Here is a 72,089-nt window from a genome sequence, read left to right as displayed (position 1 = left end):
TTTTCGAAAATCATAGATAAAGGGAAGAGTCTACACGATAAATGCAGCTTGGGACAGATTTAACTACCAGGATTTTAGGAAAATAATCAAAATCTTATTTGTGGAAAAATACTACTAAATTTCGGGTTTAAGTCAGCAAATTTGTGGGATTTAAGAAATATAATTTTTATTATTTTAGGAAATAAAAAGTCTACCGAATATTGGGAATTAGACACAAAAGTCGAAATTTTGCAGGCTGGGCAAAGCATAAATTAAGAAATTTATCATTGGGATACATACATGAATTTCGGAATTAAGGTCTAGGATAAAGAATAAAATTTAGATTTGATCACGATTTTAGATGGAGATTTGATTCAAGTTTAAACGCGCGGATGACATCTATCGAGATAGCAGCCAACCCCTATAAATAGGAGGACCTATAACTCAAAAAAAAATCACACCATTTCTACTCCAAATTTTCGAGCTCCTCTCCTAGTTTTCTTAGGATTTTCGAGAGATTGCTCTCTCAGTGTGCGAAGAATTGAAGCGCTGCTGCAGTCCAACCCCGAAGCTAGGGTTCGAAATTCCAGTGCAGGATTCCCCTCTATTCACGTTTTTCTACGATATCTAAGGTAAGTGGGCTTGTTTTAAATGTGTAATTTTCGGTGTATGCATTTTCGTATTTTCCAAATTTCGGTCGAGTACAATTCTTCTTCTACCCCTTCTGGCTACGATTTGTGCATGAGTTTTATGTTGACACTGTGAGGATTCAACTTGATATGGGAGGGAATCCCAACTATGATATGACCCTCATACGGTGGGGATATAACCGATCCGGCCTCGCCCCCTTAGAGGAATAAAAATTAGGGACTGACGTCAGTAAACCATTGAATGTAGAGGAATCTCAGTGTCAGGTCAAGGATACGAATGTGGTATGAGTCAATTTATGCATGGTGTGTGTGTGTACATATTTCGAGGTGTGTGTGTGTACATATTTCGAATATTATATGCATGTTGTTGTGTACTCGAACGGCCCCCACTTGCTGAGTATTTCCCAAAATACTCACCCCTTACTCTCCCCTCCCCAGATAAATCAGAAGAACAGGTTGAGGAAGAAGAGTCGGAACAATTCTGGGGATGGTGATTTCGAGATTTAGTCTTAGCCATGTTCTCATTATTTTCGAATTTTAGCAGTTTAATTTTCATGTAAAACGTTTCCGCATTTATTTATTTTCCGTTGTAAAGACAAATGTTCAAATTTTGCGAATTTATGAAATAAACTGGTTTCGGTTTATACTGTGCTACGAGGCTGGTTGTTTTTCGATTGTGTGATTGATGAACAACGCCGGTGTCGACCAACGCCGGTCTCGGGGCGTGACAACAATCCTTTACAAGACCATTGCTCTGATGCCAACTGAAACTTCCACTACTCGTTTTCTTAAAACGTGCTAATTTTTTATTTTATTTTTCTTCTTAATCTCCATATCATCCTAATTCATGGCAGCCCCTTTAGATACATATAAAACATGTTTTTGGATGAAAACTCAAGCTTTAAAAATCACTTATGAAGCATATACAAAAATATAACATGATGCCACTTGATTTTCATACAAAACACAATTAAATAAATACTATGGTGTGATAGATGATTAAAGAAAAGAATATGATGTGCCTTTGCGTATTTTACGCACGAATTAACGTTGACCATTGCGAAGAACGGAAATGAACAACCTTGGCTTGAATTTCCCTTGAAGGCTTCGAAAGTTTCTCTCCAAAATATTGTGTGTGCCGTGTATTTGCTTGGGGAGAGAATTTACAATCTGATGGTGTGTGTGTGGGGCGTGGGGTTGTAGGGTTATGAGGTGGGTTTTGAGTATTAAATACTTAATTAAGTCACTAATAAGGCTTAGGCTCACTAAGGAGGTTAACTAGGCCCATTAGTGTTTAATTGAAATATTAAAAATTATTTTGTTTAATAAAGTTTGTGAATTTATTAGCCGGGTTGCCAAAACATTCGTATTTTTGTTGAAAAACCAACACTGATAAAATTTACGTCCCGACGTATAAAATCACCTCAAAACCCCTTATTTTCAAAAATAAGAATAAATCATCACTCATATTTTAAATAATTAAAAACAATTATTTAATAAAAACATTTTCCATTTTTCAGCCCTCGGTCTCCGTTCCCCTTTTGCAACTCGAATAACCTTTAAAAATATATTTTAATGCAACCACGTAGAAAAATATATTTTAAACATGTCAACATGCACAACATAATTGATTTATACAATTAAAATAATTAATTAAACTACAAAGGAATTAATAACTTGCATGCATATGGTACACGTAGACCTTCAAATTTTCGGGACGTTACATATATTTCGATAGCCACAACTAATTCCCATCATTCAAAAACATCATCATTTTCATCACTTATAAAAATCGTGCACATATGCAATTTTCCTTATAACCAAGCATGCAACGTATATTTTCATAAAATCTTAAAAATCGTGATCATGATGCATAAACATTTAAAATATGGTAAATTTGTGCTCAGGGCGCCGCCATGGCCAAAATCTCATGCCCGGTGCAAAATGACCATTTCGCCCCTGGAAACCCAAAATTACCGTTTTACCCCTGAACCTCTAAAATTTGACCCGAAGCTTACAAAACTCCTTAAAAAATTTCAAAACATATTTATAAAAATTCATAAACATAAACTCGAGCCCAATACCAAACTCAACCGATTCGTTGAAAACTTGAACCGGGGTCTCGGTTTTAACCTGAATTAACTTGAAACTTAACCAAAATTTTCCCAACTCTTTACCACACCTTATAAACACTTAAAAGGCTCTAAAAACCTCAAGACTGGACTTACCAACCTTCCGACAAGACCCTGGACAGTGGCTGGAAAATTCAGCAACCTTCATTTGGAAATCCTAGGCACTAAGCTTGAATCTCTTGGTCCCAACTTCCGAGCTAACGGGTACAGCAGCTAAACACCCTTGCTGGACTCAAGACCGAACCCACCATGCCATCTTAGACCAACCCTAGCTGCCTTACTAACCAAGAAACCCGCCCCACGCAAAGCACCCGACGGACCTCCCCTAAACAAGCTACCCGAGCCTCCCTCACACACGCTAGACCGACCGAACAAGTTCCCTTTGAGCTTGGCAAACTCGGATCTCCAGCACCTAGACATCATTATACACAACCTGCACAGCCCCATTGCATCACAAAATTGACCGCCCCTTGCACAAAAATGCGAAAACGTGAGAGTTGAAAACAACAAATGCAATAATCACATGAAAACCGAAAATCTCTTCATGTGCTAGGCTAGATCGGAATTTTCATGCATAAATACATTATCCAGCATATAAAACATGTATGATGCGTAAAAAAATTGATACAAAGCATGCCTTGATGTTATAGACGCGAGGAGACCGAAGAATGAGTGTCGGGTGAATTTTTCCTTGCAAGAAATGGGGTGACCGAAGCCTTCTTGAGTTTTCTGCAGTAAAAACCGAGAGGAATCAAGAGGGGAGGGGGAGGTGTTGGCTGATAACGATGTAGGTTTAGGTTAAGTGGATTTTAAGTAATATTTAAATAGTTAATTAATAGATAATGAGCCCTAAATTATCATTTAAAAGTTTAAAAAAGATTTTTAAGCCCAATAAGCTTAAAAGTAGGCCTATTAAGTCCAAACATATCCCCAAAAAATATTTCGTTTTGGTAAGTTCTTGAAAATACTAGTCGAACCCTCAAAAAGTCCCCCAATTCGATAAAATTTACGTACCGTTAAAAAAATATGCTCTGGCGGGTAAATATATCCAACCAAGCTAATTTCTTGAAAAAATACTTTTAAAAATCTTATAATAATTCATAAAAATTAATCATGTAATAAAAATAATTTTCCTGATAATTCTACGGTCTCTGTTCTTCGTTCGACGCGAAATGCATCTAGAAACCCTAATACATGAACTTTTAAAATTTCATGAAATAAATACTATAATGCAATAATGCATAAAATGCATAAAAATAATTTAAACACATAATTAAATAAATCCCTAGATTGCATGAATTCAGGTTACGTGAATTAAATTCCTGGACCTTACAACTCTACCCCCTTAAATAAAATTTCGTCCTCGAAATTTAGAACTTACCGAATAACTTCGGGTAGTGACTCCTCATCTCGGTCTCGGTATCCCAAGTATCCTCCTCCTCGGAATGATTCAGCCACTTGACCTTGACCATATGGATCACCTTGTTCCGGAGTCTCTTCTCCTGCCTGTCCAGTATTTGCGTGGGTTTCTCCTCGAATGATAGGTGCGATGTCAGCTGAAGTGACTCATAGTTAAGCACATGCGAAGGATTCGACATGTATTTCCGCGGCATAGAAACGTGGAACACGTTATTAACTCCCGCCAGATTCGGCGGTAAAGCAACTCTGTATGCGAGTGTCCCGACTCTCTCTAGGATCTCGAATGGTCCGATGAATCTAGGGCTGAGCTTGCCCTTCTTCCCGAACCTCATCACATCCTTCATCGGTGCAACCTTCACGAACACATGATCCCCTACTGCGAACTCAAGATCTCGCCGCCTCTGATCTGAATAACTTTTCTGATGGCTCTCTGCAGTCCTCATCCTATCCCAAATCCTGGCCACTAAATCTGTTGTCTGTCTGAAAATATCCGGACCAAACTCTGCACCCTCTCCCACCTCATCCCAATAAACTAGAGACCTACACTTACTCCGTACAGTGCCTCGTATGGAGCCATACCTATCGATGCCTGATAACTGTTGTTGTATGTGAACTCCACAAGAGGTAACTTCGGGTCCCAGCTGCCCTGAAGTCGATCATGCAAGCTTGGAGTAGGTCCTCCAGAATATGAATCATCGTCTCTGACTGACCATCTGTCTGGGCATGAAAGCAGTACTGAACAATAACTTAGTACCTAACGCCTGATGGAGACTCTTCCAAAATGCAGACGCGAACCTCGGATCCTTTTATGACACAGGACACTGGAATCCCATGTAGTCTGAATATCTCTATGATGTACAGCTCTGCGTACTGAGTCATGGTTAATGTCTTCCTGATCGATAAGAAATGAGATGATTTAGTGAGCCGATCAACAATCACCCAGATGGCATTGTATCCTCCAGTAGTCCTCGGAAGCCCTGTCACAAGATCCATTGTAATGTTATCACATTTCCACTCGGGAATAGGGAGTGGTCTCAGGTTTCCTGCAGGTCTCTGATGCTCTGCTTTGACCGGATGACAAGTCAAACACTTGGAGACGAATAACAGAATATCTCGCTTCATGCCCGACCACCAATACAGAGTCTGTAAATCCTTATACATCTTCGTACTCCCTGGATGGATGGAGTACGGGGTGCTTTGGGACTCGCTCAAGATATCTGCTCGAAGGGAATCACTGTCAAGAACCCATAGACAGTCCCTATATCTCACTATGCCATCCACAACTGTATATAGTCTCTGGCCCTTAGTCTCGTCCCTCTGTCTCCACTTCTGAAACTACTCGTCAGAAGTCTATCCTGCCCAAATTCTAGTCTCTCAGAGTCGGCTGTACTGTCAGAGTAGCAAGATTCGGGGCCTCGCCCCAGGCATAAACTGCAAGCTCAAATCTTTGAATCTTAGCCTGTAGCGGTCTCTGCACTAACAGATGAGCAATCACTGCATGCTTCCTACTCAGAGAGTCTGTAACCATATTAGCCTTACCCGGATGGTAGCTAATGTCACAATCATAGTCCTTCACCAGCTCAAGCCACCTCATATGTCGCATATTCAGTTCTTTCTGTGTGAAGAAATATTTAGGCTCTTATGATATGTGAAAATCCTGCACTTCTCCCCATATAGATAGTCTCTCCAGATCTTCAGGACGAATACCAGTGCTGCTAGCTCGAGGTCATGATTCGGAAAATTCTTCTCATGGACCTTCAGCTGTCTGGACACGTAGGCTATCACTATGTCTTGTTGCATCAGAACCGAGTCCAAACCAAGCTTCGATGCATCTGTATAGACCACAAACTCTCCCTGCCTTTATGACATAGCTAGTACTGGTGCAGTGATCAATGCTAGCTTCAGTCTATCAAAGCTCTCCTGACACTTATGTCCTCAGATAAACTTGGCATTCTTCTTCGTCAAGGCGGTCATAGGCACCTCAATCGAAGAGAATCCCTAGATGAAATTCCTGTAATAGCCTGCCAATCAAATAAAACTACGGATCTCTGTCACGCTATTAGGAACTGGCCAATCTCTGACTGCCTCTACTTTGCTGGGGTCGACCTCTATGCTATCCTGAGATACAATGTGGCACAAGAATGCCACCCGGTCAAGCCAGAACTTACACTTGCTGAACTTGGCATACAGTCGTATGTCCTTTAGAGTGTGCATTACTTTCCTCAGGTGCTTACTGTGCTACTCCATGCTCTTCGAATAGATCAGAATATCGTCGATGAAAACTATGACGAACTAATCCAAGTATGGCTGAAACACGTTATTCAGGCCGAAGAGCATCACCATAAACTCATAGTGCTCGTATCGCGTCTAGAAGCCTGTCTTATGCACATCAGACTGTATCACCTTCAGCTGATGATACCCGGATCGGCGGTCTATCTTGGAGTACACTGATGCTCCATGAAGCTGATCAAATAAGTCATCGATCCTCGGCAGCGGATACTTATTCTTAACTGTGACTCTGTTCAGCTCTCGGTATTCAATACATAGTCGCATGCTGCCATCTTTCTTCTTGACAAATAGCACTGGTGCGCCCCATGGAGAAAAACTAGGGTAAATGAAAACCTTATCTAACAGATCCTGAATCTGATCCTTGAGCTCCTTCATCTCTATAGGCGCTAACTGGTAGGGTGCTTTAGATATCGGTACTGCGCCTGAGATAAGCTCAATCGAAAAATTCAACTCAACGTCCTCTAGTCCTCCACCCGACTGGCTCAGACAGTTACACGATGCTGGCCAAAAACGCCTGACAGCCTCTCCTCAATGAGCTTCCTCGTACACAAGCAGGAAATGACGTGTGGCATCTGCTGATGTCTAGCTGCCTAAAAAACAAATGGCTTCCCACTAGGGGGTTGACATATACCGACCGCTGTCGAAAATCTATGACCTCTGACTGTACAGCTGATAGGCAGTTTAGCAGAAGAACTTCAGAAGTCCAGCCAGCTGATGAAGAGCTCAACTGATGAAGAGCTCAACTGAGCAGTTCAACTGAAGCAGTGAAATCAGTTCAGTTGACGAGCCAACTAATTTCGTCAAACCAGTTCTAGACCAGTTCAAATGACCAGTTCAGGACATCAGTTAGGAGCCGAGCAATTTGCAGAACACGGCAAGCTTATCTAAGTCGAATCCAACTTTGCGCATTAATAAAATCAATTGTCCAGTCAAAGGAAAATAATGAACGTTGTAACAGAGTTTAAAGTCAAGACGTTCCTGAATGACTGTCGGAAAGGACAAGACACAAATATCGAGGAACAGATTCAAATTGCAACGGACATATTTGATGAGTCTTGAAGAACAGTCACAAAGCTTCTAAAAATAGAAGATCAAGACCATCAACAAACAAGGGTGTGAAAATCATGAGAAAAGAAGAAGGGCACGCTCAACGTATATAAGCTTACAAGAAGCAATCCGCTCAGATTTGAGGGAACACTTCAATGTGTTATCAACTTATATTAGAAGCACGATTCCCTCAGTGTCTGAGAATAATTTCGTGCTGTATTCATAGATCAATTCTCACACACGCACACACCATCACTCACATATACAGAGAGTTAAGCGCAGTGATAAGTTGAGTGAATATTGGACAAAGACATTAAACTTGTGTATGTAGTTTTTAACACATAGACGTTAAACAGATGTTAGCTGGAAGGTGCTGCCTTTAGTCTAGGCTAGAAGTTCAGTTAGGCAGTAGCGTAAGTCCTAAGCTGAGTTGGTTTGTACAAAGTTTTGTATAAATCAAAGTCTTCTAGTGGATCCTACCCGAAGGTGGTAGAAGAGGTGACGTAGGAGCAGTTGAAATCTCCGAACATCCATAAACATATCTTGTGTACTCAACTGTTTAACTATTGTTTTTAAATTGATTTGATAAATTCGAGCTGATATTAATTCAGTTCTCACCATAACTGAACTAATAGAAGCAAGAACAGATCCCCTTCATTTCAGTTATTCAGTTCACACAAGTTAAAAGGCTTTCAAACTAATCAACTTTTTTAACGAAGGATTATTTAAAGTATTTTCCGCTTGATATAATACGAAACTCGATCTAATTCGTCGATTTTTAAATTTTTAGAACACGAGCTATTGCAGCTCATTGAGAATATTGTGTTCGAAGTACCCTCGCAGGTGTCAGAACTGAACCCATCAATCACTGGCTGTAGACCGTTGCCTATGGATGGATCACCATTACCAGTCACTACCTGCACACACACCATCGTGCAACTGGCACTACAAGAAATTATGCCTTAAACAACACATCAAAGATAACAGTTTTTTTTATTAAAACCGTTGTGTTTTTTCTGTTAACAACGATTTCAACAAAAACCGTTGTCGTAGCCTAAAAAAACCCGCTCATAGACAACAGTTTTTTAAAAATCGTTATCTTTGATGTGTCTATGACAACGGTTTTCTAAAAACTGTTGTAGAAAACCGTTGTCTTTTAGCGTTTTTTTGAAGGTCAAAGACAACGGTTTTATAAACTGTTATCTAATAGCGTGTTTTTTTGGACAAACGACAACGATTTTAGAAAACCATTGCGGATTAGCGTGTTTTTTGAACAAACAACAACGATTATCTTAAATTGTTGCTAAAACCGTCGCTAAATATAGCGACGGTTTTATCAAAACCCTCGCATTTTTAAATTAGCGACGGTTTTTGTTAAAACCGTCGCAATTTTCAAATTAACGACGGTTTTTGTTAGCGATTTCGTCGCTAATAATAATAACCATCGCTAATAGCGATGGTTTAACCAAAAACCGTCACAAATTTTCTTTAAATATCCACGTTTTCGGTCCATTTTCTTTACACGATAAATTTTTCTCTCTTAGACGATCCTAATTTTGAAATAGGATAAGTTTTTTTGTTTCAATTCTTGGTAATTTTTTCAAGTGTTAGTTAAGATCATGAATATTATTAGCTTAGCTAGATTGTAAGTTTCTTTTGATAGATTTATTAAATTATAAAATTAATTTTTTTTATTTTACGTAAAAAAATAGCGACGGCTTGGTCAAAAATCGTCGCTAATTTTAGCGACGATTTATCTTAAACCGTCGCTAATGAGCGACGGAAACCATATCATAAATCGTCGCTAATTCAAAAAAAAACCGTCGAAATATGATAGCTAACGACAAAGGTTTTAACATACTTTCAACAACACTCTCAGTTACAACGGTTTTAAATGGCATACGACAACGGATTTTGTCGTTTAGCGTTTTTCTTGTAGTGTGGAAGGAAAATTGAAAATTGTCTCAAATATCGCGTAGAAGCAACGATCAGATATTCCTGGATTTTGACCATATGAAGGCGATTCATGGTCAGGTCTTAGTGGCATCATGATAGGGACATCTGGGTGACCATTTCCCTTCCATAGCCGCTCCATGATTAGCTGGAAATCAAGCAAACGATTGTCATATCTGAGGTAGAAAATCGTGTAAAACAAATGTGCAATTTCCCTGGCCAATTCAACGGCTTATTGTTCCGACCAGCGGTGGTTTATGGTTGCCCCGAAGTGGGCTTTTGGCTGGTGGGTTCAGTTGCTGGAGTTGGGTTCCGTATGGTCGCAAGTTACGTTGATTTAAAAGTTAGGGTTTTTTGTCCATTTTTTAAGAATTTCAAAAATTGCACAAAAATATCAAAATAAGATTTACAAATGTTTTGCTTAATCATATCATGGAGAAGGTTAAAATTCTCCAAATTTAAGAAATTAATTCAAGTTTAAACTTAATAACATGATATTGAATGTGGAAAAATAGATCGAATGTTACTTCTAGCCGCTGAATATGAAGAACACTTTGAACATCTACTTTGAATTTCTTCAAATTGTTTAAGAGTCTTCTAAACACTCTAAATCTCACAATTGGTGGTATTGTGTAACTTTTGGTGTGTATACTTAGAGAACCCAAACTGCCACTATTTACAGAAAACTCGTATCATAATTAAGTAAGTTTAAATTTAAATTGTGGCTTGATAATCAAAATATGATCAAGATATTCGATCTTTATGTTAGAGTAGGTATCCTGCAAGCCAATTTGTGGCTTGGACTTTTATCAACTCTAATGTAAAACAATCTTTATTTTAATAATATTTTTTTATTTTATTCGATTATGACATTATACTTTATCTGAATACCCATGCAAGATGCATATATAAAGTTCTTGAATATATAATAGGTACCATGAGGTCTGCGTCGCAACGTAAGATCGTAAAACTGATTAGAAAGTGTACCGTATATTCTAAACAGGTTCCTAGTCGAATTTAGCCGCCTAAAATAAGGATAAAGGTCGTTCGAGCTCGAGACTAGCATCTGTGTTGTAAACGCCTTGTTTCATTGGCAAGGGCATGGAGATGTCCATTCACACGGATAGGTGATCATATGATGATACACTGAACAACCCTCCCTCGACCTGTCCAAGTGGTTCTCACTTATCGAGTGGAATAGTCCGCAGTTATGGTTGTACACAATTAGTCCTTTGACCTGAGGCAATGTAGGGGCTATACGTACTAACATGAACTTTGATCCATTTACTGACTCCATCGAGGGTCATTAGGTGGCGAGATTGGGTGTAATTTCGAAATACGTAGGAGCAAATGCATTGTAGTCGAGGATTCACCATTCGCCTACGGGTGAAGATATCATATGCGATCTGATGAGTTAATAGTGTAAGAGTCTCTGGACAGAGCAAGAAATGTGTTTTAAGGAAAGATGTTTTCCTAGTTGCACATACCATGCCACTATTAATACTCAAAGATAAATCGCATCGTTGCCGAATTCATATGCAACCCTCGATATATCAATAGTTGCAGAATTGATCAGGATATATGTGTCGAAGGGACCGTATTGTATGCTAATCATGACTAAATGTTCTTGCAGGCACTATCAGTGATACCTAGGTAATAATGAGGCGATGCTACTAGACGTTTTTACCATGATCCGATTGGTGCACTCAGAAATGAGTTCTGACATTCTTGATCAAGGAGTTGATGAAAAGAATGGGGTTAACTAGGGTAAACCCGAATAAGAATAAATTTTATTCTGAATCACATGGAGATATGAACCCATGGCTTGCTGTATCCCTGAACCATTGAGGGTTTAATGACCCGAATCTTTATTTTAAATGAAGTACGAATTAAGAGATAATTAAAGAGTTGTTAATGAAGTATTATTAAGGAATTGATAATTCGAGATCAAGCTGTTGGGATCCACCGAATTTTTTAAAATGGATAACCTACTTCAGATTACATTATCCCGAGAAATCCAATTAAACAAATGTGATTCTGACACATGGAAGATAAGATTGATTCGGATTTTCTGAACTAGTCCGGATGCATCATATAAATAGAAGCTGATTTCTTTGTTCCTACACCGCATTCTTCAAAAAGAGTTCTAGCCATATACCTTAGGTTTTCTAGCCAGTTTCTAGGGCACTTTGGCGTCGGGAAGTTTCGTAGCTAGTGTCGACTCGAGGAGGGGTCGGTGAACTGAGATCGAGACATCATCAGCAGGCTGACGAAGGACGCATGTATAATCCTAAAGCCTTCAATAGTGATTTAAGGATCATTAGAGAGAACCTTATAGCATGTTTGATCTGGTTTGATAGTGATTTCATTATGTTGGTATTGTCTAGGTTCAGAGCTCTCTGTCAGATTGTTTTAGTGAGGTACGTGATTACTGATTGAGATATCCAAGCATAATATACACACTTATATGCTGCATATTTATCTGTTGCATGATACATGTTTTACTGCTTTGGCATATTATGCATGACATATCATGTTGAGCCTGATATTTTTTGAGATATACATCGTTTTTTGGGGCCGCTCAGCCCTATTCTGTATTGTGGATGATGGGGTATCGAGAGCTACAGTGTCTGACGGGACCTGCAGGACTCTGATTACCTGGACATTGTAGGTCCACGTCTTGATGATGAGTGTGGGAGCCAAAACATGCCTAGGGCAGATCAGAGATTACACATTTAGGCGCCTCTAGACTGAACATGAGATTCTTGACTTTATCCTTAATATCTGAGCATATTGCATTTCGTATTCATCATATTAGTTTGTGATATGATCGATTAACGTATCAAGAGTGTGTAGAAGGGGGGGTTGAATAAACACTCACAATTAAAACTGATCTTTTCGAATTTTGAGTTTAGTTTGGTGAAAAACTGATTCTTGGAATCTTGTTGGTCAATGACAATCAGTTAAGCTAAAGTAGTTGCGGAAAGTAACTGACTGAAAGATAGAATACGAAAATAAAATACGCAAGGATTGTTTCTGGATGTTCGGAGATTTCAATTACTCCTATGTCACTCCTTCTATCTCAAGGATATGATTTCACTAAAAGACTTTGATCGAATACAAGATTTGTACTGACCCACTTCAGTTTGGACTTATCACTGCCAAAAGCTGAAACTCTTAGTATCACAAAATGTTCTCAGTGCGTAACTGATCTTAGCACTATCGAATTTAACGATTATTACGAAGTGCTAGTGAGCTCAAATTGTAGCCTTGACTGCTACGAATAAATCAAATAAGAGTGAGCTGAGATTTTGGCAGAATAACATCAAGCTTTGAATGGAATGATCTTCTTGTTTCTTCAGCTGTTCTTCTGTCATATTTATAAGCTTCTCTTCCAACGGTAACTTGAGATATATTTGAATCTTTGTATCCGTTGATTGCCACTTCATTATTGTTTGCTTCATTTATTGTAATGCGGCGTCTTAATTGCTTTATCCGAAATGCGTTGTTCTAAGCTATATTGATTGAAGTGCTGTGTTTCATATTCAGTTGCAGTCTTCTATGTCTCTTTGTCGGTTAAATGTTCTTTTCCGAGACATTTTCAGTTGAAGGATGCTTAGCTTAAAAGCATACGGCTGAATGTATCAACTGATCGGTTTTAACGGATCAGTTTTCTTTATTAGGTCAGCTGATTTCAGTTGTTAAGTCCAGTTGCTGAATATAATCGCGTGTATCAGTTGGTTGATCAGTTTAAAAACATACGGCTGAATGTATCAACTGATCGGTTTCCAACTGATCAGTTTTCTTTATTAGATCAGCTGATTTCAGTTGTTAAGTCCAGTTGCTGAATATAATCGCGCGTATCAGTTGGTTCATATTTTGTCAAACGCCGGAATTTAGTTTCCAACAGTTTGTATACTCGTAAATTCTCGTATTGGACGATTGTCGCTCACGTCCTTGTTTATATCTTGGGCACCTCATTCCACGGGGCATGTCTTAGGTTGGACAGTTCGGACGACCAGGGCAGTGGCTATAGCAGTTGGGTTTTCGGTGGTGATCCAGTGGAGGTTTTATGTGGTTTATCGTTTTCTCATTCAGAATAATGTTTCGTTATGGTTGTATTAATGTATAAGACTGCTGTTATTGTTTCGTTTTCATTTGGCTTGTAAGATGATTAAGTATTTGGTTTCCGCTGTTTAATTATTGTTATTAAGTTTAATGTTGCATGTTTATTAGTCTGTTTAGTAGTGGCTCGGGTAAGGGCGCAACAGAGGGTAACACAAGTATCAGACTCTGTGTTCTCGTTGATATGATCAAATTTTAAGGAGTTGGAATTTGACGGCTATAGTTTGACGGAAATCAAACATGAAGCTTATAAAGGGGCTTATAATCTGATTCTATAGGATGGAAGAAATGAAAGTTAGCATTATTGATAATTAGGGAAGCAGGATGTAACTGCCTGTTTTGTGAAGGAATTCACTAAAACTGGCAGTTGCCCAATATGGCAAGCAAAAATTTGATATTCGAAATTTTCGATTTTCATTATTTGAACGAGACTTATGTCCATGATACATCGTCGATCTCGAATCGTCGATCGGAGTTATAATGAGTTCGAAATCATTTATTTAGTGAATTAAGAATTTACTAATTAAATGATTGTGCTAATAGTGGTGATTACTAACATGCACAAATTCCCATAAATATTTTAGATGAGTCTATAATTAAATTAACTAAAGAGTTATGTTTATAAATTAAATAATGATTATTTAATTTAATTATTGTACATATACATGTATAAATTTTTATGGTGATATAAAATATGTGTATATGATATTGATATATCATGTATTATTAAAAGTTAATAAATAAATTATGTATATTAATTATATGAGAGTTTTTATATAATGATATATGTAGAATACTTGTGGGAGAGAAACTCCTAATTTGGACCTAATTATACGATCAAGGTTGAAGAGCCGTTCGTAGGAATATACAAGATGAGCTATCACCGCTTAAAAACCAGAATAATTTGGAGTCCAGCATTTAATACACGAAAGTATAACTCTAAATACCATATGTATGGTTTTAAACACACGACGCCCAAGCAAATAAAATTTAAACTTCTGTTGCGCCTTGGGTAAGAGAATTCAATGTCCCTAACACTTTACAAGATCTTTTCATCGGAGATACAGATACAAATTAGAATGGGCGTTAGCAGAGCTGATCAACCATCCTAATGCAATGAAAAAGCTGCAAAATGAGATCGATTCCATCGTGGGTTCGACCAGACTAGTCCAAGAGCCCGACATCTCCAATCTTCGATACTTAAATGCATTTGTTAAAGAAATTCTAAGGCTCCATCATGTTGGTCCCACGTGTGGAATTTGAGATAATAAATTCCGAAAATAAAGAATAAATTGGACACCGAGATTTACGTTGAAAACCCCTAAAAATTATTAGGATAAAAACCACGGGCAAGATCAAAAGATTTCCACTATAATATTTTATGGTGTACAACTCGCTCACTGTGTTTCCAAAGAGAACACACACTCTCTTAATACAGGAGAACAAACACCTCACAAATATTATAGAACTAATAGGATGAGAGAAAACTCGAAGAAAGAATGATTTCAGAATGAAGGGGGGAGCTCTATTTATAGAGCCCCTTGTCCGTGTGAATACGCGTTAAAAATGCGTCTGATAAATTTCCTCGAACTTTCGTTTGTTTACAAATTCAGCTGACCAACTTTGACAAATGAATTTCCCATCAGCCGCCCAACTTGACAAATACATTAATGCTCCTGCCGACATTTCTCCCACTTGGAGATTTGATTGAGAATCAAACACATCCCCACACATCTTTTCAATCTTGCCATTCCCTGCTGCTTACGTTTCTGCTAGACCACTTGAGGATCTACACCACTCAAACTTTTCAATGTTCACTAGCTTGTTCAGAAAATCAGCCATGTTGTCCTTCGTATGGATCTTCTGCATATCCACGATTCCTTCTTCTACTACTTCCCATACAAAGTAAAATTTGACTCCAATGTGTTTCGTCCTGGAATGAAAGGCTGGATTCCTTGCGATCGCAAAGCACTATGACTGTCACAAAACAAAGGAAAATTATCTTGTTTGTGCCCGATCTCCTCCAATAATCTTTTAATCCATATTGCCTCCTTGCACGCTTGAGTAGCTGCCATGTATTCTGCCTCTGTTGTAGATAACGCTACAACTGTTTGCAGTTTTGAAACCCAGCTTACTGCTCCCCCTACAAGTGTAAACACATAACCAGTAGTAGATTTCTTCTTATCAGGATCACCAGCATAATCTCAATTGACATAGCCCCTGAGTGTAAAATCTGATCCTCCATAACATAATGCAGCATTCGAGGTACCCTTAATGTATCTAAGGATCCTCTTAACAGTGCTCCAATGCTCTCATCCAGGATTCGCCATATACCGACTAACTGCTCCCACTGCTTGAGCAATGTCTGGTCTTGTGCAGATCATGGACAACATCAAACATCCCACTGCTGATGCATATAGTACTCGAGACATCTCTATCCTCTCTGCTTTCACTGCTAGGACACATCTCGGAGGATAACTTGAATTTAACAGGAAGTGGGGTCGATATTGGCTTGCTATCTTGCATGTTGAAGCGTTGCAAGACTTTCTTCAAATAATTTTTCTGGGAAAGCCAAATCTTTCTGTTACTTCTATCTCGGTGAACTTGCATCCCTAGAATCTTGTTTGCTAGTCCGAAGTCCTTTATATCAAATTCCCTAGCCAACTGTGCCTTCAATCCTTGTACATGATCTTTGTTGGGGCCTGCTACCAACATGTCGTCCACATACAACAGCAAAATGATATAATCATCACCAGACCTCTTGAAATACGTACAAGGGTCTGCACTCAATCTGTTGTATCCAAGGCTCATGATATAGGAATCAAATCTCTTGTACCAACATCTCGGCGCCTATTTGGGACCGTACAGAGATTTGTTTAACCTGCAAACCAAGTTCTCTTTGTCTTTTTCCGCAAAACCTTCTGGCTGGAGCATATAGATTTCTTCTTCAAGATCTCCATGAAGAAATGCCGTTTTTACATCTAGTTGTTCTAGATGTAGGTCAAACATCGCACACAATGCCAGCACCACTCTGACTGTTGTAAGCCGAACCACAGGATAAAATATCTCATTGAAGTCAATGCCTTCTTTCTGAGCATATCCTTTTACCACCAACCTAGCACGATACCGCTCCACTTGGTTATTGTCATCACGCTTGATGTTATAGACCCATCTGTTTCCAATGGCTTTCCTCCCTCGTGGTAGTGTAACAAGATCCCAAGTTTTATTCCTGTCTAATGCCTCCAACTCTTCTTGCATTGCTATCATTTATAGGGATACATCCGAGCTTTGAGTAGCCTCGTGGAAACTCGATGGCTCACCATCCTCTGATAATAGACAATATGCAATGTTGCTTTCAGTGACATAATCTGAAAGCCAAACTGGTGGTCTTCTATCTCGAGTTGACTGCCTTACATTGGAAACTTCAGACTCAACATGTTCTTGTTCTTCGTGCTCTGGTACTGCTTCACAAGAAACTTGACCTTCGTCTGTCTTATCCTCCACCTGAAATATAGTAGTTTCTGAATTCGTTGTGCCTTTGTCTCCCTTTACTTTATCTTCCTCGAAGATAACATCCCTGCTGATAACAAGCTTGTGAACAGTAGGATCCCAAAAGCGAAACCCCTTTACTCCGTCAGCATAACCCAAGAAGATACATTTTCTGGATTTCGAATCCAACTTTGATCTTTTTTGCTCATTGTACAGAACGTACACCGGACTTCCAAATATATGCAAATGAGAATAATTTGTCGGCTTCTCGGTCCACATCTCTATCGGAGTCTTCAGATCAATTGTCACTGAAGGAGAACGATTGATAACATAACAAGCGGTTTTGACTGCTTTTGCTCAAAATGACTTGTCTAGACCTGCAGTCCTCAACATAGCTCTTGTTCTTTCCAACAAGGTTCTGTTCATCCGCTCTGCCACTCCATTCTGTTGAGGTGTGTAAGCCGTCGTGAACTGTTTTTTGATGCCCTCATGTTGACAAAATGCATCAAACTCGTCACTGGTATATTCTCCTCCATTGTCAGTCCTCAGACACTTGATTTTCTTTTCAGAATCAAGTTCAACCCGCGCTTTAAAATCTTTGAAGATCTGGAAAGCATCTGATTTCTTCTTGATTGGATACACCCAACATCTCCTAGAGAAATCGTCAATGAACGAGACAAAGTATCTCGCTCCTCCTAGGGATACAACCGGTGCTTGCCAAACATCCGAATGAATCAGCTCCAATATGCTTTTGCTACTGGCAGTAGAAGTGCCAAACTTTAATCTATGTTGTTTACTGGTAACACAGCGCTCACAAAAGGCTAGCGACACTTTTGTAAGTCCTGGCAGCAGCTTCCGTTCTGAGAGAATTTTCAAACCCCGTTATGACATATGCCCGAGCTTTCTATGCCATAACACTGTTAATTCTTCTCCTGAACCATTTGATGCAACATCTAATTCTGCCTCTTTGTGTGTTTCTCCCAAAAGTACATACAGATTTGCAGCAACCTTTTCCGCCTTCATAACCACAAGCGCACCTTTCACAATTTTCATGATCTCATTCTCGATACGAGTTTTGCACCCGATGTCATCCAATTGCCCCAAAGACAAAAGATTCTTCGTCAGTCCTTTCACATGTCGTACCTCCTGTATGGTGCGAATAGTGCCATCAAACATCTTTATTTTGATAGTACCGACCCCAGAGATTTTTAAGGCATGATCATTTCTCATGAATACAGATCTTCCTGAGACTGGTTCATAATGATCAAACCATTCTCTCCGAGACGTCATATGCCACGTCGCTCCTGAATCCATAATCCATGTGTCACAAAATTTGTGCCTACCTTCTGCAACAGTTGCTGCTTCGCTGAATAATATTTCACCACTGCCTGAAGTACTGGCCACATATCCTTGAGAATTTAAAGCAGTAAATATTTTTCTTCTTACTTCTTGACTTTGATCTACCTCGCCTTTGGCTCCCACTGGAGTCACGGTCCATAAATCTTCCTCTTATCATCGGCAAAGCCTCTGCCTGCTTCGAAGTAACCAACCTGTCTTCCTTATTCTTGCGCCGGCTTTCTTCCCCGAGAACCGCAGTTAAGACATCGTCGAATCATAGAAAGCCCATCAGAATATTGTTGGTTATGTTGATGATAAGTTTATCATATGAATCTGGTAGACTTTGAAGTAGAAGCTCCGCACGTTCATTTTCCCCTATTTTATGCCCCATGGAAGTGAGTTGGGCAAATAGAGTATTTAGTGTGTTGATATGGTTGGTCATCGATGATGATTCCGCCATCCTGAAGTGTATAAAGCCTTCTCTTTAGGAAAATCATGTTGTATAGTGACTTGACCTCGTACATCTTTGTCAGAGTATCCCAGATAACTTTTGCTGTTTTTATCTCAAGATACTTGACAAAACTTCATCTGCTATAGTTAAGTGTAAATTGGCAACAGCGTTATCATTCATCTCATTCCACTTTCCATCATTCCGTAATCTCCACCGGTCTATCTCCAATAGCTGCCAAGCAATTCTCCTTTCTTAAAACTGCTTGTATCTTTATTTTTCACAGCATAAAATTGCTTCCATTGAACTTTGCTATCTCGTACCTTCCCGCTATTATGTCTACAACAATTTTAGTAGACCGGACAAAATAATCCCGTCTTAAATAAAAAATCTCAAAAAATCTTTTCTGATATGGAAGATAAGTCTAGGCTACAACCACAGAGCATACTCAGAATTTTAAGAAATTTTAAACCAAGGCTCTGATACTACTTGTTGGTCCCACGTGCGGAATTTGAGATAATAAATCCCGAAAATAAAGAATAAATTAGACACCGAGATTTACGTGAAAAACCCCTAAAAATTATTATGGTAAAAACCACGGGCAAGATCAAAAGATTTCCACTATAATATTTTATTGTGTACAACTCACTCACTGTGTTTCCAAAGAGAACACACACTCTCTTAATACAGGAGAACAAACACCTCACAAATATTATAGAACTAATAGGATGAGAGAAAACTCGAAGAAGGGATTATTTCAGAATGAAGGAGGGAGCTTTATTTATAGAGCCCCTTGTCCGTGTGGATACGCGTTAAATCTGATACCACTTGTTGGTCCCACGTGCGGAATTTGAGATAATAAATCCCGAAAATAAAAAATAAATTGGACACCGAGATTTACGTGGAAAACCACTAAAAATTATTAGGGTAAAAACCACGGACAAGATCAAAAGATTTCCGCTATAATATTTTATGGTGTACAACTCACTCACTGTATTTCCAAAGAGAACACACACTCTCTTAATACAGGAGAACAAACACCTCACAAATATTATAGAACTAATAGGAAGAGAGAAAACTCGAAAAAGGGATGATTTCAGAATGAAGGGGGAGCTCTATTTATAGAGTCCCTTTGTTCGTGTGAAAACGCGTCTGATAAATTTCCTCGAACTTTCGTTTGTTTACAAATTCAGCTGACCAACTTTGACAAATGAATTTCCAATCAGCCGTCCAACTTGACAAATGTATTAATGCTCCTGCCGGCACATCCTTCGGGGCCCTTTATATTCAGAAAATGCAGGGAAGACTGCAAGATTAGCGGTTACAACATATCCAAGAACTCGAGGGTTGTGGTGAGTATTTATGCCATAAATCGAGACCCTGAAGTTCGGGAAAACGCAGCATAATTCATACCCGAGAGGTTCTTGGGAAACCCATTAAATCCCGTTGATCATGAGGATAAACCAGACGATTTAAAAGATCAGAATTTCACCTACGTCCCCTTTGGAGGTGGAAGAAGGGGGTTTGTCCCGGAGCTGCACTAGCTACAGCGGTACGTACTGCGTATTACGCTAGGCACACTGGTTCAAGGCTTTCATTGGAAAATCGAAGGGAAAGTTAATATCGAAGAAGAGTTAGGACTTTCTGCCGCAATGCATGGTTCCTTTGGTTTATTATCCTATTTTACGCCTGGATCCTTCTATATTACCTTCTATATATATGTATATATATATATATGTATATATATATATGATCTGCCATTTGAATAAGCACATCACTCGAGTATTCATACAAAAAACAAAAGTATATTTTTTCAAATTTGGAAAAATGTAACGACTCTTGTTTAAATAACGAATATCATATAAGATAAAAATGCAAATAAACTTTGATATGTATTTACACACCAAAATAGTTAATATGATATGCTAAGTATTATTTATAGTAAATATAATAAAAATTACATGCCATGGCATATTAGATTAATGGGCATATTAGATTAATGGGATAATTTGTTTTTTAAAATATTTTAACTTATATTACCTCACATCTTATATATGTTTTGATGCTTTCCAAAAATATAAACGAAACTCATCGTTTCATGGCACTTCTATCATCAAAATATAAGTGTAACTACCATTTTCTAAGCCACCATATTTTTTTGCTTGATCAATATCACCATATGTTAAGTATTTTTTAACAAACTTATGTTTCTACACATCTATAAACATGATAAATAATATGCGGAAACAGATCGAGTCTTAGCTCCAACCGTCAAATAATTTGTAAGTATTTTGTTTTCCTCCGATTGAAGCCTTCTAAACACTCCAACTCTTTGTAGATGGTGTATTTTTGTTCTTATGATGTGTGTGCTTAGGTACCTCAATCACCACTATTTATAAGCATTTATTATATCATCAATGAGTTGATCGGGAGCTCGAGAGTCAAAAGAAGAGGCACATGTGTGTCTCAATTTTTTAAAGTTGAGGCGATACATGTATCGTTTGTAAACAAATGGACATTTATGGCCGTTTCCATTTCCTACACGTTTTTTTTTTTTTTTTGATATTAATCATTTTTCTTCCACCTTAATCATCAAATTTAATTCAAATTTTTTTTTTGAAATTTCTCTAAAAAACTATTATTACTATTTTCATTAAATATTGTTTGCCTAGACCGATGAAATTTATTATATTTTTAAAATATAAATGAACTCAGGTACTTTTTAAAATAAAATGGGCCTGCGGAGGGAAAACCACTTTTGAAAGCTATTCCGCCCAAGATTTGAACTGGGCTCGCGAAATAATCAATATATAAAACGAATTTATCAAACACCATTTGCCATTATTGTTTAAGAGACTTAGTCATGTTTTATATGCTTATTTTCTCTAATGTAATGTGATTTGTAAAATCAAGGCAGCCAAGACAACCAAATTGAAAAATATGAAAAAAATCAATATATCCCAACAAGCATATATTAAAAAATAGATATGATAATTCACCATTTTATTGCATGACGTCAAGTCAGATCATCAACACCAAACGTATATAATGTTGGCGATCAATCACTATAAATTTTCAATGCTATCTAACACCACTACGATGATGATACGATGGGTAACACAAATTGGGAGTATGGATTGGTATAAAATGCGGATTACACGCTAAATTACATACAATATTATAATTTGGATGGAAATTTAGGCTTTATATTATCTACAGGTTCAACTATAAATTTGATTACATCGCTTTTAGTTTGAGCTGGGCGATGAAAAATTTGATAAACAATACGATGAACTCTTGTTCTTTTAACTTCTTTAATGCGACACCATCCAATATTTTATTTATAAAATTAAATGTTTGGATATTAACCAAACGGTTTCGTGGTGTAGTTGGTTATCACGTCAGTCTAACACACTGAAGGTCTCCGGTTCGAGTCCGGGCGAAGCCAAAATCATTTCTTACAACAATTAACATTTTTTCCCTAACGTTTTCTGAATTATTTTGATATATTGATTTTTTTTTTTTTAAAAAAACCAGACTTAAATATTTGACAATAATTGAATTACATATATTTTTGTTCTTTTTAAAAAAAATTCAACTCCATACTATAAATTCACACACGTTTTTTGCATTTATTATTGTAAAATATATTTTAAAATTAATTAATTACTTTAGAGTCAACTAATTTTAATACAAAAAACCAAAATTTTGGCTTTTTTTTTCCCCTCAAACTCCACTTGATGATCTTCATATCTTCATATTTTAAAAAGGATTTCATATAATATATGTATCGTTTCACACCTACTCATTCATTTCTTATATTTACTCATAACAAAGAGAAAGATGATATTCCCTAAAATGTTATTAATTAAAATATAAGAGATCATTTGATGAGATAAGATGATGAAAGATGTATATATGAATGTGAATGATAAATCAGTTGATATAATATGATTATTTATAACTCTAATCTTTAATAGATAGTTTGAGTAAAATATTGGATGAAACAATTATGTATAATCATCCTTTGTTCGCATTAAACAATGTGTTTGGGGGACATGCATTATTTATTAAAATGAATATGACTTGAAAGCATGATCACCAATTGGAAACCCCATCCAGATGTTAACTATCAAGGCCCTGATAAAATGTTGGACCATTTTACGCATGGAAAAGTCTAGTATGGTTTCTTCGATGGGGAAAGCAAATGTTCATCAATAATGCAAAAAAAGAAAAAAATTGCTTAATTCTCTAGATGTCCTAATTGGTTCAAATAAGGTCCATAAAAAGTGCAGGGAGAGGTTCCATCAGATATAAAAAGTATTGGTCATATTCTGTATATATTTTCGATCTTTTGTACAATGATTTTGATCAAATAGGGTGATGGGGAATTTCAGTTGAATTTGCCTACGAACTTTGATTTGGATCTTGAAAATAATTGGACTAAAGGGACTCGTGATGACTTAGTCTAAACTAGTGTCGTTTTGCATTTGCAAGTTCTTAAATTGGGTAGCCAAACAATTGTGAATTTTCGAGGCGTTGTTTGTAGAGTTCAAAATCTGTACACGTAAATCCCTGCATTTATTAAATTGTTAAATTATTTATTTAATTTTTAAAAAGATTTTTAACGATGCATGATTTATGATTTGCATTATTTTATATTATTACATGTTTATTTCATGCACGTTTAAACGTTTTCTTGTGTTTCATATTTCATGCGAATATTCGATACAGGATCGGGAAAAGGGACCGGTGACGATTTAGGCGATTTTTGATTTATTTGGTATTTTATTCCATGTCAAGAAAATTGATATTTTAAGTGATTTATGGAAATTTAAGCACTTTAAAACCTAAATTTTTATTTATTAGGTGATTTTAAGATTTTAAACTTTTCAAATACTAATTTGATCATTTGGAGTTTTTAGTCTTAAAAATTTGGTACTTAACTATTTTTATTAAATCTTTGAGTGAGATTAAGTAATTAGATTAGTAATATTTTATCACTAATTATTTAACTAAGCATTTTATTAATTCCCTAATTACCTCACTCACACACACTCACACGTTACACACTCAGATGTTATACACTCACACACCCATCGACACACACACACTCTCTTTGTATTCTTTTTCTTAAGGATCTAGGGTTCTTAGAGTTACAGCAGCAGCCACCCCTTTTCCTTGCAAATTTATAAAGATTTACACCCTTTTTTCGAGCAAGAATCGTGTAGCAAGCGTCTCCCGGTCATCTCCCATAATCCACCGTGCTGGTATTCATTATCTTCGTGCGTTCTAACGCAAAGCCATGTATAATCTTTCATTTTTTTTCGTATTGATCTTGTCATAATAAATATTTTGATGCATATTGTATGTAAAAATCCGTGTATGTTATGCAAAAATTTGAGCGTTGATGCTTGGAACGATTTTGGAACAAAATTCTAGATCTCAAAACCGAATCTGATGTCATTTCGAATCCTCCGAATTTTCTATCGGTTTTCTGGAAAAACTTTCAACATATAAAACATAGTATTTTTTGATACCTTCAATTTGACAGTAAATTCGTAAGTCAAAGAAAGACTTATCGGATTAAACGTGCTGCTTATTGGCGAATTTCCTTCAAAAAAGATTTTCAGACAAGAAACGATTGAGTTACGATCATTCTCCTGTGACTGCTCAAACTGTGACGTTTTCAAAATGTGTTCTTCATGTTTTCTTGAGGTTTATTGGTTGCAGGCTTCATTGGGAATCGTCGAGTGGTCATTGCTGCGTTTAGGTATGTCAGGGGCTGTGGTTAGATGCTTTTCAGTGTTTCGTTTCAGGTCGGTAAGGGTTTGAATGCAATAGAGGTCGTAGGGAAACGAATTGATGCAGAATTTTGAGTTGGTTCCCGCAGGGTTAGCGTCGCAGTGCTGTTTAAGGAGCGTCGCATCGCCTTTTTCTCGCACAAGTAGCACCGCAGCACTGTAGTTGGAGCACCGCAGAGCCTATGTTTCTCACTTGGTAGCGCCGCGACGCTTAACCAAGCGCTGCAGCGCTACATTGCAGGCGCCTAGGCACTGGTCCGAGATTTTTAGTAGCTTTAGGTTTAAGTGCTATTGCTTCGTTTGGGTATCAATACGTCGTTATGTCCAAGCTTTGGGGATGGTTAGGTTAGCTGATACGAAGTTTGAATAGGAATATTTGAATTATGGTTTAAGCTGGGTTCGTGTCTTCCATTGCTTGGGAAATGTTTATACTCCATATCAGGATTGTTTCGGGGTTCGATGTCATGGTTTAGTTTGATGATTAAACATGGTCAAGTCCCGAGTGGTCTAGAAAGTCATAAGTTATTTAATTACTTCGATAGTAAGTACGATTGTTATGGTTAAGTTACTAAACTTAAGGTGCACGAATAATGTGTTACTATATGCAGCAGTAGCCCGATCGAGATCCAATGAATCCCTCCACACTATGTAAATATGTTCAACGTACAAAAAAAAATGTTTATGTTTTTGAGGTATGCGAATTGTCTTGTAACCAATTATGAACGGGTTTGGAAGCCGGAGAACGTGTCCAGGGACCTCTCCACCCCGGTAAAGCATGACCGGGTTATGATCAGGATTGAGAAGCGATAAAGCATGACCAGGGACCAATCTACCCAGTAAAGCATGACCGGGGATCTTACGTATGTGGGAGTGGATGTTCGATCGAAAGGTTGTGTTGATCCCTGCCAGCCCAGTACTGTGGTTTAGTCTGATCATGCGCAATATGTTATGGGTCACTTGCTTTGAAACATATCTCTACGCAAAATGATGATGAGTATGCATGTTTACGTATGTATGATGCAAGCACGTTTATGAAAAAGTATGAAATGATGTCACGTTTATGTTTATGTAAGTATGTTTAGAGTTTAAGTATGTATGTGCTACTTTAAAATGCATTTGGTTTTTATTATATATTACTTTCTATTCTCAGCTTATACATATTGAGTCTTTAGACTTATTAGACTTGATCGATGTAGGTGAGATTGAGTACGAGGAGACGAGAGGTGGGGACCAGTGAGTTGGCTCGGACTGTGCGGAGGCCTAACCCGAGGACCACTTAAGTTTTCAAGAATTTTATGCATGCATAATTAATTTACTCTGATTTTAATTAAATTACTTCATGTTGTTTAAACAAATACTTTTTGCAAGCTCGTTTGACGGTGAATTTGATGACACGGAAATAGTTTGTACTCATTTATATTTCGATTATTTAGTCAATCATTTTATTTATATTTCATTTTGAAATATTATTACTTATGTAAGAAAACTTTTTATTTTTCACAAATTTTACGTAGTTTTAAAGTACGGTACGTCATAATTGTAGTCTAAAAAGAGTGATATTTTCACATAATCAAATTGATCCCTGCATGAGGTCGGTCAGGCTCAATAAGCCCGGTCCCAAAGGGTTCGACCCCAATGAGTCCAAGAAGCCAAGGTGTAAGAACTTGGCCCCCAAGAGGGGTACAAAACGATCGGCTCGGAGATCGCCTTGAGTGGTCCAAAGATCGGGAAAGAATGTGCTATGTCCAGGATAAAGTATCAAAGCTCGGATATCGCCCACAGAAGGCTGAAGGTCGTCTCAGTCAAGGAGCTCGGGTGTAGACCTCAAGTCAACTGAAGATCTTAGTAAAAATGGTGGCATGTCAATATAGGAATGTGAGTCAATGTACTTTATACTATCCTAAGGGGAATAAGATTCTTTGTGGATTCGGACTATGCAGATTGTTTGTAATCATGTGAAGGTGACCCTTATGTTGTTGATCTCTCATACACAAAATCAGCTATTCTTTAAAAGGACTTATCTTAGGGTTAGGAGATCTGCCATTGGGCCGAACTCCTAATCGACGATGGCTCCATACCGGATACACAGGGAGAATACGGTAATAGTTGCATAGAGCTGTCTGTCCAGGAATATCTCATAGGACATTTGACTTACTCGAATTAAGGGGTTTTGGTTCCCGATATAAGACATTGATCCCAAGGTTTCTCTAGGATTAATATTACACACCCCCTATAAATATCAGGTTTGGTTTTTATAGTTTTCAAACTAACGTATCTTGTATCCATTCAATTCATATATTTTCCAATATTTGACTTGAGTGTTAGAGGGGATAAACCGGTCCCTTTCTAATGTTAATTATTTGATTTCAGGCAACCAGGTCATCCAAAGCTTCAAGTTGGACATTTGGTTCATTCAATCCATACCCATTTGATTTATTGATAGTTAAGAGATATTGACCCTTTTTTTCCCCCGGGATCACTAGTATATAAGAATTACTCTCCATGGATACTAACAAGGGACCTGATAACTTCGCATGCCACGCTTTGCAAATTGAAGTGAATAAATATACCAAGTACTAAATTTAGTTTTCGTGTAGGCTTCTCCTACAGTTCTATAATGCAACATTCGTTTATTCCTTTTCCCAATCATTATCACTCCTATTGTCAATGAGTACGTCTCTGATCATCATTTCTAGGTTGATTGGGGAGGATAAAATAACTGAGCTTCTTGAGCAATGGAAATGTTTTCAGTTCACGCTGAAAAAATATATTCATATAATTGTCAGGCAAATAGATTGTGGAAAAAGGAAGATGTTTGCTTCTAGTGGGCTTAGTGGGAAAATTACTTGCAACCAAATTTGTTCATAAATTGGTCTTTATTGACTTTATCAAGGCTCTTGCAAACAACCACTTCCGCTTTGCATTTCCGGATGCACGTGAAATTGATTGAATTCTAGCAATGGAACCTTGGAACTTTAATCGATCTTTACTACTTCTCAAAAGATTCGAAGGAATTTTTATGAGTGATTTCGTCTCTTTCTCTACAATTCATTTATGGGTAAGGGCGTCAAACCTTCCCCCTTCTGGGATGATCTCAGATATTTGTTTTTATCATAAGTGATTCTGATGAAGACATATGTTTGGGCAATATTAGTGCTCATTCGAGCCAATATGATATATCGATGCCTCTTCGTCACTCAGAAAAATTGACTTTGCATTACAACCTTCCACCAGTCAGAGTTCTACTTCGATATGAAAATATACATCATTATTGCTATATATGTGGTTTGTTTGATGATCAATTAAAATCTTGTCACCACAAAAACTATGATTTGGAACCCAACATCTTCAAATATCCTTATGAACCGTGGTTGAGAGTAGAGGATACAAAGGTTGTACCACCGGTCGACACCTTATTTACTGCCCCTTCTATACCTTCTATGAGTTTATCCATCGTTGATACAATTATTCTTTCACCTACCCTGGAAATGATTGGTCCAAAGCGAGGTCTTCCAACATACAACAAATGCGAATAAATCAATGCTCATGGGGACTTTTAGAGTAGATACCCCGTAAGCTACTTGTTGGCTAAGAAGTTTATTGACTCAATTGTAATAAACAGTCTTTATTTTAATATAATTTATATTTCATGGTTTCTTTTTATTTTATATGTATACCTATGCAATCAACATAGATAACGACCTTAATTATACTTTAATACAAATCAATCGTACTTCGATCTTGAAACTCATTTGTAAACACTGTATATTCTAAATTTGTTCCTAGTCAATTCAGCCATCTACAAACAAGGATAAAGACCACTTGAGTTTGATACTAGCATCTATGATGTTGTGTACCGCGTTTCTTCGTAAGGACATATAGATGTCCAATCATTCAGATGTGTAATCATATGATGATTATAACGAATAACCCTCCCTCGGACATTACAAGTGGTTATCTTTCATCGAGAGGAAAAGTCTATGGTTATGATTGTACATCATTAATCCTTGCGACCTGGGACAACACTGAAGCTCTACATAGTAGGATTGTACTTTGACTCGTTTACTAACTCGACGAGGGTCACAAGGTGGCAAGGTTGGGTGCAATTGTGACATATGTAGGAGTCAATGTATTGTAGTCGAGAATTCAACTCTCACCTACGGGTGTGGATATCCTATGTGATCTAACAAAATAATAATGCATAAAATCTCTGGCCACAGTGGAAGATATACATTATGGACAAGAGTTCTCTATTTGTGCATGAGATGACACTATGTATATTTCATGAATTTATCACATAGCTATCGAATCTAATATTCAACCCTTGATGAACCAATTGTTGCAGATTCGATCGGGATATATGATATGAAGGGACCGTACTATACGTTAATCATAACAGATTGGTTCTTGCAGACACTATCAGTGATACCTAGGAAATCATGGGGCAATGCTACTAGACGCTCTTACCATGATTCAATGGGTTTAATCAGAAAAGTGATTTCTGACATTCTCATGATAAAATATTGGTACATAGAATGAGGTAAATTAGGGTAAGTTTGAATAAAAGAAAATGTCATGAATCACAAAGAATTGTTAAACACACAATTAGTTGTATCCCTGAAGCATTTAAGGTCACACAAGTACTGGATCTTTTGTTCCCGTTAAAACAATAAATACAAAGAGTTGAATTTATATAAAATTTTGAGATAGTAAATTCAAGGAGTTGAATTTATGATAATTAAAATTTAGAGACAAAAAATTCAAGGAGTTGAATTTATGAAAAATTGAAAGTTTAAAATATTAAACTCAAATGTTGAATTTATAAAAGATTAAATTAAATATAATGATAGTATGTATAATAGGCTTGTGGTAGTAAAAAATCAAACATGCTAATTAATTAAAGTTTTTAATGAACTTTGAAATATTAATTAATTAAACTAGTTGGACTAATCAAAATAATTAACTAAGTTCATTAGTGTTTTATTTAATCAAAGAGCCCTAAATCTATAAATAAGATAACTAGGTTAAGGGCTCGTGGTTATTTAAGCCACAATTTTCGAAAACCCTAGCCGCTAAGACCATCAATTTTTGAAAATCACTCTCCAAGGTTCTCAAGTTTTTGTCCACTCTAAATTAATTAGGGTTTGAACCGTCAACTTGTTCTTCGATCTCAATGTTAAATTTTTTCTAAATTTTCTATGAAATTTAGAGGAGGAACATATATTTCAGCCGTGGACTTGATTGGAGATTGAAGAAAGCTGTTTTCAAGAAGATTGTTCGTAGGGAATACTACAAGAGTGATCTTTACTAATACCAAAATAGTTGGTGTCAAGTGATTTATTCACTCAAAGTATATTCATAAACGCCATATGAATGATTATTATTATTTAAACCATACGAGTGTCCAAAGACGTTATTTGAATGTCAAATTAAAATTTTAAAACTTCCGTTGTTCCTTGGACATGAGATAACCGATTTACAACAGAGACAAGATGCATGCTCCCTCAATACTGTCTCATACCAAACGCAAAACTACAATGGGCATATTTGATCTTGTTATTCCGATGGTGGTGGTTGGTTTGCAACCTCGCCGAACATTTAGTATTTTATCCTGGAATGTTCTGTGCTTTGGAGACTCTTGTGCATTCCATCGCTTATGGTTTACTATATGAAACCTCTCCCATTTTTGTTGTTCATCTCAGAAACAAAAAATATCTAATAGTTGTATATCTTCCCTTAGGACGTCGTTGGGTTTTGATAATGCTTTTGGGGTTAGTAGTCATGGTTGTATGTGGATTATTGCTATATTTTTGTAATATGACTGAAAGGTAGATATTAAAAGCTTTGGACCCCGGCCATATTGACTCATTTGTTACAGATGAAGATGGTTTGTTGTGGCGGTTCACTAACTTCTATGACAATCCAAATTGAAGTTTTCAAAATACCTCTTGGGATTTACTGCATCGACTTCATTCTTTATATTATCATGGGTAATATCGGTGATTTTAATGAGATCATTCATATCGCTCAGAAAGCTGGTGGCTCATAATGTAGACATCTCCCAATGTCAGCATTCTGAAATTTGCTAAATCAATGTGGTTTAGTTCATCGTGGTTTTGATGGTCCCTCTTTTACCTAGAACAAAAAACAAACAACACCACATATTATCCAGGAGTGACTGGATCGTTCACTACTACAAATTGGATAACTTGTTTTGAGGCAGCGCGAGCGACCAATTCGGGGTATCTGGAATCCGATCATCGTGTGACTAAAGTATAGATACATCATACCCCATTTCTCCATTCATATTATATATGAGATCGGTGCCTGTTCCGATTCGAACCCATTTGGAAGTCAGAAAAAACTTTTAAACAAGTACCCTCACAACATTGGTCACCTCAAATTTTCTCTGAGATTCATAATCCAGGAGATCTTGCCCATTATTTCTCTGAATACGAACATAATCTGAAACAATGGGGGAGTCACACATTTGGAAACATACAAAAACAATTATCGGCACTCAAATTGACATATCACTTGTGCACTCCTTACCAGATCTCCAAGTCAACTAGATGGATCTCCGAAATTTAGAATCACATTTGGATCATCTCTTATAGTCCAAGAATCATATTGGAAACAAAGATCTCATGCGGATTGGCTTAAGAGCGGAGACCGCAATACCAAATTCTCTAATCACAAAGCATCGACATACAGACATAATAATCACATGGAAGGTATTCAGTCACTGGAAAATGAATGGCTTACCAATGAAGCTATTCATAAGGGCTTATAGTTTAATTGGTTGAAACGTAGGCGACGTCTCACTTCTACCAGTACAAAGTGCGTTGATTTTCACAAATTGGGATTTGGCCGTAGAAGGATCGAATTGGATCCGAAGAACAGGGGGATACAAAAATGGCGGGGAAACACTATCATCAACTATTTGTCTGCTATGACAAGTTTGTTCGGGGTGTTGCTAGTGCAAGAAAGGGTTCAATGAATGCTGCTGTGAGGTTTTTATTCCACTGAGTTGAAGAGGGAACAAGTCCCACAGAGAGTTTTCCCAATTCCACTACCAAATGGAGGAAAGGACCCCCTCCCGATTCGAGGGTGAGAACGAGAATCAAATCGATTTATGGGTTGTTCACTTCTTTGATTTGACTTCACTTTACTTAAGATTAAATATAGGGGCCGGGCGGACAGCCTCCGAAACATAAAGTTAAAGTAACAAGAACAGAACCCCGTTTGGTACAACAAAACTTTACGGCAGCTTTTTCGTACCGTGAAATTTATGTTTTCAGTTATTTTTCGAGTTATTCACGACATCAATGCCACCAAAAAATAGCATTGATTTGGCATTTGTAGGCTTTAATGGATAGTTTCTGAGAAGATGAATGTACAAATGAATGTGTCTTGTACCAAGGAGAAAATTCAGACATCTTTATTTGGAATGAATATTTGGAAAACACCATAACCAGATATTTTCATACAAGCTTTTATCAATCAAATTAGGAACTATTGTGCCCTCAAATCTCTGTTGTATGTTTACAAATTATGAATGATATAATATGTCACGTCCCGAGATCGAGACTTGTAACATTCGGTGTTGTCAATAATCACATGACTATTACCAACAAGCTCGTAGTAATCAAATATCCAAAATCAGTCTATTTCATAAATCATATCAATGTCTTTCCATAGTTGATAACAAATGCATATATATATCGTGTATCATTCAAATATAGACAGCATGTTCAAATGATATCATATCATATTAAATCAAACAAATGGCACTGAAAATCATCTTATTTTACATGGTTAACTTATTAGTTCCTTTAGTTATATTCTCTAAGGGGCGAGACAATAATATCGATTATTATATCCCACCGCATCAAGGCCAAATCAAATGTCAGAATTTCCTGACCATTCCAAATGTAAATCATAACAGTTCCTTCAAAAATATTTTTCTCGAATATGCTTTCAAATATCATTTAGAAAATCGAAGGAATAACATATGCCGGTCGAATTTCAAGAAACATACATAATTCATTTTTGTGCAAACGTGGACACACTTATGAAAAAACAAGTATGTCGATATATATATATCTATCAAATAGTACACTTATGAAATACAAGTGTACATAAAAGTATAGTAAAAACTCACCTGCTTGAAAGATTGTTCCAAAAATCTTGGAATGAACAAGTTGAAGTTTGAAACCGAAAAACCAGTCACTTTGAAAAACTATTATCGCCTAATTGAACCGTCAGATCAATCTAAATTTTGGATATGTTTTTCAAAGCACGTGTAGGTGTATTATGAACGGTGGAGATCAGATTTATAAATGTAAAACAATGAGCAAAACTTTCTGAAATCGGGTAGAATTTTTGGTACTTGAAAATTGTAACTTTTGGTATTTGTTTTGGTGTGATTTCACTCATCTTGTTGCCATTATTTATAGGTAGCAATATGACTTTAGGTCTTCCCCTCCATGCCAAAGGTTGCATGGTTTATTTTATGTAATTTATTCTCCTCCATGCCAAAGGTTGCATGGTTTATTGCATATAATTTATTATCCTCCGTGAAATAATTCATCTTCAATTCCAAAAGTAAAATCAACTTGCGCTTTGTCCCTTGGTATAATTTGGGTCTTCACAGAATATCTATAGGAGATTTGAATTTAATATATCTGGTTAACCATTCCAAAACAAAAATCCGAAGCTGGTTTCTGATTCCTCTTTGCTCAATTTCTTCTACTACCACACAGTCAGGGGTGGTTAAGTCTAGCACTATTTCTCTTATAATTGATCTAGACAGAGTAAATTTCGTAAATTCGAAGGGCTTCCTCATTCCAAAATTTGTTAGGATCATAGGGACAAGAAGCAGAAGCTACGTCTTTTGATCTTTTTCTTGGCAGCATGAAGTTAAATATTATTTCACCATAATTTCAAAATCAAATATAGAGCAATACTCCACCCAAATCACTTAATTGCTTGAAATCAGTGCACACAATGACAAATGGAAGAAGTTGTAACCTTGAAGTAGGAAATTGACCGGAGAGGGCGCACGCTGCGGTGGCGCTTTATACGGAGGTGAAGCTGTTTGTAGCGTTGGAGAGGATAAGAGTTTTTGTGGAGGAGAGGAGATTGTTTGTGGAATGTTTGTGGGGGAGGAAAGCGTTTGTGGAGTAGGGAATGGCCAAAGATACATGCATATGTTGATTAAAAAATGATATGAATCCTCGAATGAAAGAAGGCAAACACGATTATTTGCCTTTCTTTCGTTAGATGATTCATATCATTTGATATCAGAGCTTTGACTCATTTAATTCAAGTAAGTATCCATTATTCTTATCAGATCTGCTTATTCTTTCGTTCCATTTTCAGATCTGTTTTGTTCTTTCATTCTTCGTCGTTCATGAATCTGTGATTCTCGAAATTTTGTGAATTTATTTTTTCTTTGGTTTTTTTTCGAGTTGCACATACTCCTGTGCAATCCAAAAAAAAAATTCTGAAAATTTGCCATAATTTGGTTTTGATATTTTGTTTTATCCCTTTTTGTGAGTCATATTCAATAATCTCTCACAGTAAAAAAAAATATTATATTTTAAATTTCTTGTCTACACAGTACAAGTGAGTTGATCACAATTGTTCACGATTTGAACTTGATTGTTTGATATATAAAAATACAAAGTTTGAGCACCTTTGAGGGAACTCTCGAATTCGAGTGAAATTACTTGAGTGCGAGTGAATTTTCTTTGGAGTGACCGATGAGTATTTGTAGTGAGCAAAAAAAAGAGATGGGCGAATTTTCATGGGAGTGACCGTAAGCATTCAGATGAGGAATATCTTTTATTTCTACTAATTTTTTCTTGCAGGTACAATTTTCGAAATAAAAAATTGAGAAGGAGGTAGGAGATAGTTCGAACCAAGGGTTGTCTAAGGTTCAAATGGAGGCGTTGTTCGGCCATTTCACTAGGATGATGAGGGTTGAGTAGGAGCCGTTACATGAAAGGATGAGTAGACTTGAAGTTAGTATTAGTGGAAATAAATCTAAGCCTAAATATTTGGGTAGAGGAAAAGAAGATGAGGAATATGATTTGGAGGAGACGAGGAAAGACAAAACGAAAATTGCGGTAGGAACGGACGGGGTAGAAGGTTTGGTAGAGGAAGAAGAGAAGCCGTACGAGGTAGATATGATGATGGAAATAGGGAAGATTGTAACATGGGTAGTATTAAGATGAAGATTACATCATTCCATGGGAAATCTGACCCGGAGGCATATTTAGAGTGGGAAAAGAGAGTAGATTTTGTGTTTGAGTGTCACCACTACTCCGAACAAAAAAAGGTTAGTTTGGCGGTGGTTGAATTTCTAGACTTCACTCTCATTCGGTGGGATCAACTAGTGACCACTAGGAGAAGATATGATGAGAGGCCCGCTGACACTTGGGATGAGATGAAGAGAGTCATGAGAAAGAGGTTTGTGTCCAACCACTATTATAGGAAGATGTTTAAGAAGTTGCAGAATATTGAAGATTATTGACTGAATAAAATTGCTTGTTCTTGAGTTTTCTCTCAAACAACCCAAAAGCTTCTTGCTTTGTTGTCATAAAAATCAAACTTATCAAAGTTTTATTTTGTGGCGTTTGTCGATCGTTTCTTACGTGGATTGTCGAAGGCTAGTTCTCTGAAGGTTTGTTCGAGTGCCGATTGTTTTTTTTGTGATTATTTGTTGCTAAGATTTTCATAGTTTAGAGGTGAATATCTCGCAATATTTGATTCAAAAGATCGAGACATCATAACACGGATCCTTATTCGATATTGAATTGAACGCACGATTCCAAATAATCGTGTTTGTCTTTCTTTCGTTCGAGGATTCATATCAGAGGGGTTAGTGTTCCACACACTCCTGCATGTGATCTCGTGCGGTGGCGCCCGTGCCTCTGGCTTGCGTCAATCTCTTGTGGCCTTCATTACCGACTGGGCGAGTGATTAGGAACGGCCACGCACACGCTTCTGTTGATGTCCGATGCTCCTACCCGCGCGATTGCGCGTGATATGGTGCAGCCACGCACACCCCTTTGCTGAATTTTTTTTTTTTGTTTTTATTTTGTTTTAAGGATGGGCCCTCCCTTTTAGCGCATGGTTTAACGTCTTCAGCCTGACTGTCACCAGCCAATTCAAAGCGAGTCATGTGATCTCTTGGATGCCTGCATTTCCACCCTTAGAACTTCAACTTCCATGGTCCACTTTCCTCGTTTCATGTCAATGATGGCTCAAGCAGTAGCCAAGAATGGTCGTCCTAGAATGACATGAACATTTTGATTGTTCTCCATGTCAAGCACAACGAAATCTGCCGGACACCTCAGTTTATTGATTTGCACTTCAAAATCTTCCACAAAACCCAACGGTACCTTGACCGATTTATCTGACAGCTGCAAGATTAGTTCTTTGGGCTTCATCCTGGTTAGTTCAAGTTTCTCGTAGAGAGAACTTACGAGAACTTGGCATTATATTCATGCTCGCTCCTGAATCACAAATAGCGTTTTCCACTATTTGGCCCCTTATTGCACATGGTACAACAAATTCCTCGGGATCTTGCAGCTTCTGTGGAAGATTTCTTTGTATCCCCTCATCACCTCCTTCGGTAAGTGTCACTTCCTCCTGATCTGCAGACTGAATGTTAGTGTGTAGGTTCTTGAGATCTTCAAGACCTTTTTTTCTTTTGAAACTCAACATTCAATCGTATAAATCTCAGGGCTAGAGAAGTAAGAAAATATCAATGCACTGATCTAAATCATAACTCTTACTTTTCTTACCTCGGATTCCTTTGCTTGGCGTTGGCTTATCTTCCCGGATGGTTGTGGGATCAATCTTTTCCTCTGTTCCATCTACCATTCCAATCTCCTCATGATGTATGAAAATGACATTCAATTATCTCAGATTTGGGTCTGTAGTATTTGGTACTGCGCTTTACGGCTGAGACGTGAATTGCCTCGTTATCTGCCCAAATTGCGGCCCAAGGATTTTCAAAGAAGCACCAATATTCGCGATGTGGGTCTCTAGGTTGTCAAGCCTATTCTCCGTCTTAGCCATCCTCTTTCCAGATTTAGCGACAAATTTCCTAACTAAATTCTCAAATGATAACTTCCATTGCCCATTTGATATATTGAACCCCAGTGGAGGATTCAACATATTCTTATTGTTCTCATACGAGAAATTCTCGTGATTTGTCAAATCAGGATGATAAGTATTACGGGGATAGTTACCTCGATATCCTCCATAGCCACCAAAATTCCTGTTTTTGATATACTGAGCTTCTTCAGGAAGATGTGTTTCTTCAACAACAATTGGTGTACCTTCACTATCTGCTATACTCACCTTATTCATAGCTGCTATTTGTGTGGTCAGTATAGATACTTGGGCAGTGAGTGAAGATCCACAACATAAACTCCAACTACCTTCTTTACTCCAGACCTCTCAGACGGAAACTGATAGCTATTAATAGTCATCTGTTGAAGCAAGTCATAAGCTTGATCAGGAGATTTGGCAAAGATCGTGCCACCAGCCGCTGCATCCATTGTTCCTCCTGTTTGCCCATTTAGACCATTATAGAATAATTCAATTTGTACCCAGTTTTCAAAACCATGATTCGGGCACCTCCTCAAGAACTCCTTGTACCGTTCCCATGCCTCATTCAACTGCTCAAAGTCAGTCTATCTAAAAGTGTTGATCTCGATGTTAAATATTTAGCAAGGAACTTCGTCGCCAGCTACTGCCATGTTGTGATACTTCTCAAGGGAAGCGACTAGAGCCATCCTCTTGCTGGGTACTGAGAGAAAACAAAAGTGGTCTAATAATATCATCAGGTACATTATTAACCTTTACCGTATCAGTAATCTCCAGGAAAGTCCTCAAATGCACGTGAGGATCTGCAGTGGCGGTTCCCGTGAACTAGTTCTGTTGAACCATATTCGGGCTTTAGCTCGAAATTGTTAACGTTTATAGTCCCCTGAGCAATGCCAGAATAATGAGTGTTGATCACTGGTCGGAAGTGATCTCTGATGGGTATAGCTTCTGGTGGGTTACATCTGTCATCTTCTGTGTTTTCGATTGCTTGGATCTTTTTTTTTCTCGCTTTTCTTTGTCTCTGTGCAGTTCTTTCGATCTCAGAATCAAAGATAAGCAAGTCAGGACTTTTCGATCTTCGCATGCACTATCAAACAGAAAAATGAAAAAATTAGTGATAAAAAATAAAATAAAAACAACTCTAAATTAAAATCTAGACTAATTGGTAATAATACTTATATAAATTGAAATTTGACACTCCCCGGCAACAGCGTCAAAAACTTGTTACGTATTTTCCGCTCGCAAGCTCACGGTTTTCAAGTTTTAATATATGAGAGTAAAGTATCGTTCCAACGAGGAGTGTATATATAAAAGTATAGAAATGCTTGTAATTAAAATAGTCACGACTTTATCTAGAAGAACCAATTAATGATTTGGTCTGCGTAAAACGAATTAATTGAAAATAAATATTAATCTAATCACCGAATTGAGAAATATCAATGAGAGAAAGTATCTAGATGAGTGATGTCATTAAGTCTCCAAGATAATTATTCCTGGTTGAATTTATATTCATGAATTCTAATTATTTAATGGTCAAGAACACTAATTATTTTATTATCCCTTTCTCAAGTGACGAATAAATTGTATAATTCAAACTTCGATACAAAATTCCTAATAAGAATTTAAGTTTAAATGATAAATGCAAACGATTTATTACCTAAGCTTCGCTAAAGCTATACGCATTCCGAACGATATAAACATTCAACAATGTGTCTATAATTATCTATAATCCTAGTCCCATCTCCCGAGTTGTAGAATTAATTAGACAACAAACAATTTATCGTCAGTAAATTGTAAGCGACTAAAAACAAAGAAATACAATTAAATCAAAAGGAATTCAATCACATAAACAACCGAGTCAAATTATTGTATCAATGAAGCTATATCATCCTCTAGAATGAAAAATCAGTTCATAGAGGAATCTAAACAAAAATAGTGCATGTTCGATAGTTTAGACATCACAAACACGAGAAATTAAAGGCGAAAGATGAGATGAAAAATCAGAAGTGGCGTCTCTGTCCCCAAATTCGTCGTTCTTCGTCTTCGTGATCGATCTTTGCGCTCCAATTCGTCTCCCACGTGTGCTTTACGTATTTCCCGTTAATTATGCTCCAAAAACGGCCATCCTTACTTTTCTACCCTAGGTCTCATTTTATTCACGCAAGTTGGATTCTATTCACACAAGTCGGATTCTGTACGCCTCTAGCGTGTGCGCGCAAGCTCCTCGAGTGTGTGATCTGCCCTACGTGCGGTTGCGCGTGTTCTAGCACGGCCGCGCGCAAGCCTCTGCCTGTCTTTGCTTAACATCTGCCTGCGCGGCTGCGTGTGTTCTAGCGCGGTCGCGCACGCCCTTATAGCCGCATAGAGCTCTTCTGCGTGCGCGGCTGTGCACACTCTAGCACGGATGCACGCGATCTTTGTTGTCCCTGCATGATTGTGGCTTCATGTACATCTTTTTCTCCAGTCTTGTATTGACGTTCAAAACAACCCAAAAACACATAATTCCGTTCGAAATTAACATAATTCAAAATGGATTCTTGTATAAATTAATTGAATTGCACTTATCACTGAATCGTTTCATTTGGATAACCGAGCTAGCTGACCAAAATATCGCAACTACTCATGCCCCATTGATTACTGTTTTCGTGCAATCAATTTGGTTTTTCAACTGTCAGGTGGGCCTAGATAACATTCGATTTAGTCCAACTGACGTGAAACACTTCTTTTTTCAAATTGGGTTTCTATACAACAGTCTTGGCGGCTGGTCATTTAAATTATCGAGCTGTGAGATATCATCAAAACACCGAAGCTTGCCAGATTTTCAGTTTGATAAATTCGAGTTTTAGCTTCCATCTTGAGTTAATAACTTCACAATTGAGTAAATATGTTGGAAACATAATAACATGTTTTTTTTTAATCATCAAAATCAAGATTATTAGAGTTTCTAAACTCAACAGAATCATATCACTCCTCATAATATTTCGAGTCAAAGAAGCCATACCTCTAATCTGGAATATTGGCAACCACCTTCGGAAGACGTTTTAAAGTTAATGATGATGCCACAGTTGATGCATTATTTGATCACTTTGGTGTTGGACTGGTTGGGCGAGACCTGCGAGGATATATCATTTTTGTTGTGGGCGGAGCAATTCAAGGAAAATTTACGCCTCATCTTGCAGAACTCATTGCCATTAAGGTATTTTAAGGGCTTTAAAATATTGATGGACTACTTGGATAATTGAATCAGAAGCTCTTGCAGTTGCAGCAGTTCATGCACTTATGGTTCATGCTCTGCACTCTATGGACGCAACAATCTCAGAGAACATTGGTTCACTCGGCTTGCATTTACCTACCTTACCAGTCAAGCATAGCCCGAGGAGCACCATGTTGTTGCCCATTAGTTGGCTTACAAATGGTTTAATTTCTGGTAGTCAGCTCGTTTATGATGATGCAATCCTGTGGTTTTTGTGATCTTTTGTAAAATATGACTTTCTGTTCTGATAAATATTATCCATGTTTAAAAAAAAAAAGAAAAAAATCTACCTAGTACAAGATGGAGAAGTTCATGAGTGGAGAATCAATGCTTCTTTCATTGAAATTTATATGTTCATGTACATCTCTATAACGAGTTAGTAGTATACATATGAAAAAGAAAATGAAAAAAAACACATCATCATCCTCAGTATACAAAAATGCCCTACATTTAAAAAATCTTGGGCTTTTTCAAGAGGCTAATTGATCTCTTGGCCATCTGCATTTCTTCAGATTTATACATTAATGCCTTTTTGCACAGCTTGCAACTGCATTCTTATGTCTCGTGCACTGCTCGACGCGTGTGCTTGTGAGTAGCATCAGTTTAATCCAGCGAAGAACGCGTTAAGAAAAGACCCTTTCGATCAAAAAGTTGAAATGCATCGTCTATGAGTTGGGACTTTTAGCTTTTTCTTCTTCAAGTCATCTTTCCAAGCATTGGTTATATCTTGTGTTATTTTTAGAGCATCAGCAGAGGCACCAGAGATCCCTCTTCTGGTAAATCCAACAGCATAAAGTCCAGCTTTTCCTTTCCAACCGTGTGGGAATGTCTCCTTTGGAAAACCATTTTTAGAGAAGAATTCGGTTTCCTGTAAACAACCAAATCAAGAGGCATTATTAGCTTGCAATTCAAGAAGTATCCAAAATGGCTTTATTTCTTTGCAAAGAAATGAGCAGTTTCTCACCTGTAGCCAAAAAGGGACATTGCTGCAGTATCCAGTAGCCAACACAACCGAGTCAAATTCGAGTTTTTCGCCATCCACGAACTCTGCAGTGCCACAAGAAAATCGCTTGATTCCTGGCACTACATGGATTTCTCTTGACCTGATTTTTGCCAGAGCACCAATGTCTAGAACGGGAGTTTTTCCTCGAGTGTTCTTCAGCTCCAACGGACCAACACTCGGCCTTTTAAGCCCGAATTTCTCAGTATTTCCAAGAATCATCCATGCCAGAACCAGCAAAATCTTGTCCACAAACCATAGAGGCAGCCATCGTAGCATAAATACAGCCAATTCAAATGTGGATTTTCCAAACATCTCTCTTGGCAATATATGAACCTGAAACAGACATAAGATATAAATCCCATTAGAACTCTAATATTTCATTTCGAATTATATCACTCAAGATTAATGAATATCTACAAGTTCAATCATTATAAATACTTACCGAGCTTCGAACAACCATAGAAGGCTTTGCATCATGGTTACAAAGATCAAGCGAAATTTCCATGCCCGAATTTCCACACCCCACAACAAGAACTTTCTTCCCTCTTAAGCTTTCACCAGATTTGTAATCACAGGCGTGGATAACTTCTCCGCCAAACTCCTTCAACCCCTCGATCTCTGGCACCAGACGCTCCGCATTCTCCCCGGTCGCCACCACCAGCCATTGGCAAATGTACTCGACCTCACCTCCTTCAACAGAAACAGTCTTAACCCTCCACAAACGGCAAGATTCATCGTACTTTGCCGACTCTACGCTCTCGTTAAATTGTGGGTTAATGTCAAAATGCCTTGCGTATGATTCCAGGTAGTCGATGAACTGTTTCTTGGTCGGATACTCCGGGTAATCCTCGGGAAATGGGAATTTAGGCAGCTGGCAGAATCTCTTCGGAAGATGAAGCTTCAAGCGATCATAGGTACGCTTCTGCCATAAAGATGCAATGCAATCTGCTCTGTCAAGAATCACAAACGGCACGCCTTCATCTTTCAACCCCGCGGCCACAGCCAGGCCGGAAGGCCCCGCCCCTACAATCACAGGGCCATTCACCCAAACACATCTCCGAGTAAACATATCCGAATTATCTGAAAAACTGAACTTTTTTTTTTATGGTTCTTCAGGATTTATATCCACAGTTGAGAGAATTTTTGTAGGCTAAAAGGTTTGAATTTGTTTGCAATGAAGAACGAGGAGGATGAAGTGGCTTAAATAGAAGGGATGCATGTGATCAAGGCTCTGAATTGAAAGAATTTAGAATGAATGGGGTCATTCTCAAATCATAAGCTAAAGTCCACCTTGTATTATTTTAATTTTGAGTTTGTGTATTTCTTTTTTCTTTTTCTTTTTTAACTAAACCGGTGGAAGTGAATAAAAAAATTAAGGGTCCAGCTTACTTTTTAAAAATAATTATAATAATAACACATTATTTAATTACGTACTCTATTTTATATTCAAGTTTTATAAAAGAGTGACATTATAAATTAGTATATTATATATTTTTTATCGTCTCGTCTCGTCTCGTGAATGAATAAATATAATTTTTAATATATGTGAAAATGGGAAAATTACTGGAAACAAGAATTAGGAGAATTAGGGAGAAGTGAATGTGACATGTCATCTCCATCTGATTCTGATGGGCCCGAACGAACTAGAAAATAAACAATTTTAAAAGGGGAAAAAAATTTGATTTTTACGTGAATCGAAGCTTATCTGGCAATAGTGAAAGCTGAGTAAGATAATAAATTCTGAGACCACGTAGAGTGGAACCACTAATTTCAGCTTGGATGACTAACTTCACCCACTCCTTATTGGACCCCCCACATCTGGGGGGGGGGGGGGGTTGCGTTAAAGGCAGATCTTTGTTGAGATCCTAACCCTCCCAAGTGGTTTCTTCTATTAGAATCTATGACTTCCAAGACTCGATATCGAAGATGTTGTAGCTTAATCGCGAAATCCTGCTCTGTAGCTTGTTTTTGAACATCACAATGATCGTGTATTCTTTTTGTTCTCCTTTCGTTACTAAATAATCAATGATTCGTTCCAAAACAGATCTTTCTATATCCTTGAGTACTTTTAAATCTTCAAAAACTTTTTGCTATCGTCTTTAGTCTCTAAACCCTCGTAAGGCCACTCTCTCCTCGAAGATTGCCAGGTGTGAGACTCGCCAAAGAAAGAAGGCCAATAGCAGCTCCCCTACTCCTAACAAGTGCAAGTTGCTGGCATCCACTATATCATACCTTGCTTCGGGGTGACAATTTTTTGTTGTATTTCGGATAAAAACTCGCATATTATAATTTGAAAATAATTTTTGTTGTATTTCGGATAAGAACACGCATATTATAATTTGAAATTTTATTTTTCGCATGGTGAATGCCCGATATCTTATGTTTTATGATTCGTCGACTGAGATTTGAACACATGTATAGAAGTTAATGGTCGATGTTAATAATTCTGGTAACTACGTCCCCCAGCCACATGGACTTTTTGAGGTGCAATTTTAATTTTTATTTTTTTCTGAGAAGAAGAGAGGGGAGCATGTGAAGGAAAACCTTAGTTTTTTCATGGAGTCTCACCTTTTCATGAATAATAATAATAATATGTATGCTTTGAACTTTGGCAATTTGTAAGGTTAATGCTTTTATTTTATTGAACAAAAGGCATTGGAATGAGTGATATATAGCCATCCCAATAAAAATATATACTTTTTCCTTTAAGCAAAAATAAAAAATAAAAAACCAAGTATCTAAAAGTAACTGTGTAATAAATATAATCAATACATGAATATTTAATTTAATTATAAAAATATGTGAAAACCCGGAAGGACTAGACGTTTTACCCATAGGAAGATGCGATTTCATGATCTGAAGACAAAAGTATGTGAAGTATCGGAACTCCATCCAGCTGCATGAAATTTTGAGCCATTTTCTCCATAGGCCTGAAATTTATATATATGCCGACCATCTTACACGACAGGCTTCGAAATCCGGAGCCCGCAACATCGATGTTTGCAGACGTACACTTGTTCAAACCCCGATTCATACGACAAAAATCCATGTTATAATCGGTATTATTTACCATTTTGAGTTAGGGATTAAGAAAGATAGTATAATAATTAGCAAATAAAATGTAAAGTTTCATCACGGAGACTTATTCTTGAAAGTACACACACAATTGGATAGGGATATGTATGTGTGTGGTATTCTTTTAAATAAATAAATAAATTATACCTAGTTTTTTGCAGCTCTTTACCTTTTAGAGTATGCTCCACCGCCAGTCTGTGAACTCCTCAGAGACCATTCACTACTTTTGGATTTACTTTATGAATTCCTTTTCTATTATTATTTACTCATTTCCCACTCTCTTTTTTTTTTTTTTTGCAATTTCTATGGACCACATGTAAGACTTTCGCCGCGTACTCACTCATTCTAAAGATTATATATATATATATATATATAATCTGCCATTTGTGCTTAATTTTTTTAGAGGAGTAGTATGCGAGTGAAGCATCCATCCTATATACATATATAATCTGTCAACTGTGCATGATTTATTTAGGGAAGTAGTATGCGAGTGAAGCATCAACTATCCTATATATAAGTAAGCTTACTCGAGACGCATGTATCGAGTTAATGCGAGAACCGTTTTTGAGCCCGATTTCGTGGTTTCGTCGAAAATTTGTTAGGACTCGCATGGTCGGCTCTAGAAGAATGTCCGTAGTGGGGTGTGGTTCGCAAAAAGATTGGGAAAAGGTGTTAGTTATAACATTAGTTTACAATCACGCGTGAAACGAAAAGAACAATATATAATTTGGGATGAAATAAAGTGAGATATATCAGTTATATATTAGAAGCAGTGGTTTTGGTGAGTATGTTGATTGGGCAGCAGAAAGTTTACGCTGTAATATTCAGTTTTTTCCTAAAGAGATTCTGTGGAAGTTCAAATTAATTTATTAATTTTTTTTTAATCCTGTATCTAGGTTTAGCTCACAGCTAAAATCTCGGAGCTTTGGATGTTCGTTTTCTCGCAAATATTTAAAAAATAATTTATAAAAACAAAATTTGCGAAGAAACTTCATATTCTATCTCTATTTAAATATTGATTAAGGCAAAAATTTGTGTGAGACAGTCTTACGGGTCGTATTTTGTGAGACAGATCTCTTATTTGGATCATCCATGAAAAAGTATTACTTTTTATGCTAAGATTACTATTTTTTATTGTGAATATCGGTAGGGTTGACCCGTCTCAAAGATAAAGATCCGTGAAACCGTCTCATAAGAGATCTAGTCATTCATTAAAACATAACCATATCAAACAAAATACATATTTCCTGTCTTTGGGACATATTTCATTTCAGATTTAAAAAAAGTTTAGGTTTTTTAAAACATGAGAGAGAGCTTCAAATTAATTATGGTTTGGATTGAGATAATTTATACATGCAAACATGTCGTCAACTTTATTTAATAAATATAGCATAATCATAATACTATCATGCATTTCTTGGCCACGTATCAAAAGCCTAGATTTATCGTTTTTTTTTTAATTCGAAATGCTACAATATTAATATATAATGTCTTCCAACGTGGAATGTGTAATTGTACACCTTTGGTCAACTAGTTGAAATGAGGGGGATGAATCTAGTACCCCAAATTTGTAAAATTGATATATAATTAGTTTTCGGAGTGTCTATATATATATATATACATACATATATGTATATATACATATATGTGTGTATATATATATGCATGGCAAAAACTTGTGTGAGACCGATCTCTTATTTGAGTCATCCATGAAAAAACATTACTTTTTATGCTAAAAGTATTACTTTTTATTGTGAATATTGGTAGGATTGACTCGTCTCACAGATAAAAAATGAGATAATTTGTTAGGATTTTTAAAAAATGGGAAAGAATCTCTTGCAATTATCTTATAGGTCCACTAATTAAACATATCTATTAGATATAAAATTTTGATATATTTCATCATTTTTAATAAAAATATTTAATCTCATCAGTGCTTGATTATAATGGCACATGGCATAGGAGTTAATAACATATTAATTACTTCTAATTTATCAATAAAAAGAAATTAAATATTTGAAACTATTTGGTAAATCTTAGTTAATAAAATATTCTCCATCACTATCTAGATTCTAGTGTCTCATCACATTTAATCATGAGCTTTTAATGATGCAAGCAATTTATAGAGTTAATTGAATTTTTGTATTGGTGTTTTGTTAAATCAATAGTTGATCAGTTTCTGATATTATCTCGAGCGACATTTTAAATACCAACTAATCAACCAATTTCATTTCAAATGTAATTCAATCAATTAGTGTACACAAAAATAGGATAGTTTGTTTAAAAAATATGATATTATAGTCCTATAGTGTGTTGGGAGACGTTTGAGTTGCTATATAGTTTAAAAAATATTTTTTTTATTAAAAACAATGATTCCACTAAATATAATAAAAACAATAACGAGGTATACTAACTTTTATTTAAAAAAAATGTAATTAAACTTATTATTTTAGATGAAACGCAAAATAAATAAGCTAATAGATTAGCTAGCTAGAGATTTTATTCTTCATTCCCATCAGGATGACAAATTCCTGTCAACTAAACCACATGGAAGTGAAGATTAACTAATTTTTAAAGAGTAGGTCTCTTGCGAGACGGTCTCACGGATTTTTATCTGTGAGACGGGTCAACCCTACCGATATTCATAATAAAAAGTAATATTTTCATCATAAAAAGTAATACTTTTTCATGGATGACCCAAATAAAATATACATCTAACAAAATACGACTCATGAGACCGTCTTACACAAATTTTTATCTTTTTAAAAACACAAATAAGTGGATTAAGGATGTGTGTTCGAAAATAAATGTTATTTTAGATTAACTTTATTCAAAATTCCCTTCTATACTTGAAACGTCTTTAACTCGTTTTTCTTTAAAATGTACTAGAATTTTTTTATTTTTTTTTAAAAACAATCGGCTGAACATATATATATTATATATATATATATTTATATATACTTTTGCATCATTTAAAATAAACTCACCATCTATTTTACTGAAAATCCAAAAGTGCATTAAAAGCCATAAAACTATAAGCGTCAAACCAAACCTAAAACTAACATTTTTCAACAATAACATAAATATCTTAATCCTCTCAAAACCACTTCGTAAGCCTAAAAATCATCAAAATATTTAAAGTACTAAAAAATCATCATAGTGTGGAAAACTAGCAATGCATAGGTCCTCGGATTAGTGCACCATCCGCCCAACAACTTCATTCATTCAACCCTCCTGGCTCAACATCAAAATCCTCACATGCATCATTCACTCCTAGTGAGTCTATTGACTCAGCAAGCCTTAACCATAGTAACAAGTATTATGTATACATCAACATGCAACAATAAAAATATTTTTAATAAAAATAGATTTTCATTAATATGCATAAACTTAAACATTTTCCTTCATCATATACATATATATATACATTTTTCCTTATATGAATTCAGATCATTAATTGTGACTTTCGTATCAGTTGTTTGTCGATCGATCAATCTTACGTATTACCATGGTACCAAGCGGCAGAGACATCAGCGACACGCTCACATGTCAATTGAGCCTTGGCCTTACTTGTCATTGTGTCATTTCGTATGTGTATTCGTGTTCATATTAGTCACAATCAAATCACCTCCTTTAACACATTTTATCATATCCATCACTTATAAAAATTCATGTACATAACATTTTCTTGAAACCAAGCATACAACTTATTCTTTAAAATTTTACAATTTCATCAGAAAATTTCATAATCTTTCAAAATAAATATTTTAAAATTCATTACAGCATACAGTCAGGAATCCTAACATTTTTCATGTGTAAAATTACTGTTTTGTCCCTGAAACCCTAACTTGACCATTTTACCCTTAGACCTTAAAACGACGACCTGAATCCATCCAAACTTACCATGACACCTTAAAATACACCCATAAACATTTATTAGACGTAAACTTAAGCTCCTTAACTAAATTTGTAATTCATTTTATAACTTGAAACGAAGTCTCGGTTTTAACCCGAATCAACTCGAAACTTAACAAAACTTTGTCAAACTTTAACCATAGCTTATTAACACCTAACCAACCCTTTTTCAAATCAATCCGTTTAGAACCCTCGGAAACGCTTAGGGACCTACTGAAAATTTCTGCACTTCTCAACCAAGCCGTAACCTCAACCAAGCTTCATCTCCTTTGACCCTAGGCCCTAACCGACGGGACCAGACCCTAACCAACCATCATAGGACCTAGACCGAACCCTTACGACCACTCCTAGACCAGCCTACTCAGCCATGCACAAGGACGTGCACGCGTCGCTAGGATACCTCACGCACATGGCTAGATTAGGTCCTAGCCGACTGCCTCCCCATCCCGGACCATCCATGAAACGTCAACTACTCGTTTTTCTTTAAAATATACTAGGAAATTTTTTTTCTCTCTAATTCATTTGGCCGAAACACCAAGTTTTTAAAGTATGAATATTTTGCATCATTTAAAAATAAATCAACCAACTATTATTTGAAAATCCAAAAGAAAGCAATTCAAAACATAAATCGTAAAACGTCAACCAACCTAAACTAACATTGTTTCAAAAATAAACTTAACTCTAACATCCTCTCAAAAAACCCTTCAAAAGCATCATAAGCAATAAAATTTTAGAAGTAACTTAATTCATTAGCTTGAGTCATAAACATAAATGCGGAATATTAGCGACGGTCATCGGGTTATGTGTACCTTCAGCCCAGCTAGTTCCACTATCAAGACCCCCATCATATTCTTGCTCACTTTCATCGATCACACCTAGTGAGTCTAATGACTCAGCAACCTTAATCATGATAACAAATAATACATATACATCCACATGCAACAGTGAAAATATTTTTACTTAAAATAGATTTTCGTGAACATGCATAAACTTAAACATCCTTCTTTGATCATATCACATCATATTTCCTTTGATCATATACATTTTCCTTTTTCATCATATACGTATATGTTTTCCTTTTATTAAATTCGGATCGTTAATTTTGACTTTCTTATCAGCTGAACGTCGATATATCCATCTACGTGTAACCACAATACTGGGCTGCTGGGACATCAGCGACACTCTCACCCATCAACTGAGCATTGGCCTATCATATCATCATATCACGTCGATGGAAATACGATCGTCGGGCCCTCTGGACCTTCTCCCGTAAACAGGCTCCCCTGAGGTCTTTTCCCTCACGATATCCCCCAATCATATCATCGTATAATCGTATCATCGTATTAGTCACAATCAATTCACCTCCTTCAACTTTTCATATTTCCTTCACTTATAAAATTCAATCATATATAAATCATTTTTCTTTTAACTCAAGCATGCAACATGTCTTTTAGTATTTACGTTTCATCATAAAATTTCATAAACATATAAAATAAATGTTTTAACATGTATTATAGCTTTCAGGGTACTGTCAGGACATCTAACAATTTTCAGGTGTAAAATGATCGTTTTACCCCTGGAACTCTAACTTTCTCAATTTATCCTTAAACCTTAAAACGACAACCCAAATCATTCCAAACTTAACATATGACCTTAAAATACACCCATAAATATTTCTTAGACGTAAACTTAAGATTCTCGACTAATTTCACAATATTTTAAAGTTAGACGTACACCCTCAGTTTTAACCCGAATGGACTCGAAACTTAACCAAACTTGAGCCATGACTTCTTAACACCTAAATAACCCTTTTTTCATCTCAAACCAAGCCAATTAAAGCCCATAGAACAGCCTAGGAACCTTTCGAAATTTTCTGCCTTCATCCATTCGAACCCTAGCTTGGACTATCCACTAATTCCCTCGTTCCTAGCCCTTGGCCGACCCAACCAGCCCTTATACCACCTTTATAGGACCATGACCGAGCCCCTTAGACCTACTTAGTCCAGCCCTAGAGAGCCATGCACGAGGACGGGCATGGATCTCTCTACAACCCGCGGCCACGGCTAGTTTGTGTTCTAGAAATGCGCCCTCTACTCCTAGCCCCTCTAGCCTTGCGTGGACCACCATGGCTTGATGATAGGACCCTCATGAGCCCTGGCCCTCACTTGGAAAGTACACTGCGCGCCCCCTTCCCTTTTTTTCCCAAAAAAAACGTACGCCCTTGCACTATGAGCCTCCAACCGAGCGGCCCTCCTTCTAGCACCATACCAGGACTACTTGCTCTCACCTAGGGCAACAAGACCACTCTATTAGAACTCCTGGACGTGCCCCAACAGCAGCTGGTGGCCGCGCCCTCCTAGGAAGCCAAACCAAAACCCTAGGACTCTAGAATCCCAAAATTCGTAACATGCTTCACCCTACTGTCCAGCCCTTAAACCTTCATCTAGGGACTCTTAAACATGTTGAAAAATGTCTCTTCCCATAGCCCTACCATGGCAGCCTCTTTGTGCATCATACCCAAGAGTTTTATAAGATGAAAACACTAGTTTTATGCATGTATAGCCATGAAAACGAAAATATATCACTTTTCTCATATTTTGCATGCAACCATGTAACAAACACATAATATGGTGGGAAAGATGTTTGAAGGAAGATTAAGGCATACATTTGCGTTTATTATGCACGAAAAATGGCTTGGCATTACGAGGGACATCGACGGAGAGGGCTTTTCTGAATTTTTCTTTAAAAAATAATGAGTTTCCTTCTCCAAATTCGTGTGGTGTGTGCTGATGCTGCTTCCCTAGGAGTCCTAGTTGCTTTTGAGTTGGTGAGGCGTGAGGTATGGTGGAAATAAGGGTTTGAAAGCCTTAATTTTTTATATAAATAATTGTAAAAGTTTTAGGCTCATTATTCATAGTATATTAGGCCATTAAGCCCACTAGTTAATATTTAAAATATTTGTTTAAAAAAAGTTGTGAAAATATTAGCCGAGTTCTCAAAAAGTTCATATTTTCGTCGAAAATTGAATACCACGACTTGGCGTGCAAAAACACCTCATTTTCAAAAATTTCATTTAAAATACACCACACATTAAACCATTAAAAATAATCATTTAATAAAATATTTTATCTCATATGGTGCCTGGTCTCCGTTCTTCGATCGCGTCTCGGATAACTTTTTAAAACACAGTTTTATGCATTTATGTCTAAAGGTACATTTTAAATATGTAAACATGCATACCATATTTAATTCATGCAATTAAAACAATTTAATTAAAATACATTAGAAATTTGATAACTTGAATATATGTGGTTTATGTAGACCTTCAAATTTTTGGGACGTTACAATCCAGCCGTCCATGGACCACAATGGATCGTGGCTAGGACCCTCACGAGCCCAGCCCCTCGCCTGGAATGCAGCCCATGGAGCCCCCTTCTTATTTCCTTCCAAAGGTCGTGCCCTAGCTCTCTTGGCCCCAAAAAATTGCAACAGCCCCTTTTCTTCATGTCCAGCCCTAGTGCAGCCCCATCTAGGCCTCCTAAACAGTCCCTAAATCATGCCCATATGGTCTTTAACCTGGAATTCCCCTCATGCTATCAATAAACATCAAGTTATGCAAGATAATTCAAGTTCTTCCAAGTGCAAGTCCTTACGAAAATATTATGGTACTTTTAGAATTTTCATGCAAGAACACATATTCACACAAAATATGGTATGAATGATTAGGAAAAAATGAATAAGGCATGCCTTTGCATGATTCACGAACGAATAAACAATTTTAGACGCGAAGGGACGTTGCTGGAGAGACGGGGGAGACCTTGCTACGTTTTCTTCCTTCAAAAACCGATGTCAATTGCTTCAAAAACGTGGGTGTGTGCGTGGCCGTGTGTTGCTAGGGATAAACCCTAGGTTTCTTGTGTGATATGAAGTGTTTTGTGGTTTAGAAACTCCATCTTTTGATATAAATAATTGGGTGGAAAGCTGGACCCAATAACATTTGTATAATAGGCCCATTAAGCCCATTATAATGTAGGAAAATTATCTCATTTAGGAAATTTTTCAAAAATAATAATCGAGCCTCCAAAAAGTTCTTTTTTCTTCAAAAATCGATTACCGGTTTAAAATATGACTCGACATGTAAAACACTTCAAAAGACATCGTTTTCGAAATTCGCACCTTAAATATATCATATATTAAATAATTAAAATAATCATTTAATAAAAATATTTTCTCTTTACATTCCTCGGTCTCCGTTCTTCGGTCGCGTCTTGAATAACCCTTAAAACACAGTTGTATGCATTCTGATAGAAAATCATATTTTAGACATGTAAACATGCTTAACACATTTAATGAATGCAATTAAAATAATTTAATTTGGTATTTTTCATTTTTCTAAATTTACATGCAGTTGGATTACATTATTGCATTTTGAACATTACATACCGTATCGAAAATTTCGTTAAATTCGTTATTTTTCTGTACGATAACCTTGATATACCGAAAATTCGATATTTTTCTCAACCGCTATATATGTGTACGCAAGCCATTTTGATCATGATCATTAAGCAATGCATATGTCATTCCAATATTAATCAAATGATCATATTTCCGTTATGTTGGAAATTGAATTTCGGAAGTTTGACAAACTGAACATTTAGTAGATTGAACTAACTGGTCAAGAAGACTGATAGAAACTGATATAAAATATGCAAACTATCGGTTGCCCATAACTGAAGATTATTACGAAGATTTTCAAAGGCAACTGAACTACGCAGACAACTGACTGATCAGTTGGAGCTGATCAGTTACTACAATCAGTTGTGAGCTTATTAGCTGATCTTTCAGCTGTACACGTCATCAGTTAAGGAAAAGGACATTCAACCGACAACTATACAAAAGCTGACTGCAACAAGTAGTGGGATCGCAAAAGCCGCAGTGTACGCCTATCAGAAGAATGTTGACGTGGCAAACAACGGATAGAAAGTTTCAAATCGCATTCAATATTACCGTTGGAGGAAAAGCCTATAAATAGCAGACAAGAACAGCTGAGAAACTCTATAATTACCCTGATCGAAATACTATTCTATCAACTGAGCTATTACTCTGCTGAAATCTTTGCTCACATTTATTGTATACATTCATAGCATTCAAGACTATACTTCGAGCTTACAAGCACAAACTGTCATTATTGTAATACTTGATCTTGAAGAGATCAGTTGTGCTAAGTTATTTCAGTCTAATTGAGTACTCTTAACTAGTTTGTAACTAAGAGTTTCAGTTTGACATTGTTAAGTCCAAAACTGAGGTGGGTTTGTACAACTCTTTGTATCGATCAAAATCTTTTAGTGAATATCTTATCTTTGTGATAGAAGGGGTGACGTAGTAGTGTTTGAAATCTCCGAACATCCATAAAATCTTGTGTCTTCTTATTTCAGTTTTATTCTATCTATCAATCAATTTATTTCCGCACTTTTTTTGTTAACTGATTGATCGACTTAGAAGATTCCCGAGTATCAGTTTATCACTACACTAACTCATCAAAGAAGAAAAGGTTGTAAAAATTGTTAGTATTTATTCAACCCCCTCCCCCCTTCTAAACACTCTTTCACCTTTACCCGATCATATCAAGTGGTATCAGAGCAGTTGAATCTTGTTCCTGAATATTCCTATATACAAACTGATCACCATGTCTTTATTCAACAAAATTCCAATGTTCTCCAGAGACGATTTTGATGATTGGAAAATCAGAATGCAGGCTCATCTAGCTGCACAAGACGATGACATGTACTATGTTATTACAGACATACCCATGAAAATATCGAAGGCAAACACTGCTGTTGCCATAACTGATGGGGCACCACACCGCAATGAAAAGTCCTCGAGATGAATGGACAGCTGAAGACAAGAGAAAAGCCAACTTGTATAACGTGGCTGAAGACATTCTGTACAAAACGCTGGACAAAGTCACTTTCAGCAAAATAAAAATGTGCAAAACTTCCAAGAAAATCTGGGAGAAACTGATTCAGCTCTGCAAAGGCAATGAGCAAACCAATGAGAATAAACTATCTGTTGATGTTCAAAGATTCGACAATATCAAGATGAATATTTGAGAATCCATGCACGAATATGATGAAAGAATCAGTAGCATAGTAAACGAACTGAATGCACTCGGAAAGGTGTATTCAAATAAAGAAGTAGCAATGAAAGTAGTCAGATGTCTTCCCAAGGAATAGGATGTTAAGACCATGGAAATGCGAGAATTAAAAGACCTGAACAAAGTCGAACTTCATGATTTATTTGCAGATTTAAAAGCCTACGAGTTTGATTTGCAAACCAAAGAAGGGGAACCCTCTACACCAGCTGCTACAACTGCCCTAACTGCTGTCAAATTGGAACCAACTGGTTCAGTTGACAACTCTGGTGATCAATTAAGTAATGACGCTATCTTATTATTTGTCAAAAAATTTGGAAAATTTATGAGAAGAAATCAAGGAAACTTTCAAAGACAATATCAGAGAAGTAACTCCAAGGAAGAACATAATGCTTGCTACAACTGTGGCAAAGCTGGTCACTTTATTGCTGACTGTCCTAAGACAAAGAAGGACATTCGAGGCTCAACTGAAAAAGGAAAAGAAATCTTACGAGCACAAGAGAAGAACTAAGGATTATAAGAAATCGTATAGAAAGAAAAATGAAGTGCTTCTAGCAAAGGAAAGAAAGTCCAAATGGGCAGAATCTGACAGTGGTGATTCAGAACCTGAGAGCTTGAGTTGCTCCAGTGATGATGATGAGGAGGTCAAGTCTCTGATGGCTGATGACACAGAGCTGGAGTCAACCAGTCAACAGGTATTCGACCTTAGTTCAACTGACTTCACACGAGATGAACTTATTTCTACACTTCATGACATGGTCAACGAGTATCACAAGCTTGCCCTATTTTTCGAGAAGGCCAGAGCAAAGCAAACTGATCCCAAAGACGATAAAACTGAAACTGATAAATCAGTTGATCTGTTGAGTCTTAAACGGGAGATTGCTGAGCTGAATGCTGAAAAAAGCAAGAATCAATCTATGATTCAGCAGTTAATGCTTGAGAATTCAAAGGAAACTGAGCTTATTAAGTCATGGAATAAATCTTTTGTTGCACTAGCTGAAATACAAGATAAGAAAAAATCAGTTACTGATAAAACTAGTTTAGGGTTCAGCAACCAAGATGAAACTTCCACGAGTGATACTCAGCCAAAACTGAACATGGACAAAGGGAAATATATTCACTTTGTAAAATCAGTTGTGGTACAAGAACAACTTGAGCCAAGTAAACCAGTTGTACAACCTATTGAAAATAAGAACAAGGCTAGAAGGTATGGTATTGTTTATAGCCCAAAAATTTCAACTGACCCAAAAAGTCAGTCATCAAAAAGGTTCAGCAATAAATACCTGAACTATTCAAATGGCTACTCCAATTACTATAACAGTAAGCTAGTTCAGAAAAGATATCGACTGAACAACTAGTTGAACAAGGCTAAAGCTCATATTGCTTCATCTGCACACTACACATCAAGCACACACAAGCCGAGAAAAACTATTTGGAACACAGCAACTAGAAAGTCAGTTAGACTGGTCCAAGTCTGGATTCCTAAAGGACTAATCAGTGTAGGACCCAAATAATTATGGGTACCAAGATTATATAGTGTGTGTGATTGCAGGTGATAGGTACAAACAGATAATCAACCTGGTATCTGGATAGTGGATGCTCGCATCATATGGCAGGGGATGCAAATTTTATATCCCAACTGATCAAATACACTGGTCCAAACATCAGTTTTGGAGACAACTCCAAAGGTAAAACTGTGGATAAGGGTAAGCTTATCCATGGTAATTTCACTAATGTTTTACTAGTTGAGAATTTGAAATATAACTTGATTAGCATCAGTCAATTATGTGACAATAAATTCTCAGTTCAGTTCAACAGACACACTTGCTCAGTTAGAGACTCAACTGATGAGGTCATCATAACTAGCAATCGTTGTGGGAACACCTACAAAGTCAGTTGGACTAATGAACCTTATGCACCAGTTTGTTTTATAGCTTCCAAATCTTCTAAAAACTGTTTGTGGCATAAGAGGTTGAACCACCTAAATTTTAAATTTATTGCTTATCTAAGTAACCATGATCTTGTAACTGGTTTGCCCAAAATATATTTTTCAAAAGATAAAATTTGTTCAGCATGTCAGTTTGGTAAGCAAGAAAGATCTTCATTTAAAAACAAGGGTTGTAATCATCTTCCCGATGCCTAAAACTGCTACATATGGATCTTTTTGGTACTATATCAGTCATGAGCTTAGGGGAATGAAATACACCTATGTAGTCGTGGATGATTTTTCAAGATTTACTTGGGTTCTTTCTTAAATCCAAAGACCAAACTGTTGCACAACTGGTTAAGCTTTTTAAAAGATTATTAAATGAAAAATCTGTTGGGATTGATCGAATAAGGTCTGATCGAGGGACTGAATTCATCAATCAAAATCTTTCACATTTTTTAGAAAACGCTGGGATCAAGCATGAGCTCTCAGCAACAAGAACTCCTCAGCAAAATGGTGTAGCTGAGAGAAAAAATCGGACCCTTAAAGAAGCTGCTAGAACAATGCTTGCTGATTCTGGTCTCAGAGGTTTTGGGCAGAAGCAGTAAACACTGCATATTACACTCAGAACAGATCAATAATTAATAAGAATCATTTGAAAACACTGTATGAGATCTTACATGGACGCAAAAGTGTGGTTTCTTATTTCAAAATATTCGGCTGCAGATGTTTTATTCTTGATGATGACAAAAATCATTTAAAAGCTTTTGATACTGAATCTGTAGAGGGAATATTTCTTGGGTATTCATCAGTTAGTAAAGCTTACAGAGTTTTTAACAAATGCACTTTGAATGTGATGAATCTGTGCTAACTGATAAGCCAACTGATCCAATTGAGCTAGTTGATCGCTTTACAGATGTTAGTTTGGAGGATGATAATGAAGAAGAGAATCACATTAATCGAAATATCCTTCAAACATCAGAACCAGAAGTGCTGGATCAATCAGTTGAACAAGAAATTGTTACTGATAATCAGTTGGTGAAGCAAAATGATAATACTCAGTTACCAACTGATACAACAGCAACTGAAACTGAAGAAAATATTCAGTTGCCAACCGAAGTAGTTGCTGAGATGGATGCAACAAATGCTAAGTACAGATGGAAGAAATCACATCCACCAGATTTGGTAATAGGTAATTCATCTGATCCGGTAAGAACTCGGAATCAAATGTTTAATTTATTTATTTATTTAGCTTTCGTTTCCCAACTGGAACCTAAGAAAACTTATGAAACTCTTGCTGATCCTAACTGGATAAATGTCTTGCAAGAAGAGCTAAATCAATTTACCCATAACAATGTATGGAACTTAGTTCCAAGACCAGTTTCTAAAACCATTATAGGTACAAAGTAGGTATATAGAAACAAATTGAACGAAGATGGTTCAGTTGTGCGCAACAAAGTGAGGCTTGTAGCACAAGAATATATGCAAGAAGAAGGAATAGATTACGATGAAACTTATGCACCAGTTGCAAGATTCAAAGCAATCAGAATGTTCCTTTCTTATGCCTCATTGAAGAACTTTAAAGTCTACCAGATGGACGTGAAAAGTGCATTTCTGAACGGTCAGTTGCAGGAAGAAGTATATGTTGAACAACCACCAGGTTTTGTTAATCACTCTCTTCCTGATCATGTTTGTCATTTGAACGAAGCCTTATATGGTCTTAAACAAGCTCCAAGAGCTTGGTATGAAACTCTTTGAAAATTCCTAACTGATCATGATTTTACTGTTGGATCAGTTGATAAGACTCTGTTCAAATTTTCAAAGAATTATCACATTTTACTTGTGCAAATATATGTTGATGATATTATTTGAGAAATTTGTCAAGTTAATGCAGGAAAAATTCGAGATGAGTATGATGGGTGAACTGATATTTTTCCTCAGTCTGCAAGTGAAGCAACTGGAAACTGGTACTTTTATCAGTCAGACCTAGGGGTGGGCACGGGTCGGGTTTTTCGGGTTTTGGGTAGTTCGGATCGGGTACCCGAAATTTTTGGGTAGCATTTTCATTACCCTAACCTGATCCGATTCTGGACACTACCTGCCTTTTCAGGTACCCGATAAGTTCGGGTTCGGGTAATGGTCGGGTTCGGGTTTTTTTTTTTGGACAAAGTAACATTTTATCAATTTATCATTTTGTGCCTACCAAATAATATATGACGAGAAAATAGGCTTATCAAAATAATATTGTCTTGTGAATGTCTACAAAAGTTACACAACAAATATTTATCTCAAAACTTAGAATGGGTATTATAATTAACAAATCTTTAAATCGAGCATAAACTATTGAAATCCAACTTTGATCTTCACCAAAAAAAAAATAGAATCAACTTCTTGTTTGACTTTCAAAATATCATCTGGAATGTTTCATCACCTACATAAAGATGTAAATTTATTAACAAAAAAATAAACATCATAAAACAAAAATAAAGTGTACCAATAATTCATGTTTTTCATCAATGCAGGAAACAAAATCCATAATATAAATAATAATAAGATTCACATGCTTAAACTTCCAACCTTGAATTGAGTACATTTTTTTTCACCTTTACCGTTGAAAAATAAACATAGAAAATAAAATGTTAGTACTTCGAAATATTGAGATATATCTAAAGTAAATAAAATTAAATTAAAATACATTTGTCAATCATTTCAACATCACACAAATCTTCCTCCATATTAATTGGTTTTGAATCACATCGAAACCAGTCTTGAGCACAAATGAGAGATTGAACTATCTTGGGCGATAAAAACTACTAAATGCATCAAGTACACGCCCTCCGGTGCTAAATGCAGATTCTGAAGCAACGGTGGAAATTGGAACTGCCAATATATCTCGAGCCATTTGAGAAAGAATGGGAAACCTGAGACTATTATCTCTCCACCATTGCAATATATTAAAGTTCTTTTTTTCCTCCTCAACATCTTCAACCAAATATTTCTCCAACTCAGACTTTACTAATTCACCTTTTCCTCCACTCTTATACATCTTGAACTCTTGCTTCAACGACAATCTAATAGCCATTTCAGACTCATCATCTGCCTCACACAAGCGTTTCTTAGACATATCTTGCGAGCCAAGGGTGGAACTATTTGATGAAGAGTATAAACTTTTAGAAGTGTCTGGAAGTTTATTGGAATGCCTTAGTTTATAATCATCAAACAACTCGTAAAGGCCAAGTCTCACTTGTTCTTTCATGGTCTCATTTTTCCCAACACTATCATACATTCTATCAAAAGAAAATTCAACAAACTCCAACTTATGTCGCGGATCAAGGATCACAGCATAATATAAAGTCATATTCATTTTCTCAGTTGATCCCCAATACTTATCATACTTTTCTTTCATTTTTTTTGCCATCAAACTTAGTTCAAAGTCAGCACTCTCCAACCATTGCTTAAGAAGCATGTCAACCTCAATAATTTCATAAAACATAATGTTCGATGTAACATACAAAGAACCAAAAATACGCAAAGTGAGTTTATAAAAATGTTTCAAAAATTTCAGCAAAAGCTTGGATCTTTCCCAATCATGCTCATTTGGAACCCCATCATATGGCTTTTTTGAAAGATCAATTCGGAAAGAAAGATCGACTTCATCATACGCATCAAATGCTCTTTTAAGACATATTGTCGACTCTAACATTAAGTATGTTGAGTTCCATCTGGTGGGCACATCAAGAGTCAACAACTTATTTGTTTCTATTTTTTCAAGCTGAACACACTCTTGAAATCTTTTGTACCTGGCTGGAGAACTCCGTATGTACCTAACAGCTCCCCTAACACGTGAAATAGCTACATGCTCATCATTTCCTTTCAAACCATCCTGCACGACGAGATTAATAATATGTGCAATACACCTTACATGAACATATTTCCCACCCAAAATATTGTTTCCCCAATTATCAAATTTCTTCTGCAAATAAACAATTGCCCCATCATTCGAAGATGCATTATCCACAGTGATAGAAAAAATTGTACCTATACTCCAATCAAGTAAACATCTCTCGATACATTTTCCTATTTCTTCACCTTTATGACCAGATATTGGGCAAAAATTCAAAATCCTTTTATGTAAGTTCCAATTTGCATCAACAAAATGAGTAGTAAGACACATGTAGTTAACTTTCTGAATAGATGTCCATGTATCTGTGGTAATGCACATCTTTTGACAATTATCCTTTATTAACTGCTGTAATTTTTCCTTTTCACTCAAATAGGATTTGTAAATTTCTCTTGTTATTGTCCTTCGTGATGGAATATCAAACATTGGACATGCAACAGACAAAAAATGTCTAAAACCAGGGTTCTCAACAGTCTTGAATGGGAGTTCATCTACGATCAACATGTAACACAATGCATCTCTAACTTTTTGTTGCTCAAATCTCCAGTTAACAAGAGAGGCATCTTTATCACTTTTATGAATTGATTGAAACAAGAGTCTATTTTGTTTCAACCTCATGTGGTTTCTTCTTGCATGATTCATAATGGTTTTTAAGGGGTTTAGTGCCATGAACTTTTGGATCAGCTTTAATCTCTCTAGAACAATATTTGCATCTACCTTTTTGAACATTCTCATTTTCACAAAAAAAACCTTTCAAAGTGTTCCCACCATTGTGACCTAAACACAACCGTCCGAGTACGTTTTTTGGAATCTGTTGGAAACTAGATTCTGGAGTTTGACAAAACATGAATCAATCGATTAACAAAATATGAATCAACTGATACGCGCAAGCAAAATTCGGCAACTGAACTTATCAACTGAAATCAGCTGATACAATGACACAGAGTAAACTGATCAGTTGGAACTGATCAGTTAAAACATTCAGTCGAATGCCTCAAATTCTCTTAACTGAAGATGTCTCGGGAAAGAACAAAGAAGACATAATAGTTTACAAGAGCACCGCACAACAACCAAGACTACTTAAAACAACGCATTCCGGACAAAGCAATTAAGACGCCGAATTACAATAAATGAAGCAAACAATATCGAAGGAATAATCAAGTGGAAACCAACGGATACAAATATTCAAATTTATCTCAAGATTACCGTTGGAAAAGAAGAGTATAAATATGGCAGAAGAAAAAGAAGAAGTAACGATACATCATTCAAAACTTGCTATTACTCTGTCAAAATCTCAGCTCATTCTTACTTGATTTATTCGTACCATTCAAGGCTACAAGTTGAGCAAACTAGCACTCTGTAATATTTGTTAATTCAATAGTGCTAAGATCAGTTACGCACAGAGATCATTTTGTAATACTAAGAGTTTCAGTTTAGGCAGTGGGTAAGTCCTAACTGAAGTGGGTCTGTACAAGTGTAGTATTGGATCAAAGTCTTTTAGTGGAAATCATATCCTTGTGATAGAATGGGTGACGTAGGAGTAATTGAATTCTCCGAACATCCAGAAACAATCCTTGTGTATTTTATTTCAGTTTTGTATTCTATCTGTCAGTCAGTTACCTTCCGCAACTACCTCAGTTTAACTGATTGATATTGACCAACAAGATTCCGAGAATCAGTTTGTCACCAAACTGAACTCAAAAATTCGATAAAACCAATATTAATTGAGAGTGTTTATTCAACGCCCCCTTCTAAACACTCTTGACACGTCAATCGATCCTATCAAGTGGTATCAGAGCGGTTGAATCTTGTTCTTGAATACTTCTAATCTATAAATCTGCTATCATGACTTACTGTGAATCTTAGCCACATTACTTATTAGCATAAATGTATGATACAGGTTGTGAATCTGTGAATCTTAGCCACATGACTCATAATACTGAAAAATCTATCAGTATTATTACCATTCTAGGGAAAAATTGTGAATCTTAGCCACATTACTTATCCTTACATCTATTAGTTCTCATCGCCTAGTGTCCCTAGCTGCTACCAATTTCTCTCTGCTGCTAATTTTTTGCATCCAATCTTTTCCCCCATTCACAAACCCTCAAGTGCAACTCCGCAGCAGCAATCAAGAAATGCACATAGTATATATTATATATATTCTTCCCAAATAAATCCAAAATGCAATTGTTTTCACTTTTCAGCATAAATGTATGATACAAGCAATTCAACAAACACATAGTGAACAAGATTTGAGCGATACCAGCAACGGTAAAACACCGACTGAAGCCAAGATTCGAGCAAATCCAGTGTCGATTTCAACAGCTCCTCAAGAAATAGCGATGTAATTCGAATTGGTTATCCGAAACTCCTGGGACTGCCGCTCACCGACCCTCGTTCTAACTTCTAAGTAGAAGTCTTGCGGTGCTTTGCCCTTTGAATTTTGGAATGAGAATCGTAGAAGTATAAGCCCATATTGAGGTGTTTTCCAATTTATTAGCCCATATGTTTTTTTAAGCCCATATCGTAGAAGTATAAGCCCATATGAAGTATAATGAGAATCGTAGAAGTATAAGTCTTCCGGTCATTATAAGCCCATATATTTTTTTTAGAAAACAATCGGGTACCCGATCGGGTAATTCGGGTACCAACTCAATATCCGAACCCGATCCGACTAAAATATAGTCGGGTTCGGGTATACCCTATTTTACCCGAAAATTGCTCCCGATCGGGTTTCGGGTCGGGTGGAACCCGAAAAACCCGACCCGATTTCCCACCCCTAGTCAGACCAAATATACGAAGGAATTGCTTCAAAAATTTGGCATGGAAACATGTTCAGCTGCAATTACTCCCATGAGTTCATCAATCAAACTAGATAATGATCAAGGGGGAATATCATTTGAGATGACACTTTACAGAGGTTTAATAGGTTCATTATTGTACCAACTGCTAATCGTCCTGATATTGTATTTTCTATTTGTATGTGTGCTAGATTTCATACAGATCCTAAGCAATTGCATTTTTCAGCTGCCAAACGCATATTAAAATATCTTAAAGGCACAAAAAATGTGGGCTTATGGTACGCTAAGGATTCTTCTTTCAATTTAGTTGGATATTCAGATGCAGATTATGCAGGATGTAAGCTTGATCGTAAAAGCACCAGTGGATCATATCAGTTTCTAGGAGACATACTGATTTCATGGTTCAGCAAGAAGCAAACATCCATAGAAACTTCCACAACTGAAGCAGAATATCTTGCTACTTAAAGCTGTTGTGCCCAAATGCTCTGGATTCAGCAACAACTGAAAGACAATAGAGTCATTGCAAAAGAATCACCAATATTTTGTGATAATACAAGCACGATTGCAATTATATATAATCCAGTTCTTCACTCTAGGACCAAGCATATCGATGTCAGAAATCACTTCATCAGAGATCATGCTATGAAGAAAGCAATAAGGCTGGAATACATACCAACTGAACAACAAGTAGCTGATATCTTCACCAAACCATTACCAGAGACTAATTTTTCTGATTTTCGCAATATTCTTGGTTTAATTGATCTGTCTTAATTATATCAATGATATTGTTATGTCAGTTGTTGTTAATTTCTATTCAATTAGTCAAATATCAGTTATTAACTATTATGTTAGTCACTATCAGTTAGTTAACTGTTTGTCAACTGATATCAGTTCATGCAGATAAGGAAAGAGCAGTGAATCGAAACAAAAATTTTATTGATAAATCTCATCTAGATTACACGATTCAGTTCCCTTGCAGTGGCATCTTGCAAAAAAGACATCCAATTAGATAATTCATGACAGTTAACTCTTCTGAAGCCTTCTGAAGAAGCAATCTTTTCCAGCACCTTCCACTCCTTCATAAGCATCAGCTGAATAAGACCTTCATCAGTGGCAAGATCTGAAGTATGGATGACTTCAAGACGCCTCTTATACTTTCTTGCAGTTGCCCTCTGCTTATCAGTAGTAACTAATCCATCACGTTGAATGGTCTGGAGCTTGTGTATCTTGGTCCAAGTGGACATGACCTTTAACAAGACGAGTTCTTCGATAGCTTCCTTCAAACTCTCCAAACGACGAAGTGTTAATGCAGAAAGAAGGACGTTGGAACTGCTTGAACTATCCATCGGTGTTTAACTGTTATTATCTAATGACTTTGCTCTTTTTTATAGATAGACTGATATTGAAGAAATAGAAGAAGACGAAGAGACACTAGTCAACTACAAGCCCTTGACTTATTCAGACTGAGCTTCTCTTACCATTTCTTTTATTTATATGCATTTATTGAGGGGGAATATCGAATCTAAAAAGTTAACTGAGAAGACAATAGTCTGTTGATCTTCAACTGAAATGACTCAGCTTTCAACTGATCACTCAGTTGCTGATCTAACTGATCTTCTCCAATAAGTTAACTAATAAATCGATAAATATTCCATAATAAGTTATGTGACAGATAATTACGCATTTAATTGATGTCTTTCAATGAATAGTGTTTTAAAACGTGGCCCCATGTAGTTCATTTAAATTATACACACGTTTTCATCACACGTACACACAGTTTTATTCAAATTTTCTTGAACTGACACGCGTCTAAAGATTTGAACAATCACATACATATATACTTGTCCCCGCCTCATTTCAATGTTCTTTACGCGTATTTCAGTTTACAGAGCAAATCAATACACAGAACTCTCTCTCGCAGATAACCAATCATTCAGCAATGGCAAATCAAATTCCGGCATACATGCTGAACGCAATGGCAATTGATTTTGATTAAGTCCTGTCTGTCCAGGACGAGAATATCAAGAATGTGTTTCTCAAACTGCAGGCTGCTAGACTGAAGACATTTCTGGGACTATCTTCCCAAGAAATTTATCCAAAAGAGATTCAGGATCTTTTTGTCAATGGATTTATATCTGCTGACGGCAACATCACTACCACCGTCAACAATCAGTTGCTGATAATCGAAGAAGACTCCTTCAGCAACATCTTCCAGATGCCTACTGATGGACTGAAAAATATCTCTGAGGTGAAATCGTCTTATGTCGAGGAGATGCAAACTCTCCTATCTGCTGATGGACGGAAATCAAGGTTTTCGATCCCAAGACTGAAGACAGAAATCCAGTTACTGGCTGACATCGTGGCCAAAGAGCTACTTGCCAAAGCAGGATCTTTTGATGCTCTCACACTGGAAAAATTTTGAGTCATGAATGCTATCATGGCTGGAAAAAGACTGAAATGGAAAGGTATCATCTTCAACCTTCTCAAAAACATGTTTCAGTCTTCGAAACAATCAAAGGGATTTGTAGTGCCGCTCAGCTATCTGCTGAAAAGCAAGGGTTTGGTGGGTGACTCCTCTGAGAGGTCATCCAAGTTCAAGATTTTCAATATCAAGAGTGTTCAGCTGCCGAATCTCAAGCTAGACATCTCTCCTGTGTCCAATTATATAGGCTTCTTTTTCTTTTTTTAGTTGTCACAAATGTATAGTTTAATTTCCAAAAAAAAAAATTTAAAACAAAAATATCTCTATCTCTAATAAATAAACGTGCAACCATTTTTTATTTGAATTTGATACAATCAAGATGAGAGATTTACCTAAACATAACTTAATTACATAAATAACCAAACATTCCACGCAAGTAGTGGGAATTGAATCCTCACCCTTGCCACTAGGGAAATGAATCTTTGACGACCATTTTTGAATGATTTAAATAAGAAAAAAATAAAAAGTTAATTTTTGTGTCAAAAAACAAACAAATTTATATGTTTGGGATCTAGTCTGAGACCACATGGTTTAGCCGTTTTCAGATCGAAGCAATATTTATAGAAACTTCAATCAGACATTAACATAATTTAGTTGAATAAATCATTTTAATGATTAATACTATTACATGATATCATAAAATTCGAAATACACGTATCCTCATGCATGATAAAAGAATCAAAGTTATAAATATAAAACTTCCATAATATTTTTTTTGAAATTTTCAATAAAGGAAAATTGCAATTTCTAATATTTTATATTTGCCCTTGTTAAAGTTTGGTCATTTGTCTCGTCAAAATTGGACCTTACAAAGGACCAAACATTGGACAATTTATAAAAAATAAATCTACTTAGTTGTAGTGATATAATTCAAATCTTTTAAATCGCACAACAACCAAAATGTCACAATTCGATCTTTTTTCCAACAAGAGCGATTATTTTATCCCAACAACTACCTTCCCATAACTGCACCTCTTGCAATTCACAGAATCGAACACGTGTGATCTTGACTCAAATACTAATTATGTTTGTCGTTTTATCAAAAGTTATAGTTGGTATAAACAGTTTTTGTGGGGACCCGGACGCTAATCATCTTATTAATCGTCATTGGGACTAATTTAATTAATTATAATAAACAGGGTCTAAATTTTTTTTTTAAAATGCGGAACGTAATGGCATACATCTTAACATACACGTCAGTATTAAAAGTACAAATCTTGCACTATATACAATCAGTCTCAATTAAGGTTTAACAACTATATAACAAGTGTTTAAACCCTAACTCTAGTCCAAGTCCGTAGTCTCCACTCTAACTCGATCTTTCTTCACCTCTGTGACCCTGAACATGTCCCACCTGTTGCCATGCACACATACAGACAAGACAACAGCCGGATAACTCCGGTGAGATATAAATATCCCAGTATAAACAATGTATCAATGCAATCATATAAAACATATATAAAAGCATAAACAATCATTAAAACATGTATCAATACGAATCTGTATTTAAATCAATGACTTATTATCTTATCTCAACTTATTTCTAACCTAGGGATCCCGATCTAATTTAGATTTTGGTATGCTGTATCGAATGTCTACAATAGACGTCGATCTACATCTAAGCTCATCGATACACCGTAAGTCTAGAGTCTACGCGGTTCTGACAAAGACTCGGCGGTTCTGCCCTAGCTAGGCTGATCTGTCCTAGACTCAAACTCTGGCTCTGCTATAATTCAATAGACTAAACATATCAATCTGATAATCTGCAAATATCAATGCAATAAAATAAAGTATGTGATTTTGGGAAACTCAAGTCAGACCTAACTCGAGTTGTGCAATCCTGAATCAACATTTATTTATACCTTTCTTGCTGTCGCTCTGATACAATCGAAGTCTCGACTCAAAGCCTGTCAATGTTCAATCTGGCAATGACAATATCAATATACTGTATCAATATTCTATTCAAATCAAAACATTCCCGTCTTATCAAAATCTGACGGTACAACAGTACAATCTTGCGATACTGATAATACTATATCAGTCTATACCAATTCCAATCATTTACAATCAACCACCGTACAAATCTGACATCAATTCTAGTCAATCTCATTCTGAAAATCATAACACTTCCATATTCAGTCCGTTTCTTAATCTGACTTCGATTCTACACTGTCTAACATGTCAAGAACAACATATATGACATGTATTCAATTCCAACAACATCATAATTTCAAAACATGTCAAAACGTAGTAAAACTTACGTCCTGTAGTAGCCTGCGTTGATAGGAACACAGTACCGAAGTCGGATTTAAAATCTAACGGATGGATTGATCGCAAATCGAATTCTAAAATTCAAAAGCTATTTTCCCTCGAAGCTTTCGTTTCCTTTCTTTCTTCTGAAGCTTTAAGGATTACTGTATATATATATATATATACACGTAACATGCACAAGGACGAGTGGCTCAATGTTTGTAGCACACGTCTCGCGCATATGCGCGACCCCAATCGGCGCATATGCGCGAGACACTCGGTCTCCGCGCGTATCCTACACATCGCCTCGCGCATATGCGCGACTCATCTCCGCGCATATGCGCGAGACTCTCTGGAGTTCCTCGCATAGGCTTCGCGCATATGCGCGACATCTTCCGCGCATATGCGCGAGGTCTTCTGCCTGTTTGGCGCATGTGCTGCGCGCATCCGGTCGTGCATGTGCGCCGATGCTACTGTCCTCGCACATTAATTTTCACATGCGATCTCATTTCGTGTCTCGGTTAGCCCTTTCATAATTATCTCGATTATTGATGAGGACTTGTTGTGGGGACCCGGACGCTAATCATCTTCTTAATCATCTTTGGGATTTAATTATCAATTCAGATAAACAGGGTCTAAAAATTTTTCTTTTTACAATGTAAGTGCGGAACGTAATGGAATTTAACTAGTAAATTCTGTAAAACATTGTATACTACAGTATGACGGCATGAGATTGAGTTAGAGTGTATTGTACTGGGGTTGTCTGATTTTGATTGTATTATCGGTATTGATATGCTGACATAGTACAGAGCTACAGTTGATTGTTTCCACAAAATAGTGAGATTCAGACCCGATACGACTAAAGAGTGGAAATTTTACGGTAAGGGTTCTAGATCGAGAATTTCTTTAATATCCGTATTATCTATGACTCGATTGTTACAGAAAAGAGCAGAGGGATTCCTTGTATATTCAGTAGATTTACCGAAGTCGAGTCCATCATTGGCTGATTTTCCAGTGGTACGTGAGTTTGCTGACGTCTTTCCAGATGAGATCCCGGGATTACCTCCAGTTAGAGAGATAGACTTCAGCATTGAATTGATGCCAGGTACAATGCCAATTTCTAGAGCCCCGTACAGAATGGCACCAATTGAATTGAAAGAATTAAAAGATCAGCTGGAAGATTTACTGGCCAAGGGATACATCAGACCGAGTGTTTCTCCTTGGGGTGCTCCAGTATTTTTGTAAGAAAGAAAGACGGTTAGATGAGACTCTGTATCGACTATCGGCAACTGAACAAGGCAACGATAAAGAATAAATATCCTTTGCCTCGTATTGATGATTTGTTTGACCAGTTGCAGGGTTCTTCAGTATATTCCAAGATTGATTTGAGATCTGGATATCATCAGCTGAGAGTCAGAGATTCTGATATCTCAAAAACAGCATTCAGAACCAGGTATGGACATTATGAGTTTATTGTCATGCCATTTGGTTTGACGAATGCTCCAGCGGTGTTTATGGGATTTATGAACCGTATATTCCAGAAATATCTCGATGAATTTGTGATTATATTCATTGATGATATTTTGATTTATTCAAAGAATATGAGTGAGCATGCTGAGCATCTAAGAACTGTGTTGCGAATTTTAAGGGCTGAGAAATTATATGCTAAACTGTCGAAATGCGAGTTTTGGTTGAGACAGGTAGTATTTCTGGGGCATATTATATCCGGAGATGAGATATCAGTGGATCCCAGTAAAGTTGAAGCCGTGATTTCTTGGCCAAGACCGACGTCTGTGCCCGAAATTCGCAGTTTCATGGGTTTAGCAGGATATTACCGTCGTTTTATTAAAGATTTCTCAAGTATTGCTAAACCAATTACTCAGCTGACTGAGAAGAATGTTCCATTTGTTTGGTCTGAAGAATGCGAGACCAGTTTTCTGGAGTTGAAAAAGAGATTAACCAGTGCTCCGGTGTTGACTATCCCATCCGGTACTGGTGGTTTTTTGGTTTATTGCGACGCTTCTCACAGAGGGTTGGGATGTGTTCTGATGCAGCGAGGGCATGTTATTGCTTATGCCTCAAGACAACTTAAACCACATGAGACCCGTTATCCAATTCATGATCTTGAATTGACAGCCATTGTCTTTGCATTAAAGATATGGCGACACTATCTTTATGGTGAAAAGTTTGAGATATATTCTGATCATAAGAGTTTGAAATATCTGTTTTCACAATCTGAATTGAATATGAGGCAACGAAGATGGCTTGATTTGCTTAAGGATTTTGATTGTGAAATCAAATACTATCCAGGAAAGTCTAATGCAGCAGCTGATGCACTAAGTCGAAAGATATGTGCTTTATCCTTATCGACGATCGGTGTTTCAAATTTGATAGAAGACTGCTGTTTGTCTGGATTAGCATTTGAAACAGATTATAGACCGTTGAAACTTTATACGGTGCAAGTGGAACCAGAGCTGATTATGAGGATTAAAGCGGCTCAGAAAGTTGATCAGAATGTACAGAAATCAGTATCGATGATCAGAACAGGGTATCGATCGGAATATCAGGTACGTGATAACGTCTTGTATGTAAATAATCGTTTGGTTGTGCCGAATGTTTCAGATTTGAGACGACAGATATTGTCAGAAGCGCACAACAGTCGATTCAGTATTCATCCTGGTGGCAGAAAGATGTATAATGATTTGAAAAGACAGTTCTGGTGGAAACAAATGAAGACTGACATTGCTGAATTTGTGTCCAAATGTCTGAATTGCCAGCAGGTGAAAGCAGAAAGAAAGAAACCAGGAGGTTTATTACAGACTTTGTCCATTCCTGAATGGAAATGGGATCACATTTCCATGGATTTTGTGACGCAGCTACCGCGTTCCTCCCGAGGTTGTGATGCGATTTGGGTCGTGATTGACAGATTGACCAAATCCGCATGTTTTATTCCGTACAAGATGACGTACAGATTTGACCAGATGGCAGAGATTTATGTCAGAGAAGTGGTCAGATTGCACAGAGTGCCGAAGTCAATTGTATCAGATCGTGATCCTCGATTTACTTCGCATTTTTGGCAGAGTTTGCAGCAGGCTCTCAGTACGAAGTTACATCTGAGTACCGCATATCATCATCCACAGACCGACGGACAGTCAGAGCGGACTATCCAGACACTGGAAGATATGCTGAGAGCAGTGGTGCTTGATTTTAGCACTAATTGGCAAGATGCATTGCCACTTTGTGTGTTTTCGTACAACAACAGCTATCATACGAGTATTGAGATGGCACCATTCGAAGCGTTGTACGGAAAGAAGTGTCGATCCCCTCTCTATTGGGATGATATCTCTGAAGTGCCTGAGATTGGACCTGACATGATCAGAGATATGACAGAAAAAGTGAAGCTAATTCAAAAGAAAATGAAGGCAGCACAAGACAGACAGGCCAAATATGCCAATTTTCGACGTAGACCGTTGGTATTTGAGGCAGGAGACCGAGTATTTTTAAAGATTTCACCTTTCAGAGGAGTTGTCAGATTTGGCAAGAAAGGAAAACTGTCTCCACGATATATTGGGCCTTATGAGATTCTCGAGAAGATAGGAGATCGTGCCTATCGACTCGCGTTACCGCCTTCATTATCCGGGATACATGATGTCTTTCATGTATCGTTATTAAGGAAATACCTTCCTGATGCTTCACATGCTATTCAGGCAGACGAGGCCGAACTGGATGAGACGTTGAGCTATGTTGAAAAACCAATTCGGATTATTGATCGTAAGGAAAAACAGCTCAGAACGAAGACCATTCCACTGGTGAAAGTTCAATGGACTCGTCATGGCACTGAAGAAGCAACCTGGGAAACTGAATCAGATATGAGACAAGAATTCCCTGAGTTGTTTCGATAATGTAAACTTTTTAGACCGTTTCTGTATATGCTCCCTATTGATATAATTGAATGCTTGTGATTTCGAGGACGAAATCGTATCTTAGGGGGGGAGAAATGTAATGCCCGAGATTTTATACCGTGTTAAATTACGATTATTGATTTTTAATCGAGATAATTATGAAAGGGCTAACCGAGACACGAAATGAGATCGCGTGTGAAAATTAATGTGCGAGGACAGTAGCATCGGCGCACATGCGCGACCGGATGCGCGCACATGCGCCAAACAGGCAGAAGACCTCGCGCATATGCGCGGAAGATGTCGCGCATATGCGCGAAGCCTATGCGAGGAACTCCAGAGAGTCTCGCGCATATGCGCGGAGATGAGTCGCGCATATGCGCGAGGCGATGTGCAGGATACGCGCGGAGACCGAGTGTCTCGCGCATATGCGCGTACAGTATATTGATATTGTCATTGCCAGATTGAACATTGACAGGCTTTGAGTCGAGACTTCGATTGTATCAGAGCGACAGCAAGAAAGGTATAAATAAATGTTGATTCGGGATTGCACAACTCGAGTTAGGTCTGACTTGAGTTTCCCAAAATCACATACTTTATTTTATTGCATTGATATTTGCAGATTATCAG

General features: G+C 36.9%; 1 protein-coding gene and 1 non-coding gene across 2 annotated transcripts; one reads left to right on the top strand and one right to left on the bottom strand.

Moving 5' to 3' along the window:
* The first annotated feature begins 22,243 nt into the window (after positions 1–22,243).
* TRNAV-AAC (transfer RNA valine (anticodon AAC)) lies at positions 22,244–22,317 on the top strand. Its single transcript has one exon. It is a non-coding gene; the product is annotated as a tRNA-Val (tRNA).
* An 18,059-nt stretch (positions 22,318–40,376) lies between these two features.
* Positions 40,377–42,224, bottom strand: LOC142519083 (putative indole-3-pyruvate monooxygenase YUCCA5). The gene is made up of 3 exons (XM_075621989.1): positions 41,498–42,224; positions 41,017–41,388; positions 40,377–40,920 (listed from the first exon to the last, which is right to left on the bottom strand). Exons 1-3 carry the CDS (start codon positions 42,122–42,124, stop codon positions 40,696–40,698), a joined length of 1,224 nt encoding a protein of 407 aa, XP_075478104.1. The 5' UTR covers positions 42,125–42,224; the 3' UTR covers positions 40,377–40,695.
* Positions 42,225–72,089: the final 29,865 nt, after the last annotated feature.

Source organism: Primulina tabacum, chromosome 1 (assembly GCF_025594145.1).
Source record: "Primulina tabacum isolate GXHZ01 chromosome 1, ASM2559414v2, whole genome shotgun sequence".
In the NCBI taxonomy this organism is placed as follows: domain Eukaryota; kingdom Viridiplantae; phylum Streptophyta; class Magnoliopsida; order Lamiales; family Gesneriaceae; genus Primulina; species Primulina tabacum.
Note: the sequence above shows the minus strand (reverse complement) of the source record. Positions and strands in the feature narration are given on the sequence as shown.

Bases quoted from the DNA above. Each gene is read 5' to 3' on its own strand.
- LOC142519083 (XM_075621989.1), bottom strand. From the start codon at position 42,124: ATGTTTACTCGGAGATGTGTTTGGGTGAATGGCCCTGTGATTGTAGGG. The intron at 41,389-41,497 runs GTAAGTATTTAT...TGTCTGTTTCAG, and splicing joins CTATGGTTGTTCGAAGCTCG to GTTCATATATTGCCAAGAGA. The intron at 40,921-41,016 runs GTGAGAAACTGC...GGTTGTTTACAG, and splicing joins ATGTCCCTTTTTGGCTACAG to GAAACCGAATTCTTCTCTAA.